A 72089-nucleotide genomic window follows, 5' to 3' on the forward strand; every position below is an offset into this window, starting at 1 on the left:
TAAGCATAATATTTGAATTGTAAGTAGTGAATATAACAAATGTACAAAGCATTGTGCGAAAACTATGTCAACTTTCCATTATAAGCAGAAAATTAAACCAGTTTGCCTTGGAAATACATTTTAAGAATAGCACAAAATAGCATGCATAATAGAAAATTAAGAAAACTTTCTGATGCATAAAAGTACTGACTAGTGCTGAATGAATCAATTACTGTAAAATATTATTCTCTGATTCAAGTAATTTAACTGTAAACATTATCTTTTGTGTGTAAAATATAATTGTTAGTTGCGCTGATAAGTGCAAATATTAACTTTATACGCCTTCATACACTCTAAATAACATAACTTTGATATATAAATTAGTAACAATTTGTTAAAAATTAAGTTAAACTGTAGAATTGTTTTCTTAAATAAATATAAAGTAGTAAAAATACTAAACAAATAATTCCTTATTTTCCTATTTAAAGGATGCCAAACAGTGTAAACCAGTTGTTAGTGGTTAAATAACATAAAATTTGAAGGCAGTAACAATATTTTTTAAAAAATACTGTTTTTACCTAACTTTGTGAATTAAATACTAGTACATTTTGTCAAATTATAAATAAAATATACCTATTTCTTTGGTATTTGTACTAAAGTGAAGAAAATGTTACTAAAACTTGGCTAGTACAGTAAATCTGAGAGTTTTAGCTTTATTTGTCCGTAACTGGATATAATTGTAACTTGTTAATCTCGCCAAACAAAATCTTTACCTCAGTTTTGGAAGCTAGCTGAACTTTAGCGTTTCGAATTACATATAGTGAAGGCCTCTATAGTGGAAAAATACACCCAGTCTGTAAAAATTTGGAAATGTTGTCTCCTTCTCTGTCGAACCAGACCAAGAGTGTTCTCAAATGTTTCAATATATTTCTTAACATAACTAACTTTTCAAGAAAACAATACCTTGTGCCCAGATAGCTTAGTTGATATAGCGTTAGGCTTTTAACCTATCTGTCCAGGGTTCGAGTCCCTGTCTGGGCGATTACAATTTTTAAATTTTGTCATCGGATCTTGTGCAGAATGGATATAAAATATGTTTACAGTCTAACAGATTATTATTTATCTTAAAATTTTGCAAATAAGCTTTTGAGTTTCTCAAATATCAGCATCTTTAGCTAACAGTACAGCATAACCAGTATTATTTTGATAGAAAAATTCTGGTGGTAGAAACTACACCTACTGTAATATCTCTGTGGTATTAACTTACATGCAGCCCATAACTTTTGGGACTGTTTCTCCTCCGTTACATTTCCTCGCCATTTACCCTTAGCGTCGCGATTAGCCTCAGAAGCAAAAAAAAAAAAGCGAAATCTTATATTTGTTTTTTTTTTATATCTCTGAAACCACCTATACTATAGAACTACATTTAATGAATTTTGCAGTCCTCCTGTTTGATCTGTTAAATAATCCAGTCAATAAAAATATACTTACATAGAAAAATCTGTTTTTCAGATACTTTAATCGGGTAATCTGCTTTTGCGTACTTAAGTCGAAGTGTAGTTAGAGTTGGCCTGTAAGTACTTCTGGTACATGTAGTTACTTGAAAAAGCAAATATTGGTCGTGTAAAAAATAGCATTCTTGAGAAACAGTAAAAATCAACCTCATTTCCTCGTAATATTAGCTGTAAATGCTTCTTGAAGATTAACAAAGCTCTGGCGTCTGGTCCTACGTCACCTACAATCCTTTGTAAGGTTCGTGTTGTCCTATAAATTGTCGATATACATACTAAGTCCCTAGTTACAACCTGAGCTTTAAGTTTCAATCTGAGGATTTCAGTGTTCAGATAGTGATTGTAGCCTCGTATAATAAACCAAATGGAAATAACCCAAGTGTTGATGCACCCAAACACCAGTAATACTTCAAAAATACCTTGAAAAAGGCTATAAGGCTAAATTATTCTTCTAGCATAGAAAAAAGTTTAGCAAGTGGACCTATGGTCCATATAGTCAGTCGTCTGTGAACTTCGTCTTGTCCTGTGAATTGAGAATATATTGATAAATGGTTATATTTAAAAAAGAAAATAAACAATGTTGGTAAGCGTCCAGTTGTGGACCCTCGGTAAAAGGATTTCAGTCTTTATAGACACACAATAATTTTCGTTACACTAAAAATTTGGCCTCGTATAAAAGTAAATAGTCGAAATGATAAACATTTCGTGTACTTTATCCAGTAAGGCTTAGCTAGAAATACAATAACAGCGTTACAGACATAAAAATTAAGCAAGCTTTGATATTCTAGTAGCACATAATAAACATAAAATATCCTTTAAAATACTCTGACAAATAGTTGTGGGTTATCTGAAATGAAAATTTTCAAGTCCTCTCTCCTGCATAAATAGGCTCTAGAATTCACTAAGCCTCAAAATAATATTGGGTACATAAAATAAAAAGCAGATGGAGAGTGATGCTGATCGCATCATCTCCAAACAGCAAAAACAAAAGTATATGGATGGAGCCCTTCCTGATATATTTAGAAAACTTTACCTAGTATAAAAGTAACAAAATACTCAGCAAACTCTAAAATAAACAAACTTTCCTACGTAGCAGGCGTAACCTGACCTAAATAAATACATATAGAAATACAGAACCAAAAATAGCATAGTGGAAATCAGTAAACCCTAATAATAATAATAATAATAATAATATATTCTGTGGCTTACATTTTAGCTAAAAGTACTTTTTCTTTAGTGTTTTTGAAAAAAAAATTAAATAAATACTAAACTCTAAATTAAAAATTTGTAAATGTATATATGATACGAAACAAAATAAATACAAATTAATACACACCCTGCAAAAAATCAGTAAAAAAGTTGAAAACATCTCTTTGTGCATCCAAAATATAATAACAAATCCTTCCTGACTGGATTAAATTGTGTTATTTGAGTAATAAAAATCCTAAACTTGTAAAATAAAAGGGTAGAACTTGTCAAAACATACTTTTGCATCCAAAATATAATTCAAAACACATCTAAATTGTGTTATTTGAGTGGAAAGAAACCTAAACTTGGAAAAAATCTCTCTCTCTCTCTCTCTCTCTCTCTCTGTGTGTGTGTGTGTGTGTGTGTGTGTGTGTGTGTGTGTGTCTTTGAGAGTCCAAAATGTAATAAAAAATAGTGCCTGAATAATATAAATAGTGTCATTTGAGTAAATATTAGGCTAAACTTGTAAAATAAACAAATAAAAGTTGAGAACACACATTTTGTGTGTCGAAAATGCGACTAAAAGTCTTTCCTGAACAGATTGAATTGTATTATTTTGGTAATAATAAGCCTAAACTTGTGAAATAAACAGATAGAAGTTGAGATCACACACTCTGTGTGTCGAAAATGCGACTAAAAGTCTTTCCTGAACAGAATGAATTGTATTATTTTGGTAATAATAAGCCTAAACTTGTGAAATAAACTGATAGAAGTTGAGAACACACACTTTGTGTGTCGAAAATGTAACTTAAAAGTCTTTCCTGAACAGATAGAATTGTGTTATTTTGATAAAAATAAGCCTAAACTTGTAAATAATAAATTAAAAGTTGAAAAAATCTCTTTGTAAATACAAAATTTAATAAAAAATGTTGCCTGATTAGTACAAATAGTGTTATTTTGGTAAAAAATTAATATAAAGTTGTAAAATAATAAGTTAAACGTAGAAAAAAATGTCTTTGTGAGTCCAAAATTTAATAAAAAATGTTGCCTGATTAGTACAAATAGTGTTATTTTGGTAAAAAATTAATATAAAGTTGTAAAATAATAAGTTAAACGTATAAAAAATGTCTTTGTGAATCCAAAATTAATGAAAAAATGTTGCCTGAATAGTATAAATAGTGTTATTTTGGTAAAAAAATTAACAAAGTTGTAAAATAATAAGTTAAAAGTTGAAAAAAATGTCTTTGTGAATCCAAAATTTAATGAAAAAATGTTGCCTGAATAGTACAAATAGTGTTATTTTGGTAAAAAATTAACATAAAATTGTAAAATAATAAGTTAAAAGTTGAAAAAAATGTCTTTGTGAATCCAAAATTTAATGAAAAAATGTTGCCTGAATAGTACAAATAGTGTTATTTTTGTAAAAATAAAAATAAGCTGTGAAAATGTTTGACATAAAGTCAAAGTTTGGTAAAAAATAAACTCAAAATTAAGTTAAATAGCACACAGTAACATACATTTACTACCTAAATCAATAATCAAAGGGTCCTAGGTTCGTTACCCCGTGATAAAAGCAAATTGTAAAAACTGTAGGCCCCGTCCCTAATAGCTCTCCCTTCTTCATAGTACAGATAAAAAGACCCTGCGCTAAAGCGTCCTGTGCCTTGAAGGCAAACCTGAGCGGAATATTAATTGGCGGCGGAAACCGGTTCTACAAGCGACGCATAGCTTCAAAGATTTAACCCTTGCTGCGTATTTCCAGACATCCTTTGTTGTCTGGTTGAATCCCTCCCCTGCCCTACAGCATTGCATAGCTTTCCCCTGTTCTTGCGTACTGGTTAACCTTGAAAAAACCGGTTCTGAAAATCTACCGACGCGTTCTCTGATTGGTCAATCAGATTCTTCCTTTGTTCTGACGTTGTGACGTCATTTGACCTTGACCGCACATCTCCCAAATTCCTTTCTCGTCTACCCTCAGCGCGGAGCGCGGAGTTCACCGTCTTCTGTCTGGCGTGTTGCACCATCGTGTTTCATAATATAATGCAATTATTACATAGTACTAATTAATAATATTACATATCGCGGGTTCGAATACCAGGACCGTCCCCAATCGTAATTGGACCTGTACCTACACCCATTACCACCGTTCATAGCTGTTCATAAACCATAGAAAACTTATTTTCAATACTATAAACATTAATTATTATCGATTTATACATTACATACTTTGCAGTAATGAATATAAAACCATATGCATAGCGTTTAGTACCTCTAATTACCTTCTATATACATATTTTTCATAAAATAAATAATTATATATTTATAAAAGTTATAAACATGCAAATACATAAATGTAAAGTATTCTAAATACTTGCAAATGAATTCTAAGTACATACGAATTAATTAAAACCAGTGCAAATTAATTAACACCCGTGCAAATGAATTGCGAATATTAATCGCCCGAGGGCAGGCCTTGGCGCAGTCAGATACTACTCAGGCTCCAGGTCTCCAACTGCAAACTGAGAATGTCGAAGGGAGCGATCGTCCCCCCTCCCCTTTCCCTCGAACCCTTGAAAGGGCGTCGTGGACGACTTCCGCCGAGAGCCTATTCTTCTTCCCTCCTATTTTGATAATTTGAACAACTGAAATGAATTGCAACGAACTTTGCAGTATTAAAGAGCCGATTAGGTGGGCGGAGAAGGCAACCGTACCTTCTCCTGAGGACCCCGAGTGAGCGCTGGTGGTTGACAGGAAGACCTCAGGAGTCTTATTTTCCAGGTACTGATAAATAATTAACACCGACTAAAATAAAACAAACATTGAAGCATTTTACAAGACACATGCAAAACATGACCTGGGGAAACCCTCGGTCAACGAATTTGTCCCCTTTCCACCACTCCATCAAAGAAGAGAAACTGCATACATAAATAAAGCCCAAATACGCATTTTTTGGTATAGTGTTTAGACCTATGATAGATAATATACCAGCCACCTCTGCTTCCTCGCTCATTCTTCTGGCGCCATCATTGTGGAAAGAGCGTAGCTAGAGGAGGAGATCAGGGTGGAGTAAAACTAATTTTTATTTCGGTTGGAGCCCAACTCCCCCCACCCCCCATGGACTAAAACTCTATTAATTCCATATAAGCGTACTATCAGTTGTAATTTTTGGTCATTCGAAATTTTGCTCCTTACAATGGTAAGCATCTTGGCTTCCTCCGATGTAATATGCGAGCAATTGTTAACCTATAAAAAAGGCGCTTTTCGTCTCAGTTCTTATCGGTGAAGGGTGGAGAACAGTCTCACCGGGTGGTGATAGAGAAGTTTGGAAAAATTAATTATTGCACAGAATAAGATTTTGTATAACTTTCCTCGTCTGTTCACTCTTCTCAAGATTCTCAACATTGGTCTTCACGAAATCAGAACAAGTAATATGTGACTCGAGAAATCATATCGTACTGTTTGCGAATATTATTACTATTAACATGTTGCGTGTTTTACACTATGTAAATAGTATAATAGTGGTACGTTCCTATTTTTTATTTTAGTTATTTGGTACTCATATTACTACTTGCCGGAAATGATAATGCAACAATGGTCGTCACCCCACCATTATACCCGTGTCGGCCTCCGTGGCGGAGTGGTTAGCATATCGCGCTACAATGCCAGGGATCCCGGGTTCGAACCCCGGTCTGGGCATGGGTGTTTGTGAATGCATTCATCAATTTCAGTATATAATAACTCATCCTCATATTCGTAATTAGCCAAAAGTGGCAGAAAAGCGAAAACAAATTAACCAAATCAACCATTATACTCGTTTTAGCATGTTTGCGCTCTGTCTGATTCTAGACTATGCCCTGTGGGCTTACGAGCTCGTAACTGTATGTATTTCTTTACCACTGCACAAGTTTTCTTTCTTGATTGATTAATTGGTTTACTTTATTTTACTACGCATTTCTGCCACTTTGACTAATTACGAAGATGATTGAATTGGATTGATTTCTTGTTTTAAGTCCACTTTATGCAGAGTAAGGCTAATCGGGACGGGACCTACAGTTTAAAGTGGGATCCGAACCATGTGCCTTCACCGGGAATCGAACCCGGGACCCCTTCATTACAAGGCGACGACGATACCACTGCGCCATCGGGGAGGCAAATTACAAAGATGAGGATGAGTGATGATATGATGAAAGGACACTAACAAAGAACACCCATGACCAGGACAGGATTCGAACCCAGTACCCCCGGCATCGTATCACGCTGCGTTGACCACTCTGTCACGGAAGTCGGTACAAGATACAAGCTACTTGAGATCGACACATGGTTTGGAAGCAACTGCGACGTCACAGAGACACCCAACACCGGTGTTGAAAACCAGCAAGAGGGTTGGGGGGGGGGGGGGAAGGCCACTCACTTAAAAATGTCCAGAAACTTCGAAGCGGTCAGTTGCAACAGTACAGTGCTACACTTTAGTGCGAATATTCACGAAACGTTTTATCTGCGGAACCTTCCAGAATGTAAAAGAGGATACGCGAATTGAATTTCCCGTTGATCTGTTCAACAGAATCAATTAATGTGACACTTGATAAGTCGATAAGTGATCATCTGAACTGGGCTCATTAAAATGAAGAGAACTATTGACAATTGTATATCTAGTGATTCGAAATTGAAGAGAACTATTGACACATTTTTCCGTAAAGTGCCAAAATCTAGTAACAGTGCCAAAATCTAGTAACAGTTTCAGTTCGGATCCAGGGCTGAAGACAGCAGAGAAACTACCGGAGCCACAGTGCAGTGCTAGTTCGGGTCCAGAGCTGAAGACAGCAGAGAAACTCCCGGAGCCACAGTGCAGTGCTAGTTCGGGTCCAGAGCCAAAGAGATTGAAGATCTGTGAAGTGAATGTTCTAGCAGTACCGGATATAGGAGCGGTTGCACAAGGTTTATTAAAAATAGAAATAAGCTGCACAGATGAACTGAAAACCAAAGTGTTGAGTGATGATTTATTTGTGCCCGGACAAACTTTCGTGTATCCAGTTCGTGTCATTCACGGGATGAAAAGAACTTTTCAAGTTAATTGGTTGAGGAGGTGGAACTGGCTTGCATATTCAAGAGTCGATGATGGAGCTTACTGTAAGTTTTGTGTTGTGTTTGCTGCTGAACTAACCGGCAAGGGCAATCACCAGAAACTGGGACAGTTGGTAACCTTTCCTTTTATTAAATGGAAAGATGCCGTGGAGAAATTCGACACACACTCAAAGACTAACTACCACAAAGAGGCAGCCATTAAGGCCGAAAATTTTATGAATATCGAGAAGAAACGGCAAGAAGATATTGCTGGTTTAATCGACAAGCAGAGAATAAAGGAGAAAGAAGAAAATCGAGCGGCACTCCGACCGGTTGTCGAGACAATCATCTTCTGTGGTCAACACGAGCTGCCGCTTCGAGGTAACAATGACAGTGGTCCATTAAGTCTGGAAGATCCGAATAACAAGGATGGAAAATTTAGGGTCTTGTTAAGGTTTCGTGCGAAGGCAGGGGATAACGTTCTAAAGAATCACATCCGAACTTGCAGGAAGAACGCATCTTACTTCAGTCCACTGATCCAAAACGAAGTGTTAAAAACTTGTGGTGAGCTGATTCAAAGAAAAATGGTGTCCGAGATAAATCAGTCTCAGTATTTTACCATATTGGGGGACGAAACTTTAGATGTATCGGGAACGGAACAGTTTTCGCTGTGCATTAGATTTGTTTCACCATCTAACTGCGTTCGAGAAGACTTCCTTTGTTTCGTGCCAATATATGATATGACTGGTGAAGCCGTGACAGAGACAATTTTGAACACTTGTGAGTGCTTGGGACTTAATATGAACAATTTGGTGGGTCTTGGCTTTGATGGAGCTGCAAATATGGGAGGACACATCAGTGGTGTTCAGGCTAGAATCCGAATCCGAATCCGAGAGCTGTCTACGTCCACTGTGCCTCTCACCGTTTGAATCTTGCGTTATCGAGTGGATTGTCCATTCCGTGCGTGCGTAACAGCTTCGGAGTAATGAGAGACACTTGTTCATTGTTTCAAAATAATTCCCTAGCTGTAAAAATGCTCAGGGACACCATAGATGCTTTGATGCCTGAAGAGAAGAAACGGCGCCTAGTGAGTTTGTGCGATACGAGATTTATCGAGAGACACGACGCAGTCATTGTGTTCCTTCAGCTCCTGGAACCTATTGTAGCCTGTTTGCGTGATCTTTCTCATAGAAACAGGGCTGTGTCTTCAACAGCGGCGCAATTATTGTCTGCAATTGAAAAAAGCCAATTCATCGTGTCCCTGCTAGTGTGCGAAGAGATTTTCAGTCACACGCTGCCTTTGTCAATGTACTTGCAGAACCCATCCCATGACTTTGCAGCAGCAGTAGAATATGCAGAAAATGTGATCCAAGTCCTGAAAGAGCTGAGAGAAAAGTCCGACCGAAAATTCGGAGAATTGTTCACCGCTGCTAAGAACTTCATGAAAAACTTGTTTGGCACTTCGGTCGAAGTGCCTCGGATTTGCAGCAAACAGACCAAAAGGAGTAATTATCCCCACGAGTCGGCCGAGGTATATTTTAGGCGCTCTGTCTGGATCCCCTGTTTGGATGGTGTGATATCAGCTTTGGATGAAAAGTTTTCCAACAACAAGGAATTTCTGTCTAACATTTCTGTCATCCTTCCCAAGAATGCAAGTCTGCAGAAGATGGACCAGTTAAAGAACATAGTACAGTACGTGGGCGAAGGAACGACTTTTTTCTGAACTGAAAGGGGAATATGCTTTGTGGTGTCAGAAGTGGTCTGGAAAGGAGCAGCCATCGGACTTAATAAGCGTACTTGACGCCTGTGATCCCGCTTTCTTCCGAGGTATTCATGCTCTTCTCCGAGTGCTGGCGACAATCCCTATCTCGACAGCTTCTGTGGAGAGATCATTTTCCACAATGAAAAGAATAAAAACATTCTTGAGAAACCGGATGGGAAGTAACAGACTGACAGGTCTGACACTGCTGTCAGTCCATTGGAGGTCAGTTCCTACTCCTGACGAAGTGCTCGACGCTATGGCTAGGCAAGGACCTAGAAAGATGTTACTTTAAGTGAATCTGACAGGTCCAATTGTTTGCGTTTGTTTATAGGAATTGTATGTCCAGATATTTTATGTGTAAGTGAATGTTGCATAGGATGGTGCATAAATTTAATATTCATTGATTTATTCTTTTTATTTATTCCTTGTCAAAAATGATTGTATCCAGAGGTCGGTACTTCAAGAGTAACTACACTTTTCTCTCATCCAACAAACCTAAGGCCACCCTTAGCAGCACAGTGGACAGCCGTTTCTTTCTTTCTTTCTTTTTTTTTTTTCAATTCATGTACCGAACAACTTATTTCTGACTGCAGTGTGAACGTGAAATGTTGATTTTTTGTTTAAGGCTATATCTTTTTCGTTCTCGTGTATATGCATAACACATATATTATTTTCTAAATATTATTTATTGTGCTCCAACTTTTACTCTATGCTGCTGCCTTTGTTGGTGATCAACTGTGACGTTAATTGTTGTCAGCTTGAAAAAAATAAGACTCAATGGTCTGTAAACAATTACCAACACTAACATATTCAACCATCTTGTGTTGGGTATATCGTAGTTTCTATTGTTTCAATCATGTGAGTGATATTTTGCATGTAATCAGATAATAATAACAGTAATAACTTTAGTTTATTTTGGATACAGGAGGCTGAAGCCGATCTCGTTCTTTCTTATCTTTCTGTTTTTGATTTGCATGGCATGTATGTGTGTGTGTAGTGTGTACACACACACACAAATACACACACACACACACACACACACACACATATATATATATATATATATATATATATATGTGTGTGTGTGTGTGTGTATATATATATATATATATGGTATAATCATATACAATAGTGAAGTACTATCTTTACACCTATAAAGATATTCTTTAGCCCCCCCCCCCAAAGAGAATTTCTGGATACGTGCCTGCCTGTAAACTATTCTTTCCTCTGCCATTCACGTCACATGGCCTGCCCATCTAAGTCTTCTTGATTAAATTATTCTAATAATAATTAAAAAGTCGAAATAATGTATTGTGTTGCCGGAGGAAGTAACGCTAAGATGATGTTTTTATTTGAATAATTTGGAGATTATTTTAACCATACCCAGGCAGGGATTTATATACGTATGTGGAGGCCCGGAGCTGCAGTCCTCCAAGTTCAACCTAAATTCTGATCTAATCTTTATCATACCCCCCATAATTTTGAGCCTCCTAAGCCTACTAACTGCTTTTAATCACAGTTTTTGTTTCAATAGCTCTAGTAATTACTTTCACTTTCTAATGACAAAATTGGCTTTTTATGGAATGATAATATGTGAACATTTCATACATGTTATGAACACCAGAATAAATTTATTTATCAAATCATTCATATAGCCAGGTGCGGAGCGTCCATGTAAGCCGTGTAAGCCGGGCTTACACTTCATTAGTTCTAGTAAAATGTATGTAATCATCTGGCAAAAATTCGCAAACAACTTCCAAGTTCAAATCGGGTCGACACCAGTGTTCGAGATCATGTTTGTTAGATTACAACACTTCAGCGCCAGGCGGCACATGGGATCTCCCGCCTTCTGCTTGTGGAAAGCTGTAAGCCTTCTGAATTTTGCCTTACAAATTTCTGACCGCGAACGAGCAGTGCCTACCCTATCTGGGTGCAAGGCCCGTTCTCTGGGTGGAGAAGAACGGGCCAAAACCCACGTGTGTAAACCTTCCGGCCAGAGGCTTACAACAGCGTTGCAAACCTTATGTTTACAAAAAGTGTTGTTCATGGATGTCCGCAGTATTTCTTTCCACCAGGGAGGATTAAGCATAGTAATTTTTTCAGGGGTGGGGGTAAATTAGGTATATTTCCCCCATAATAAAGTTGCTTCCTCAAAAGATACAAATTCAATTTGAAGTTAACATTTTTCTGCAACGCCCTTACAATAATTAACATAATTTGATGTGACTGAAATGAAATGATATGTGTGAAATATATTATTTTATGGTTGACATTCATTTTCCAGGAAGAGCTTCCTCCACTTGCCCCTTCTGGACATCCATGGTCTCGTTTAAACTCCATAATTATGCTACATACTACTAAATTGTTCTGCGATCTACATATTATTAATATTTATTTGTAACAAGAAATAAATATAAATTCGAATGGTTCAACCAACGGGATGAGTTCGACGTCATACGTGAAAAGTTTGAGAAAATTCAACCTCCACGAACAGCGGCCCTCTTGTTTAATTTATATACCCAACTTCCAAACGACTTTTGAAACTTGTGCGAGATTTAGCACCATTATGCTTGGGTTGGCTTCACTGGCTAACCGTGAACACGCGCGAGCGAGACGCAGGTCCTGCAAGAGGAGGGTTCTCCAGCGTTGTCGGATATGAATGAATGGTTGGCTGCAAAGGAAATTTGAGCCAGTGGTGTTTCAAGGAGGTTTTTTCCAGGAACAGGGAATTCTGAAGCAAAAAACTAACAGGAAGGGGAAAAAGGAGAAACATCTAAAAATGAGCGAGAAACGGGAAAATTAGATATACAAACGCTTGTTTCTGTTTTTCGCTTGTAGGAGAGCACAAACATTGGAAATATTAAGATTTCTGTTTTTCGTTTATATTTGAACTCAGCTGGTAGTAATTGAGCTAACAAGTGCAATAACTTTCAAAAATTAAAATGTTTAATTAAAACTGAATATTGAACCAGTTTTACAAATCTCATGTCAAATGTGAACAAAATATTATTAATTACATAGTCCGTGGTTGGTGCAGGATTTTCTTTTACACTACCCTTAGATAGCACTTACATCTCCTTTCACAGAAATTTCTGGATAAATCCTCAGAATTAGCGAGCATTTCTTTCATATTTTATTTTGTCTTCCTTTTTTTTACGAAATATAAGGGAATTTTAAGTCAAGATAGGGCATTTATTTATGTCCGAAAGGGATATTCCCCTCTTGAGTCCGAAACATCAGTGCATTGAGCAGTGACCGCTTTTGGATGTGATTTGTTTTTGTTTCCCCTTTCATGTGTTGTGTGCATGGTTAAAGTCTCGCGGTATTTCTTTGCGACTTCCATCCATTGAAAAGGGGGCTGTCATTCCTCTGCTGTAGTGTTATAGTGAACAACAACAACTGCATTATGAAAGAAAACGAGTATGATTGTGCGGTGGGGTGGAGAACTTGTTGAAGACGCCGTTGTCCAGCAAGGATTTTGCTGCCAAGAAGAAACTTATGGATGTAGGTAGGCCTACCCACCACTTCTCTAGCAGGCACGGTAACAGAAACGAAAAATAAAGTGCCCCGATTTTGTGATTCATGGTACGAGCTGATACTTGGTTATGCAGCGGTTGTAAAAAGTAATCAGCACTTTTCTGTTTCTTTCTGTTTTCGTTTCTTTATTATCATTATTCTTCATTTTATCTAACATTGCATTTTTTTATGGTTACGTTACTCATTGTGATAGGAATAAAACTGACGTAATTACCAGTTGAAATGTAGGAGATATACAGCCTAGCAAAGAAAACACCAGGCTCAGGGATTTATCCAGAATATTTAATCTGATTTAGTGTAACTTCGTTTTTAAAGGGTGTAAGGTTAAATTTAGTGCCAAAATTAGGGTTTTGTGAAAAATTTCAGGGAAGTGTTGTGAAAAAATGGGGGAGGGATTGATGATTGTGGATAAATCACTGACCCAGCCCAAAAATAAACACAAGCCTTCATCATGCTAGGCTTACACTGTTGGAAAGGTCACGCTCCGCCACTGCATATAGCTATCTCCAAGAATATGTACTTATTGAATTTGATTGGGTGGGCACTTGTCCACCCCTGTTGCCGTCCCTGTCCCATACAGCACACAAATATCCAGTGGATATCTAATGGATGTCTTCTGGATATTCGTGCCAAAATTCTGGATATCCATAGGATGTCCCAGAATGTCCAGTAGACATCCATGGATATCCATATGTCCATCCAGGGGTCATCCAGGAAGGATGTGTTTTGGGCATTCTGTGGATCATTTGGACGTGTTTTGGATATGGGTTCATATGATAGCGACATTATCTGGATGTTTTTATTTCATTGTAGATAAGGATACATTCTGGACTAAAATTGTACCCAATCTTTGGATACGAAAAGAACATTCCTGGACTAGATTTACACAAATCGAACACCTCTGGTACATATATGCTTATAACAAGTACTCCACTCTCTCTCTCCCACACACACACACTCATGCACACAAATTCACACACGCACCAATCTACACATTCGAAAATTTCTTTGTCTTCACACACGTATCAATGATAATCAGAGTATACAGAGCGTATTCTTCACTACCATGGCTAATCAAGTTAACGTCCTCAATGGAAACTGGCATCTGGCGTGTGCAAAGAAAGCCTCGTGGCAAAGGAAATTTTGCCTGCTATGGCTTGTATACATGACTCACTGAAAAAATAATGGGCCTACGGATGACAAATTCCTTTCGAGAGAGAATTGTAAGTTACATTTTAGTATTGCATCACAGCATTTGAGTCCTAACATAATTAACTTGAGACTAGATACTATGAATGAATATCACGAATATCGAAACATTTATGTCAAATTTTTATTAACATGTGAACGTAATACCACATATTCCATAAATATCCAGGACAGGAGATCCCCTGGATGTCCAAAATGGGAGATTCTATGGATATCTAGGACAGGATATCCCAAGGACGTCCCATGAATATCCTGGACTGGATGTCCATGTATCTGATCTAGAAATTGTGGATATCCTATGGACGTCCCTTGGAGATTTGTGATGTATAGGTTGAGCAATAAGGTTTAATATTGGATGGGATGGGGGCAATTTTACATAAAAAAAATATCCAATGCGTTTTTTTAATGCACTGAATGCTCGAAAGACACAGGCATGCTGGACACTACAAGACTCAGCTTGGTGATAAGACTCCACATTGTTGATATGCCCATTTCAGAAGAGAATCCTCCGTAATTTACCGCTTGTTTGTGTGCAAAGTTCCTGCATGTAAAAGTTTTATAATCGTAAATGGAAGAAATTATTCAAATTTCAAATGAGGAAATAAGGACCTAAAATGTTCTCACACAGAATCCTCAATTAATTTATGAAATTTTCATTACACAAAAATTATGTTTTTCCAAAACGTTGAAACTTCTACATTGGCCCTTTTGTAATGGAAAACCCAAGTGAAATTTGGGGGGTAGGGCGCCCCAGGCCACCCTCGTTTCGGCGCCCCTGCTCATTGGTAATCGAAAATGCTAGGGGTGTGCGGGATCCCGCCTTCGGGAAATGATGCCGAATGGCCATTAAAAAAAAAAAAAATCGTTAATTTTCGACGTTTTCTGCATTCTAAGTTTCTGGAACTTATCGGAAATTGTTACTTTTTATTCCAGAAATGTAAAAACAATCACTTAAAGTGAAAGTGACGTGTAGAATTCGAGATTTTCAGAGCTTCGGGGAAATTTCGAACAATTCCCGTCCCGAAAATTTCTTGACTTTGTCGGGAAATGGTGAATATTTCCCGTCCCGACCAAAAAAGATTTGTTAGAAAATGCCAAAAGCTTGGCCCGGAATACTGTATGCTAGGGGTGTGCGGGACAGAAATATTTCGCCACTTCCCGATCAAGACGGGAAATCTTCTGGACGGGAGATGCCAACAACCCCACGTTGTTGTGCGATACGAGAAAGGGAGACCCACACGCACGGGTCTTATTTATCGCACAACGCGAGACCAAATCGTGTTCTGACGTCAGATGAAGAAAAACTACGTTGTTAGGTTATGTCGCTGAGTTTGGTTCCCTTAGTACAAATACACTGAAAATGTATTATTTATGCTGAGAGAACTAAACCTAACAACTTACATTTCGCCTAACAATGAAAGCATTATAATAGGGAAAAGGGCAGTGTCTGCTGCCACGTTTTTTTTCTGCTGGGACCTCATAAAAGATGCGCGTGGCAGTAGACTCATGCCCGGCTCGCTCAACCATCTTTAAAACGTTCTTAACGAGTTGATAGTTAACGCATCACTAAAATCTTAGCAGCCTGTTAAACTTTTAATGTTCGCTCAAGCGATTTTATAGGCCCGTTAACTAACGACATGTTAGAGACGTTTTGCTTTGATGCCTTACTATTCTCATACTTTGATACGAGAAATGCAACGTTTTCATTGGCTGCACCGTGGACAGTAGACTGTGCGTAAGCGGATTTGGGCTTTTTGTATGAAATCCCAGGAACAAAAATAAATAAAGTAATGTGTAACACAAATATATGTTTAAGAAATGAATGTTAGTTAGGTATTTACGTCCGCACACCGAAAATATTATGTATTAGGATTAACAGTTACATTGTAACTTCGTAAGTTAGATTTAAATGCCTACCGACTGCCAATACAAGATCATAAATATATAAATAAAAATTACTGTTATAGGTTAGGGTAATCTGTTTGAAGTTTTATAAATTTAATTATATTAAAATGGCATTGCAAAAGAGGCCTAAAGGTGGAAATGAACGTGTGTTTGCTATAATAATTTTCCTCAACAAAAGACAACATTTCACGAAATGTACACCATGCATAACTTAACTTACTATGCCATGGCAATTAAATAATATGTAAATATTGCAAGTCACTTCTATTGGCATTGCAAACAAGAAATCTACTGTTTCCAAATAATCACTGACAAAAAATGAAGGCACGTAAAATGTTTAACCAGTATGATTACCGTTCATGCATATGTACAAGGGAGGTTTCTGAATCGTTGTGTTTTTGTCTCGTACAAATATTTTTCAAAGAAAAAATATATATAATACAATACGATATTTAATATTTGATTTATCATAAATGGTAAAAAGGACAAGTACACTGTTAGACAGTATCCTCACCACTTGTACGAACGTACCGTGCAAAGAATAATTTCCGAATGCGTGGTAGTGTGTTTTACAAATATGCATACTTTTACAATGTCCATGCACGAAACTACATTACCAGAAACAGCTTAGGATTAAGCTTTTTTCTTAATGAAACATACATGTGTACTACGGTATTTTACATTATGTTTGGTTATTCATTATGTGATGAAATTGTAGTCATTCAGAAAATGTACCTTGTACATGGAAAGGTTGATTAATATGATATTTTATTTGACATTTGATTTATCGTAACTGGTAAAAAAAAAAACAAGTGCACTGTTAGACAGTACCATTACCACTTGTATTGTACGTATGTACAAGGAAAAATTTCCGAATGGATGGTAGTGTGTTTTTCAAACAAATATGGATACTCTTACAATTTCCATGCACGAAACGACAACACCTTTGACCAGCTTAGGACCTGAAGCTTTTTTCCTTAATGAAACATATATGTGTAGTACGGTTCTTTACAATATGTTTGGTTATTCATTATGTGATGAAATTGTAGTCATTCAGAAAATGTACCTTGTACATGGAACGGTTGATTAATATGATATTTTACATTTAATTTATCATAACTGGTAAAAAATATAACGAGTGCACTCAGACAATATCATTACCACTCGTACGTATGTACAAGGAATAATTTCCGAATGGATGGTAGTGTGTTTTATGTCAAAATGTCACAATGTCCATGCACGAAACTATATACCTGAAACTGCTTAGGATCTCAAGCTTTTTTTCTTAATGAAACAACATATGTAAGCTATATTACGCGATGAGATGGTAGTCGTTCGTAAATGTACCTTGTACATGTAACGGTTGATTTTTTTCTATTTTTAAGTGCTCTTTCAGTTTGTTATGAATACGATTTAATTTCCATTTGCACCGTTATATGTCAGCCCATTTTCAATATACTGCATAATAATTGTTTTGATTATGTGATTATATTAAGACTCACGTTATATTAAACAACATGTTTTATTATACAGTACTTACGTACAGCTACGAGCTAAATAAATAAATAGGTTAGGCAGGGTTTCTTTATTTCTGTACTTGGTTAGGTTAGGCAGGTCAGGTTTGGTGCTTTTAGCATCTCCAGTTTGCTACAGCTGTCCCTAGCCGCTTGTGATTCAGAATATAGAATGATGAACATTTGTGTCAAGCATTCTCGTCACTGCAAAATCATTTTTTTCCATTATGTTAATTGGAGTAGGTGGATAATAATTTGAAAAGTTCGAAAGAACAATTCCCTACTACTTTGAAAGATTGCAAGTTACGTTGTGTAATGTCACAAATTTATTTTGCACTAAAGGAGAGTACAGGACGTGTATTATCTATTTCTAGGACAGTTGCTTCATTTTAATTTTATCTCTTACGTTTTCTGACATTTTTCAGTTTAAAAAACAACATAAAATTTGAATGGTAGTTATAAGCAGACATAAGCATAAACACAATAAACCACGACTTTCTCCAGTTTCTATGTGATCCACTGGAAAACGGCGTGGACGACGACACCGAATATTTTGGTGAATAACTTCACCTTATACAAATTGAAATATGCAAAAGGAGGTTACATTATTTTAAAAAGTCATGCGATATTTTGTGTTTATGGTTACAGTGCATTAAAGGTGGAAGCCACGTTCGTATAATTAACTATAAGCATATATTTTTGGCTCGACAGGCAAAATTAATAAAATTTGAATAATGTGTGATGATCACGATGCCATTATTGACAAAACTTTAAAAAGTATATTGATACAATATTTCTCATTTAACTTACATGTGATTTCTGATTTGCAGTACGAATTTATAATATGAAATACGAAATGGGAAAATTATTTTTGCTGTAGAAAGACATGGTATGGAAATAATGTGTTCAAATCGGTTTGGGATAACATTTCAACACAACAGCTGGCATACGCAATTTCTCCATCTTATTTCCGACACAACACAACGCGCTGTTAAGCACTTTAATGAAGCAAAAGAGTGCCTTTAGATTTAACGACGACATTAGAGGTCTGTTAGCCTTAACGAAGGTTGGAGAAATGCCTCAATGTGCTAATGTAGCGTTAACTTGATTTAACGCTTCTTTAAAATTTAACGCGCGTTGAGCGAACCGGGCATCGGTCTTTGTTTTATCGTGATTTCATCATGCATGTATGCAATTACGTCTGCAACACATGCTGTGAAGTTGTAGCGATTACTTTCACAAAAATGTTTTAAGATTAGGTCCCTCAGCATTCTTCTAATAAACCTAAATGCTCTCGTAGTTAGGTTAAGTTCTGCTCGCATTAAAATAATATCGCTAAATGCTCTCTAAAGAAAAAGGTTCTAAATTACCTGTACAGTCATTCCCACTAATCATAAACTTGCATTTCTCTCGTCTTAATCTGTTCTTAAGATTTGTAACATCCTGTTAGCAGACGAATTACGTGGCAGCAGCAAATTTGACGCTTATTCTTACTGCTGACACGTGCGTAGCAGCAGACTCGGCCTAGGAAAAGCTAGACTACAACGTTGCTCTCGCGTTGTGCAATAAATAAACACGCACCGCTATACTCACAGGCTATACTCGTTTCATTTTCCAAATTATCATGCTCAGTGATAAAAACTAAAATAATAGAATGGATAAATCTGTTTTGAATGAAAAGGAAAAGTAACCTACATAATTAATTCCATTAGAATTTGCATAACCATATATAAATAATATAACTACCACATTATTTATGTGCATTATTATTTTTGTGTTGGGGTCTATGCAGTGTGGGACAAATTGGATAAACATTTTGCACAATTACCTTGTTTGTTGTCTTTCACCATCAGTGCAAGGAAGAATTTTTTAAATTTTGGAATAGGTATATTCAGAGAGGTCTTCCCGTCCTCCCCCTCCTACAAGAAAAAATCGGAAGGATTTCCAGAGGGACTGCAGGAAATACCTAACACCTGACTGCGATTTTTATATTGTGTGGCTGATTCATCCCGTTTCAAGTTTGGTCTCGTTTCTGCTCTAACAATGATAATACCAGTCCGTTGCTTTACTTGCGGTAAGGTGATCGGAAATAAGTGGGAATCTTATCTAGGATTGTTGCAGGCAGAATACACAGAAGGTGATGCATTGGATGCACTTGGTCTGAAGAGATATTGCTGTAGAAGAATGCTTCTGGGACATGTGGATCTTATTGAAAAATTGCTTAATTACGCTCCTCTGGAGAAGTAAAAGAGTGTACAGTTAAATCCAATTGCATCACACTTTTAGTTTTTCACAAACTTTTATATCTTATCTAAATGTACAAAGTTGAAAAATTATAGCGAATAGTGATTGAATATTATATATAATATGGCTGCAGTTGTGGAGAGATTTATCCTGAACGAGGTAAATAATCAATATTGATAATAATTATGTTCTTGTATATTAGCTTTTAAGAATCATAACTTTGTCCAAAACACTTGCATTCTACGGGTAAATAGCAATTAATTGTAATAAGTATTCAGTACACAGGGTTGTCATTCTAGTTTCCAGACACAGATACATTTGTATCAAGGTCTGCTAATTTTCTACAATTTTTAAAGCAGCACAAATTCTTCTCAAGGGAGAAAAATGATATTTGGGTATCAAATAGAAATGAGCTTGATGTATAATTTTTAGAGAAGTGTAATTTCAGTGCAAAATAATCTTGATTTTATTTTTAAAATTTTTATATTTTCTAGATATGTTGTGTTTTATTTGCGGTAACACTTTACTATACCGGAGACGGATTTCTTCAAATTTACAGGAGAAAGTACTTACGCAAATCATTTTCTGTAGCGTTGTTGATGTTCGGGAATGTAGTTTTGATCCGTTTTAATGCGAATGCATGTGGTTTTCTACGAAAATCTATTTCCGACGCGCTATTGCTGCTGCTACAACATGATGTGTCGAGGGTGCGTCGTGAAGTTGTTGCCGGGTGTGGAAGATGCCATGGAATTTGTAATTCCGATATTGTCCGTATATGCTAAATTGAACGAAAGGAGTGCTATAGTGCAGGAGACCTTAGAAAGAGCGTTTCGCGGGCTAAGAGCAGACGTCGCTCGCACACTATTGCCGATACTCTCGTGTCGTCTGCTCCTCAGCCGAACAAACAGGCCGAGGTAGCAAGAGGCAGAGGTCACTCACCCTTCCAGAAGGGTGCAGCGAGCTAGCTGTGGCAACCGGGCTCGCTCATTCGCGGACCTGATTGGTTCTTGCAGACACCCCCCCCCATATTGTCGTCTGCTGTAAGCCCGCGAAGCGATCTTTCTAAGGCCTCCTGCACTATAATGGAACCTAACCTAACCTAGTAGGCATACCTCGTCCCCGTGATGGTTCATGGGGCTATCGTATGTAAGAAATAGACATTATTTTCATTAGAAATCCATTATTTCACCTAAAGAAATGTTCTGCAATGCAGAATAGTACGTTATCAATGTAAAAAATTGCAAAATAAATCATTGATAGGAGTCTCCGGTATAGTAAAGTAGTACCTTATTTGCTGATTACAGAAATTTTGCTTCTACAATCTGTTTTATAGGGATTATCCTTGAGTAAACTTAAGCATATCGAATGGCAAAATTGATTGTGGAGCTTTAGCACAACTTCCTGTGTGATCTAAATGTTACCGTAGGTAGGCCATTCAAGGGCATACTTGTGGCTTTTCCATCTTTTTGTGTGTGATATGAAATGTGTCACATGAAAGTACTTAATGGCGGCATGAAAATAGACCTGCTGTTCAACACTTGGTATACAGCTCACGCTTTTAGAAGGAACATGAGTTCGGCCAATACCTAGCCAGTGCTACTGCGCTGTTGCCAAACTAACTGCTAGCGCAAGGGAAGGACGGAAAATTTGCGATGTGTCCATTATTTTTGACAATGCATGCACGGTATATATGAGTACAGTGAAATAATATAGTGCATATTTCTACACATGATTATAATATCGTATAACTGTATACGAGAAACCCATACCTGAAAGAAGCTTGAAGGTATTTATTTATTTATTCATCACCGCTCTCGTCGTCTTCCTCGGTCTCCGCATGGACGTCCGCAGGATTTTTTCCAGGGAGGGGCAAGGAAGGTGCTTTTATCCAGGGGGGAAAACAAGGCACATTTTCCTCCATAATAGTGTTGATCCCTCAAAAACAATGCTTAAATTTGAATATCATATTCATGCAATAATTAACACATATTATTGTGGCTGTAATGAATTTATGTGAAAAATATATAATTTTATGTTAACTTTCATTTTCCAGGGGGGCCACGGCCCCCCTTACCCCCCTCCCGGACGCCCATGGGTCTCCGTGTCACTGATTTCACTCATTTCCGAATCACTCTCCTGGATGTTAATGATTAGATTTTGCACCCTTGGTGCCTGTACTACTGGTGCTAAGTTTTGGGAGTGACATTATTTAAAATAAAAATAACACACGGAACACACACTATCGCACGAAAGGGCTGTATTTAATCTTTTCACAAACTGCTCTTTGTGGTGCACGAGTGAACGATAAGCGAATAATTTTACACCGGCCTTGCTACGAAAATGCTGAACTCAAACTGACCCAGGCTTGCAATGTTCGAGAACGCCCAGAACAATGAAGGGTCATTGTTTATATCGAGGCGAATTTAACACCCACAGTTTTCCCTAGACACAACTCAGCTGCGTCAACATGGTGGCAACGAAAAAAACAGGCTGAAGGAAATGAAAGGTGTTTCCCTTGTTTCTTCAAGGAACTATAACTCCGGCTGTAGGCGACGGAAATTCATGGGATTTGGACAGTCAGGTTCAAAATGTCTTTCCCCATCTTATGATGAACCTTAAAGTGGTGAGTTTTATGAAAACTTCTTGCGCGCAAGAAAAATACAGAACACTGCTTTTAACTTCCGCGCTGCAGTCTCCTAACTGTACAACGTTGCACTCCTGCCATTGGTTGATCACCACGCACACCCTCTGCGTGGCCCCACCTGATATCGCTTCTAAAAGCGTGCGTCGTATAGTGTTATTGAAGTGAGGAATTTAAAATGAAGTTTGTTTCCTTTCAGTGAATTAATGCATTTTTATGTGTGTGTTAATTGAGAAAGATCATATCTTTATACAGTTTTGTTGGTGATTAGAATAACATGATTTTCCCAATAGGGGTGGAATATAGCTAATTCAATATAAATTGTATTTGAAAGCAAGTACTGTGTGTATGTCTAGCGTTAGATGAATTTTATGCTACTCTTTATATTCACAAGAAAAGTTGAAGTTTGTTTAGCAATCAGCGAATGCGTTCACACTATGTGTATATTCATGTACAGTTTTCAGTAAATCTTCTATTGCTTATTTCAATACACATGAAAAACTGACAATGATATATTACTGCATTAAATAAAGTACAAACATTTGCACTTTGCAACATCTCTGACTGATCATTTTCATGAGTCCAGGTTTGTTTGCAATTCACTTTATGCTCAGATGGACTGATCGGTACTAGCCCTACAGTTTAAAATGTGCTTACATTGGGAACGGAACTTTGGACTCCTCAATGGACATTTCTACTCAATTTTTTTTACAGCAATTTTATAAACTACTGAAAAAATAACCCATGCAAGTCCTCACGTTTCTCTGTGTTTAGTTTTTGGCTAGCGTTGCACTCGAAACATGCTCCACCATGTTAATACGTCACTACTTAGATCTCGTTTGTCGTCTGCTCTTCGAGCGTTCAGTTTACTGGGGGTAGCCACGGAGAGCCAACTTGTGCTGCAGTTTTACAAATCTGTACAGATTTAAATAATGAAAGGAGCCGTAGTGGAAGGGAAAGCTATGCTTTGTAATGATCATTCTTCTATTAAATATCCTGCTGCTCATGTGCAAGGTAAATGAAAGGGTTCTGCTCTGTGCATGTTCACAGGTCATGCGAAAAATATTGCTTGTAAAGTTGGTTACTGACCAAATTTTCAAAAAAAATAATTTTAAATTTATGTTTATTGAAATTTACCATAACCTATGTAGTGCAAAGTAAGAATGACAAAAGTACGCTATACAATTTTCATATTCTTCAGTTTATTTATAAAGCCTATTATACTATCTATGATATCGGTGCGATCTCGCACAAACGAATTGTAGTGCAAAGTAAGAATGACAAAAGTACGCTATACAATTTACATATTCTTCAGTTTATTTATAAAGCCTATTATACTATCTTTGGTATCGGTGCGATCTCGCACAAACAAATTTCTTCATTTTTACAGGAGAAAGTACTTATGGAATTGAGTTTCTGTAGATTGTTGAAAGGCCGTGGATGTATTTTTTTTCCATCGTGTATATTTCAAGAAAAGTATCTTTCGACGCTCTTAACAAAATTTTAACTATGCTTGCCGAACCTAACCTAACCTTGCCGGAAATGGTTCGTGGGGCTATCTGTCAATGGTTTTTGGGGCTATCCGTCAATGGTTTCTTGGTGTTCGAACCCGGGAAAAATCCGAAATCAGTAACACCAAAGTAGGTTTTTTTTAGATTTATTTTCTTCACAAGAGCAAAACCTCACCTTCAAGAACCTTTTGCAATGCATAATCGGTAAGTACGAATGTTAAAAACGACGAAAGAAACGAGTGAAAAGTGTTTGTGCAAGATCGCACCCATTCTTTTTCACAAAGCAATTTCAGTTTGTGTTTAATTTCTGTTGCGCAAATTATGATCAAATATTTTTGTGCAGGTAAGGGAAAACACACTGCAGAAGATTACATCAGTTACACAGTACATTTCAAAGCTTTATAGTTTATGGATAATTATGGCAGAGAGTTGTAAATGCTGGTCTCGTATTTATTTGTAAATGTCTCGTCTCAGTTAAGTTTATTTGTGTCCGGTGCTTACAAATAACAGTACATGGTAATATAGGACATGTAAATACAATACAATACTACATTAATAGATATTACACATACAAATACAAAATACATAGCCAAAAATTGGGTCTTACTCTGGTATTTTGTCAAAATCACAAAGAAAGCATAACATGAGAAGATATAGAACACTACAGCCTACATCTAGGTGATACTAATTATCGAAGTTCATTTGACATTTAAATTTACAAGAAGAATATGTGATTATACAACATTATATACATTTTGTCTTATGCAAAAGTCACTTCCATATATTCAGCTATAGAATTTGAAGAACATGCTTCAGAAGCATCGATTGTATCTTGTGCTTGAATATGATCAATTTTGGTTCTTTCCTCACATCTTGTGGTAGTTTATTATAGACATCTATGGAAGGGTTTAAGGGACCTTTGTTACATAAGTTAAGGTGGCAGTGCTTCATGTGAAGTTTGTCTTTATTTCTTGTGTTTAGGTCTATTCCTCATTTGTGGCAAGGTTGGAAATATTTTGCTTTACATGAATTAAACATTCATAAATGTATATACAGGTGAGACTTAACACATTAAATTTTCGGAAAAGAGTCCAACATGAATAAGTTGTTTTTTTTACTCCAGCTATGATTTGTATAGCTTTTTTGAAGTATAAAAAAGAACATTGGAGTGGTTTCGGATGGCAAGTCTTGAGAAATATATAATTAACAACATATGCAAAGGTTTATTGTACAAACTTTCACAGTGCATACAGATTATGAAGACAAAAAACATTTCTTAATGATTTTTTTGTTTGTTTGTTTGTTTGTTTGACTTCTCGTTTCAACACTACGAGCCCTCGAAAACTGAATATTATCCCAATTATACAGGGTGTCTCAAAAGTAATAGCGCAAACTGACACAGGTGAAAGTACACGATAAAAGAAGCAAAAAAGTCTCAGTAAACATGGGTCTGCAAACGAGCCGTTTTCGAGATAATTGCAAATGTGTGATTACAAGCCGCCACTGACTTCATTGTTTGTAAATGTCGTCCTAGTTGGTAAAATGCTAATAATGTGTGCAAATATGTGGGTACAAGCCATCATTGATTGTATTTTGTAAGCACCAAGTGCTTTACTTCTTGCACGGTCCGAGGTTTGCTCTTTGTTTACAAAACAATAATTTATTGCCAGTCAAACCTTATATATTGACAATGAATAAGGTTGTTCACACATTCATCCATTGACTGTTACCACCAGTATTGCTTTGTCAGTCTAATGGAAAGACCCTCTACCGAGTGACTGAATTATAGTAAATGCTGCCCTACTGTTAGGACATAATTCATCTCTAAGAAAAGGAGCACATGATTTTGCACTGCAAGTTATAAGATACTTGTTTTACACAGTAACAAATGCCTTTCTGTTGTCGCTTTCATGGCCCATGCTAAGTTTATGGAACGAGCAGAAGCCCTGCCTGCACGCATTTCTAAATGATGACGTCAGGGCAATCGGAGGACGTTTCCAATTCAGTGACATAGGACGTGAATTTCAGCAGTATTTGAAGGCATTTTTCTCGAGAACCAAAACAGATATCGCCGAGATATTTTGCACATTTCATTTTTGTGTCATTATCCATAATATGACTGGATTTAAAACCTTTTCCGTGTCATAGTGGAAATGTTGAAAAGGCAACAGCATTAGCCTCTATGCTATTCCAATGGTGAGGCCCTATTTCTAGGAGAAATAGGCTTGCTTTCCTGCCTTTATACATTGTTGTTTAAGGGCAAATAACATTTTTTTTTTAGATACTCTGGTCATTGTTAAGAGATTAAGCAAAATGCAAGGGACTAGATTTAGAATATAATCACTGCTCCACACATTGTAAATGCTATGCTTATCAACTGTGTTTACAACATACTCTAGAACGCTTGCCAGAATCATGAGAGCTGGTGAGATTATGCACAATGAACTGCAGGGGAAGTTATTAGCTGAATATCATCCATTAAGTTTCAGGTCAGGACGAGCTAGGAAAAGATGGTCATTTCCCGACTACATATGGAAATTTTCAGTAAGGGAAATATAAAAAAATTTCTGACACACTAAGAATCCCAAATTCTACACACTACCCCTCCCCCCAAATGATTGTTTTTTGCAAAATTGGAGTAAAAACTTGTAATTTGGAGAGATTTCAGACACTTATTGCACAGAAAACACTGATAATAACAATTTTGAAACTATAATTTGGAATTTCCTAACTGTTCATGTTCGCAAAATGGGAAATTATTTGCCTGGATTGGGATGACATTTTTTCTCTGCTACCAGTACCAACTTTCCTGTAGTGATTACTGCATAGGCTACTGTTGTTTTTCAGCTTCCAATTTTCATGCCAATAATTTCAGAGCACCCTAGATCTTGAAGAAATTAATGAAGGCATATCTGTGGAAGATTATTTAGCCCTGATCACATTTTACGTCCAACTGCCATGTGCATCCTTTTGCTTTTTTCCTATATGACAATGTTAAAAGGTGGGTCCTGTGCTGAGAGTTAGCTTGGCTCGAATATAGGGCATCGACTTTTAAAGGATGAATGTCATGAAGCTTGAGACCATTCACCCAAAATATATCATGACTGTCCATGACCAGGTTTAGAGGTTATTAAGTCAAATTATACATTTGAAAGCCAGAACACTAATATTTGATACAGGATATTAAATTTTAGTTATAGTTCAAGAAAGAATAGTATCGATTGGAGTACATTTGATAAGTGTGTGAAGAGATAGTATCTTTTTTTTGCTTTATGTGCATGTACGCGTATCAGATTCAACATTGAAAATTAGTGAATGTTTATAACTTATACAATGTAGATAAACCTTATGAAATATGAAAGATAATACACAAAGAAAAGCTGCCTTTTTTAAACTACTGCTTATGTCTAGCTATGAATTCCATTCCATTGTATTTTCTTCAGGTCTATTATGATGTGGAAGTTAAGTTGTTGCTGTTATGAAAAGACTGCTGTTTTGCTTCATTTGAAATAGTTGATACTGGGACTTAGCCGATACCAATACTGATGGTACTAGAAAATAAATAAATATCGGTTGGAATTAATTTAACGATGCTTTTAGTCTTTTGTGGGGTCTGGAAAAATGCTGTGTGGAAATTATGCAAAATTTGAAGTTTTAATTTATTTTGCACCAGCATTATGGAGGAAAGAGTGTATTTTTTGTTTAAGTGCCAGATATTTTAATATTTTGATTGTAATTCTCAAATATTTTAATGCAAGTTGATGCTTGTAATCGGAGTGAATTATTTACACAATAACATTGATAATTTTGTGGAATGATTTAATTGTTACAATTTTCAAGCACTTTTAGTCCTAGTTGATACCTAATATTCTTTATACATTAATTTTTGTGTTGTTTTTTTCTTTTTTATAAGGTTCCCAAGACTGTGTACTACATTCCAGACTGCATAACCCCTGATGAGGAACAGAGAATAATGTCTCAAGTAAACAATGCTCCCAAACCAAAGTGGACTCAGCTCAAGAACCGCCGTCTGCAGAATTGGGGAGGAATTCCACATCCAAAAGGAATGATAGCTGACAAATTGCCTGATGTAAGTGTATTTTTGGATTTTAAAATAATTTGTCTACATACATACATACATACAAGTATGTGTAAAAAAAAAAAATGTGTTTTCAAAAATAGTTAAAGGATAGCAATTGCTTTATTTTTTTTTCATCTTTTTTTTTATTAGTTATTTACCTAAGTATGGACTGTTGTGGTACCCCACAAAATGAAATGATAAAATAAACACAGTCAAAAAAGTTTTGCATCACCCAAGAAGTGATGAAAATAGCATCCGGAACATACCGAAGCGGACAAGAAAAGATGAAGCAGAGCTCATTGTGCGAAGTAACGTGGTCGACATGCAATACCGATCACCACAGATGACTACCAGAGTCGGCAAGCGCATGCGTGTGTTCAAGCGTAGCACCATGGTAGTCGGCAAAGGTTGGTTAGGTGTTCCTTGTGTCCAGGTAGCGAAGGTGAGCGAGTGCATCTGTGTGCAAGGCATGCCTAGGCGTACGATAGTGCAGTTTGATCGGGCTAGGATCATCACGCTACTGCAGACTGACATGTCACAACGGGCTGTAGCTAGGGCTGTTGGAGTGTGCAAACCGATGTCTGTAGGACCTGGAGGTGGTATACAGACACAGGAACAGTAGCAGATCGCCAATGGACAGGTCGTCCACGGGTGACAACACCAGCACAAGACCGCTATGTACGACTCTCAGCTCGGCGACAGAATACCATGACGGCAAGGAACATCACTCACGCCCTCCAGGCAGCCTCTGGTGTGCGTGTGGCAAACCAAACTGTCCGTAACAGACTCCGAGAAAATGGTTTACCTTCCAGAAGACACCTCCGGCGCCAGTACTTATTGCCACGACATCGGCGCGACCGTGTTCATTGGGCCCGTGCACATCGAAATTGGGGACCTGATCATTGGTCTCATGTGCTCTTCACCGATGAATGTAGGCTCTGTCGAAGGACAGATTCATGAAGAGGACGGGTGTGGCGAGGCCCTTTACTGCAGGAGCGGCTTTGTGGTGTCCAGGGGGTCTATCCATACCAAGGAGGAGGAATCATGGTGTGGGATCATGCTCGGACGTCGAACGCCCCTAATTCCAATTAGAGGACACAAAAAGCTGTTCGTTATGTCAAAAACATTCTCCAGACGACTGTGGAACCATTTCATCAGCGAATTGGTGACGAATTTGTCTTGGTGGATGACAATGCCCATCCACGCCGCGCACAGATGGTGCACGATTATCTGCAGGTGGCGAATATCCATCGCATGCTCTGGCCAGCGCAAAGTCCGACATGAATTGCATCGAACATGCATGGGCAATGCTAAAAAAATGCCATTGCAAACGGTCCTGTGGCTCCCACCAATCTTCATGAAGTTGTTCTTGCAGCACAGGACGAATGGGATTGCTTACTGCAAGATCACCTTGATCGTCTCATCCTCGTATGCCACAGCGTGTTCAAGACCTTCTTGCAGCCAGGTGAGGACACACCAGGTGGTAGACAATGTTTCTGGTGGATCTGCTATGACGAACAGTTTTCTTGTGACAGTTCTTTGTTTTTTCGCCTCCATCATGAATTGTGCCATTTTCGTTTTAAACACATTTCTGAGAAAATTGTACTTTTTTGTTCCCTTTTCATTCAACATCTCTTGTTCTTCACCTTTTCTTTTGTACTCCCACTGTCATTGTCAATAAACCTTGTGCTTTATATATCTTTTGTCATTTTCCATCCTGATGCAAAACTTTTTAGACTGTGTTTATATATTCTTGAATGAATAAGTTGTTTACAGTTTGTTTTAAAAAAAAACGTTTGATGTTATTCCATGTTTCAAATATGAGATTCCAGAATTGCAGAAAATAAATTAGATCAGCATTGTTCCCTTTGTTTGTTTGTGTCACCTTCCCTTACAAAAATATTATATATTTTTTAATTTTTCAACTTATGGGTAAAAGTGGAGACCTTAATTGTAAAGACTGTACTAATCATAAGGCAAGTTCATACAGAACAAGATAAATACATGCTAATAAAGATCTTTACGTATTCATAAAAACTTAATTTATGTTTCTTTGTCAGTGGTTATCAACACTTGCTGAGAATGTTGCAAAGTATGGTGTGTTTGGCGACAAGCTCCCTAACCATGTTCTGGTGAATGAATATTTGCCTGGGCAAGGAATAATGGTAATTATATGATGGGTTATTTTTACAATTTAAGTCTTTAAAAGAGACCCTAGATTTCTTTCATAATACAAAACTGAAAATTTGTGCAATTTGGTAAATTTGGAGATGAAGGCTTTTCTTTATGTTCACATGACTCATGGTCTCTTGTATCAATTTAATTCTTAAGAGGTAAAAGCAAGTTTTGTTACTTAACAAAATATATTAAATATAAAAACTTAAAATGTGTTGTTATATGTATTAGGGTGGTCCTTATTGTATGGACAAAAACATGGTAGGAACCCACAAATATTATTCAAAACTAACAAAATGGAACAGTTTAAAAAAGTGCACTGTCTAGTTTCCCAAAAGTTAAATAAGGACCAACCTAATATATTCTTGACTGGATCAAAATTAATATTTCATCATGTGAGAGTGTGTACCTGGTGGAGGCACATAGTGGTTCGGATCCCACTTTAAACTGTAAGTCTAGTCCCGATTAGCCTTACTGTGCATAAAGTGGACTTAAAACACCAAATCAATCAATCAATCAATTATGTGAGTGTGGCTATTTTCTTTTGTTGATCCCCATCGCGTGAACATCTTGATCCACAGGTCGTCGACGTTCCCATCTTCTCTATTTAGCTTATTACTCCTATCTTTGCAGACAGTTGCTGCTTCGTAAACATTCCGATTATTTCTAGTTTCTTAATTTCATGTTCTTCTTCGATTTTATCTTCCGATAACCCAGTTCTTGGTAACCCTTCCTGAATATCTTTATCATGTTCACCCCATCAGGTTTTCATGATTCTTCCAATTTTCCCCTTGTATTCTTTATTACACACACACTTTATACTATAAACCCCTTTTTTATCCTCTTCTTCATTCTCCTTTTTCTTACCATTGTTCTTATATTCCATGAAATACTTCTCTACAGTACGCGGAGCCCTCATTCCACACTTGATACCATAATCTTTGACCACTTTTTCTATCTTTTCGGATACTCTGTTTTTCTTCTCCCCCTTCCAATCCTTATCCTTATTTTCTCCATCTTTTCCACATATTTTGTGGGCTTCACAACGAATCCTATTTAAGTCATTCTCCTTATATCCGTTCTTTTTTTCCCACTTTGTAAATCCATTCCTCTTCCTTTTTCTTTTCATCCTGTAGGTTGCACAATCTTATACCCCTTATAAAAAAGTTGAGGAACACAGTATTTTTGATCCTTCTGGCATGCTCTGATTTATTGTGGATAAACATATCTCCAGCTAAGGTTTTATGAAATAATTTTCGTTCTAGTTTTAATAATCTTCAAATCCAAGAATCCCATTCCATTTCCTACCATTTCTTCTTTGGTGAATTTAATTCGGTCCTCTTGTTCTCCCAGCAACTCAAACATTTTTGTGAGATCTGTATTTTTCCAGATTACCAAGATATCATCAACATATCTTCCGAAGTATTTGATATTTCCTCCACTTGTTCAAAAGCTGCTTTCTCGAGGTAATGCATAAATGATTAGCGTGGGCCAAGAGTTTAAAGAATTCGAACTTGATATGACGTAGCTCACCGAATACAGAAGAGGAAACATAGGGGGCAGTGACACCAACCGAAGAACTTCCGGCATTCTACGAGAGGCCACATCAGTTCGTTGCATCTAAGTGGGACTTTTAACGTGTTTGTGAGTCAAGTCCCCTGTTCACACGGCCTTTTAGATCAGTCTTTTAACATGTTTGTATGTTAAGCCTTGTGCTCAAATGGCTCTTTAGATCAGTGTTTTACAGTTGGGAAGATGTCAGTTTTACGTACGTGGGGTCAGATGACCATATATTCCTTTTTATTCTTTTCTACCCAGCCTCACCATAAAATCCTAAGTCCTTGTCATATCTGACGTGGCTCAGGTGTAGTTACACTGGCCTAGTTTGGTAACTTGATGAAGGGATCAGTGGAATCCTGAAATGTAGTTTTCGTTAAAATCAATACTCACTATTGTAAGTACCATTTAGTGTCTACATTTTATTGTATACTAACTTATTCAACGTGAGTAAGTTGCACAAGCACTAAATATGAAAATTTATAGAAAGTATTCATTGTGGATTGCAACTCAGGGCTCATGAAGTGAACTAAAACTAGTACAAATATGAAAATATCTCAGTATTTAGATATTGATGTTTGAAACAGTCCAGTTATAAAGGCATATTTTTCAAATTATAGTGCATATTTTGTACAATTTTAGGTCATAAGAGCATATTTTATTTTGCATATTTTGGTGATTTTTAGTCATAAAAATCCTAGCCCTAGTAATAATCCTATTTTCCCACCGTTACCAACCCACTTATTTTAGTTCAGTTGCCAATCTCGCACAGAAAATTATCATACCTAAACGTGTGATAAGAGAGAAATCTTCTTTGACCTTATAGGCCCATGTTAACAAAGAAAGAAAAACATTGTTTGATTGACTTGCTTTATTTTACTTCTCTTTTTGTGCCACTTTTGTCTAATTTCAAAGATGGGGATGAGTGATGATATGATGGAATTGATGAATGGACACTCACAAATATCCATGCCCAGGCCAGGATTCGAACCTGGGACCCCTGATGTCGTAGTGCGATGTGCTAACTACTCGGGCACGGGGCCGGCCAAATAACATTGGGTCAAACGAACATGTGCATAAACAAATAAATAATAAATCTTTTGCTACGACATAATTTGGTGTCTTTGCAACAGTTAATGTTGATTAGTTAGAACATTGGACACGACAGTAAGATGTTAACTTTGTAACGTGCCTGCAGTTACAAGGTATTTTTCATTGAACGCACCGATTTGGTTTTGTCAGCTGAGAATTGATAACTCCGATTTCTAATTGTTGAAATTCTGCGTTCCTCCAATGCTCATTGTTGTTTAAAAAGATTGGTAAATGCTTTATATCAGCTGTGTTTCACTGGCATGTATATTTTCTGGCATTTTTCTAGTTTAGGGTTTTTAACAGTACGGAAATGGGTAATCTAAATACTCGCAGTTAGCAATATGTAATTATATGGGGTTTCCTACGTGTAAATCTGTGACGTAGCAAGTTACAGCAGCGCCACCTGCATTACCTATATAAGAAGCTCACATGGGCCGAGAGCTCAGTCTCTTTATGGCTCCCTGATGTCAACTGGCAGACATTCAGGAAAAGGCCTAATTGCCAGAGAAGCCCAGCAGCAGCAGTGGAGGACTTGGTTCCCAGGTTCAAACCCCTGGCCCCTCCTTAAAAGATGAAGACCTTAACCACCCAGTTCCCAGGAGCAATCTTCGGGAAGCCCCTGGCTGGGTCTCCCAAGGTCTCAGGTTCAAACCCGTAATAGATGCGGCCCAGTTAAGTTTCGGTCCCCAGGTTCAAAACCAGGGAAGCCCCTGGCCGGTTCTTTCTTCCTCCCTTTAGTTTCATTTAGTTTCTTTTATGGAACAGACTCCCAGGTTCAAACCCCGGGAAATCTCCGGTCAGTTTCTTTCTTCCCCTCCTATTTCCTTTTCTAAGCATATGCACATAGAGGTGGCAATGAGGGGGGGAAAGGTTTATTTTTCATTTAACGTAGTTTTATTTAGTTTCTTTTAGTTCAGGAACTGACTCCCAGGTTCAAATCCCGGGAAGTCCCCGGTCGGTTCTTTCCTTTCCCTTTTTTGTTTTTCTCTAATAAGTATATGCATATAAAGAGGGCAAAGAGGGAGAAAGGTTTGTCTTTCAATTAACAAGTAAATGTCTGAAGTGGGTCAGAAACCTAACTGAAATAAATGTGTTTAATATAAGATTGGCACATCTGTGTAGAATAGATCCCACATGTTTAACTGAGTTAAGGTTGTTAATTTGGTGATAAATATGTTTGTTGTAGGTAAAGTGGTTTGTTTAGCATATACTGAGATAAAGTTGATTATTTAGCATCTAACCCAAGTAAAGTTGATGTAGAAAGATGTATATTTTTGTCACCGGGTTAGAGCCTGGATACCACCATAAGAAAGAAAAGCCTTTTGTATATAATTTGTTAAATTACGAGAAACTGTTTAAATAAGTAATAAACTTTTCTTATCTTTTGTAATTTTCTTAACTAACTGTGTAGCTGGTCACCTGCATCCTGGTCGCCTTGTTGGTGAAATACACACCCAGCAAGTTCTGAGGTATTTTAGAATCTTGTGTTTTCCGACTGTTGTTTATGCTAGCAATCATGGGTAAACTTAGCAATGCTGTCCACCTTGTGAAAGTGTTTAGAGTGTTATGTAAACGGCTCTGCCCAGCTGGTGCATTAATAATTGTGTATGTAGAAACCAAGTTAAGGGAACGTCCTGTTGCAACTTTTTTATAGTAAACTTACTGATGAATGTGGTAACATGGGCAGTTATGAAGAATTTAGCGACAGTTGAACATTGTTATTTTTTTTTCTATCTTCCAGCCACATTTGGATGGTCCGCTCTTCTACCCAACCATTACAACCATAAGTTGTGGATCACATACAGTGTTGAACTTCTATCATCCATTAGACTCGGACACCGATTGTGAGAAGGCTGAAGTAAGAAAAAGTAAAATATATGTGCAGTGGAACCCCCAATTTTACGCTCCCAGATTTTACATTCTGCTGCATTATACATTCAATCTTCATGGTCCCAACATAGCAAAATATTATAAAATTTTCCCCAATTTTTCGTTTTCCTGCACTTAAGTTTTTTTCCTCCTTGGTACACTGTAAAACTTAACAATCAAGGTTCCACTGCATATGTAAAAATTGAAATGTGAAATCCTCTAGTAATAATAAAAATATTAGCAGGTGGTAATAATTTCCTTTCTCCTTGCATTTTATTGGACTGAGCCGATACTGATACTAATGCCGATACTGTCGCAGATTCCAACCGATACCGATGCTTGAAAATTGTAATATTAAAAGTTTTTTTTTTCCAAAATATTGATTAATATTAGTCTGCAAGTATTCCACTCTAATTATATGCATCAGTTTACCAATTTTTGCTTTGAAATATTAAAGAATTACATCATAGTATTAAATTAGATGTTATGTTATCACAATATTCAGTTTTCTGCACAAAACTGGTTCAAAATGAAAAGAAACTTCGAATTTTGCATAATTTTAAGGATAATTAGACTCCTTGAAAGTGTCACTGCATTTTTGCACAGTCCATGAAAGACCAAAATACCGGAAAAGTATCGGTAGATGAATTCCAAAGGATACTTTCTGATACCGATACATTAGTATCAGCTCACCCCTATATTTTATATTTTTCTTTGTTCTCTACTTTGGTCAGTGGTAAAGAGATAATACAATTGTACTATTGAAATTCATTCCGTAATATAATGAACTGTTTTGGTAATTATATATTTTCCGTCAGTTGATTTTCTAAAAATCCACACCCATAATAGTGAAACTGGATGTGAAAACTGAATGCTAACTCGGTAGCCAAGTACAGTTGATGGTTGTCTTTCGATCTCGCCACCCAGGTTCAAAAGTTTGAATCTTGGGTCTGGGTATGGCTGTTCTTTGTGAGTATGTTTTCAAGAGCTTTGTCTGATCATCACTCATCCTCATTGTGATTAGCTGAAAGTGGCAGACGAGTGGCCTAATATTACAAAAATACAAATACTTGAATATTTCACAGTGAAATTTGGAATATCTTCGGAAATTCAGTTTTGCACTTTCAGCCTTTTGAGTACCTGAAAGCTGGAAGCAAAATATACATGAACAGAATTGTGAAAATATCTTATTGATCACATTTTTATTGAAAAATATATTGCAATTGTTCTCAAGTCCATAAAAATAAGCTTTCAAACATCCATAGCAGCCCTCTGATAGAAATGTCATTGTAAAGCTCACTTGATTAATGTTGCAGCCTTGGGTCATTTTTAAGTTTTTGTCTTAAGTCCACATTATGCACAGGTAGGCTAATCAGGACTGGATATACAGTTTAGTGGGATCAAAACCACTGTGTGCCTCCATAGGTATCAAACATAGGACCCATTGAGAGGCCATTTTGTAAATAAATGTTGAATGCTTTGGTTATTTTAATTTCTCAGACTTTTATAAAGGTTTTAGTTTGATTTGCCCTTGTATGGTTGAAGGGATTCCCTCGGAATGTCAGTTCCGGATACATTTCCTAACTTTCAAGAGCTAACACCACTCACATTTCCAGGCAATGAAGTGGAAACCTACACAATTGGAAGATTTATTGTTCCAATTAATGAACTACTTAATTTGAAAACCCATTCATAGGACTGAACGCTTGTTATTTCTCAGTGATAAAATTTACCTCTTGTGCAACCTCTAATTATTAATTTCCCTTACGTTAGTGAGCTGAGGTGTAAGTATGGTTGCATCTTGTTTTTAGATGTGTTTATTGTGCATTTTTTAGACTTTTTCTTGTCATTCTTGATGCATGTCCAGTGGTTCTTTTATTCTTTTATGATGATTTTAAGCAGTGAATCTTTTATTACATGTTAGTGACAGTGATTCTGCTTTTTGGTTTGTTTGGATTTCCTCCATGAAGTGAGATAAAATAAACTTGGCAAAGAAAATGTGGGATCTTCATTTTTTTTCCTTCATCTCAGATTACTAAAGTGAAACTTTACTATTACTGATACTTCTAATTAGAAACACCACACTTCTGGTTTTTACAATTTTGGATTGTAGTTTCTTCACGTGCTTACCCAGAATCACATATCTTATAAAGTAGCCATATCTTGAATTTATTTACTTCCAAATTATATAGATCCATTGCATATTCCAAATAGGTTACAGGTTCAAATTTTGTACACAACCTACTTGACAGCTCTTCTATGATTTTCCTTGTTCACTGTAGCCACATCCCTATTACTTTTACCTAGTTTATTCGAATATATTTTCATTGACATGTGGTAAGTACCAACATTACTGCTATGTGACATTCTTAACCATAACCTGCTGTTGCTTCTTAATTAGCTCTCCAATTATCCTCATGATGATAGATAAATACCATAGTATATAGACTGTGTCAGAAAGCCACATTTGTTTTTGGCATCATCTGTGAATCAACTCTTGCCTGTGTCGTCATTCTCCTCTCCCGACTTTTCCCTGGTCTTCAATGTTCTGTGGGCACCTGAGACCAGTAGCACCAGTGTGTTAACCATTTGGTTAAATGGGAGCACCAATGATACAAATATGCGGCAAGATTTAATTAGCCAACCAAACCAAATACATAACAAGTTAATGAAAAATAAAATGAATATCAGATAATTTCTAGAGTGCCTAGAGCAAGCAAACCACGTTGAACTAAAGTTTTCAAAAATGAAGTTCCTTTTGTAGAACTGAATGATTTTCACTTTCAAAAGGGTAAATGTGACCTCAAACAGATCCATGTTTTTAGACAAACTTTTCATATCTATCTAATTTTGCTTCTGTATTTTATACTATTCTACTGTTTATTACCTTTCATAGGATGCTGAATTGGGAGGAAGAGGAGAGGGCCGTAAACAGCTGCTTTCCCTTCTAGTTGAACGTCGGAGCTTACTGATCATAAAGGATGAGATGTACCACCATTACCTGCATGGAATTTCAGAGTGCAAGGAAGATGTGATTACTAATGAAATAGTAAACCTCAATAAATGCAAGACAGAGTTTAAAGTTGGCCAAACACTGACTCGTGGAACACGCATTTCCCTTACCATTAGGCATGTGCCAAAAACTACAAAATTAAAATTACAATTAAGTCGATAATTCTGGACTGATATATTTGTAAGAATTGTGATCCTACTCAAGAATATATTTTAGCATACCATACTGGATTTTAGCGAATGCTAAAATGAAGAGATAGTGTTATTTGGTTAATGTTTATGTAATTCAGTTTTTTCATGATTACACATACAGCGGAAATTTGGGTTGTAATGTGTATTTTTCTACTTGCCTACTTTATGTACTAAATAAATATTCTGTCAGCAATGTGAAAATATCTGGTTGCCCTTTTCTTTACTCTGTTTATCTTTGAAATGTTGTATTTTATGCAAGTTTTAGTGATTTCTTTATGTGCTACTGTCTGTTTTATAGGTTGGGATAGCTTGTGTCTATAGTTGACATACGACTGCTTGCATATTAAATTTTTCTGTAGGTGTGTTTCACCTATGTCACAAACTGTTGTATTGTGGCTTCGAGCAGCCATGATTGAGGCCAGTTCTTGTAAGCATGCGGGTGGATTTCCTTGCAAACGACAAATAAAATTGTACACAAAAATGGCAGCTGTGCAAATCCGTCTCATGAAACCCACATACAGGTATTGGACAAAATAATGGAAACACCTGTGGAAGTCGGAACATCATGTATTAATACGGTGTTGGGCCACCTTTAGCATGCAATACAGCTTGAATTCGGGACGTAATAGACCGATACAAGTCCTGAATGGTGGTGAGTGGAATTTGAAGCCATTCTTCATGCAGCAAAGCCTCCAGCTCAGGTAGAGACGAAGTAGGTGGAAATCGACGCCGAACCCTGGTTTCCAAAACAGACCCCAGAGGCTCGATGATATTAAGGTCTAGGGACTGGGTGGGCCAGGCAAGATGTTGAACCTCATCAGCATGCTCTGGAAACCACTCTTGAACACTGCCAGCGGCATTGTCATCCTGGAAGATGGCAAACCGGTCTGGAAATAAGGTTTCCACCATTGGGTGGACTTTGTTACCCAAGAGTTCTCTATATACTGCTGCTGTGACCCGACCATGTAATGTGACAAGGGAGGCTGCCGGATACCATGATATAACACCCCAGACCATAATAGAGCCGCCACCATGTTTGACAGTTGGGCGAAGACAGTCCACATCGTATGATGCTGAGGGTGTTCTCCATACAAACACACGTCCAGTGGTGGGGAAGAGGGTAAAGGTAGACTTGTCTGACCAAATGACACGTTTCCAGATCTCCAACATCCAAGTTTTGTGGTCATTGCACCATGCACGTCTCCGTTATTAGGGGCTTGGCAATAGCAACACCTCCATGGATACCCATTTGATGCAGTTCCCGCCTCACTGTTTTGCATGACACTGGGGTGTTTAGGTGATTAAGTTCTGTAGTCACTTTGGCGGCCGTTGTTTTCTTCTGTGACGTCACAATACGCTTCAAGGCCCGGCGGTCCCTCTCCTGCAGTTTCGGCTTTCGACCACTATTGTGCTTAGCAGACCCTGTTTTACCGTGCGCTGGGTATGCGGTCATGACTTTCGAGACCGTGCCTCGTGTTACACCGCATAACATTGCTGTTTTGCTCACATGCTGGTCACTCACCATATCTGCACAACGTCCACTACCACACTGCCTCACTCTACTGTCAGTGCACAGTCCATACTACCTGCAATAAACAAGGGAAGGTTGATTTCCACCGTGCTCAGTGTTACCAGGCACATTGAAAATATGTCCCCCTTCTGACTGGTATACCCATTATTTTGTCCAATACCTGTATATGTATGTGGCAGGGGTGTCCACAGGGGGGGATTATGGTGCAGACTGCGCCATCGAAATTTTGGGGGGATTTTTTTTCTTAAAATAATATAAAATTCAATATTTATATATTTTTCTGAAATAAATGTAAAAATGTTTACACCTTAGGTGCACCATATTTAATCCATTAAAAGAGGAAAATGAAGTGTTAGAGGCAGAGGTGCCCACAGGCAGGTTGGTGGATGGTCCACCCAACTTTTTTCTTTTGGGGAGGGAGATTTTTTGTGATAAAAATTTGACATGAACAGTACAGCATTGGATACAAGTTGAAGTACGTTACCACTGTATTATCAGGGGGGGGGTGAATAATATCCAACTCTTACGTATTAGGCCTCAAATTGACATGGATTCTGGTGGGGTTGAGGATTAAACATGGGGGGGGGGGATATCCAACCATTTTTGTGTGTTACAACGGGAAGCTACCGCATATATCTTTTCCCTAGAAAAACTGCAATCATGATAAGTCGTTCCAAGGCAAAATATTCTGGACGTAAACTAGACCCCCATTCGGATGTCTGGGAAGGACACATTATGACAAAGGACACTGATGGGGAAAAGAGAAGCAAACCGAAGGTAAGATTAAGGATTGGAACGTAGAATGTCAGAACCCTGTTACAATCTGGAAAACTTAAAAGCAGAAATGAGAAGAAACAAAGTAGATGTTATGGGAATATCAGAAGTGAGGTGGAACAAAATGGTGAAGTAGTGAGTGATGAGTTCCAGATGTTTCATTCTGGAGGTGATCAACAAGGAAACCGTGGTGTGGGAATAGTGCTAGGACCTCGTGTGAGACATAAAGTTATAGCAGTGTGTTATTTGGATGACAGAATTATAATGGTGAAACTTCAAGGAAAGAGGAAAGACTTAGTGTTAATTCAAGTGTATATGCCACATAGTGGGTTGTCAGAATAAGAAGTGGAGGAAAACTATGAGAAGATAGAAGACTTGATGGAAAAAGAGAGAAAGGGATCATGCATTATCGTAATGGGTGATTGGAATGCTGTAGTAGGAGAAAGGCAGGATGGAAGTACAGTAGGAAGATATGGATTAGGTGAGAGAAATGAGAGAGGGGAAAGCCTGGTAAATTTCTGTAAAAGAAACTCCGTAATTGTTGGAAACGCACTGTTCCAACAACATAAGAGAAGGAGATACACCTGGATATGTCCAAGAGATAGCAAAATATACCAGATAGATTACATACTGGTACAAGAAAGATTTTGAAATTGTTTTAAAAATGGGAAGACATTGCCAGGAGCTGAGATTAATTCAGACCACATCTTGCTGATAGCAGAAATCAATCTTAGATTGAAGAAGATAACACAAAATCAGGTGAGCAAGAAACCCTACTAAGAGAAGCTAAGGGAAGAAGAAGAAAGACAAAAATTTGCAGAAAATTTCCAAGAAAACTATACTAAGTTTAAAGCTAGTTGTAACAATAAGAATGAGATGTGGGATGGAATAAAAAGTTGCTTAGAGAAGGCAGTGGATGAAACAATAGGCTACAGGGAAAGGAAAAGTGCAAAGAAACCATGGATTACTGAAAGTATGCTGGAAAAAATGGAGGAACGAAGAAAATGGAAGAATGTAAATACAGAAGAGGGAAGAAAAAAAATACAGGATACTGAATAACTAGCTAAGAAGAGAAACTGACAGGGCAAAAGAACAATGGATGAAACAAAAATGTGAAGAAATTGAAGAACTGGAAAAAAGGGGAAGGTATGACTTGATGTATTGTGTAGTAAACTGCTTGAGCTTCCAAAAGAAGAAACTGAAAACAATGTGGAAGATAGAAGACGAGGGAGGATGTGAAATCACAGACAAAAAAGGAATATCGAATGTGTGGGGAAAGTACATTGAAGAGCTCTACCAGAGAGAGAATCGCCCATACAGTCTGAATGTAGAAAATGAAGAAGACCTGCCTGATGATTAGAAAGGGTACTACAGGGTGGCTCAAAAAGTCACTGAACACCCTCTGTGCAAGGCCACTGCAGCGTGCAACATGGAAACGGTGATGACCAATCGTTGCTAAGCCAAGGGGAACCACATTGACGCCACCCGTATGGTCGGCGGCCATCTTGAATTCAACTTTCGAATTTTAAATGGGAAGTGGGGGATATGATATATCAAATCAGGCTAGAATTTTATGAGAAGTGCAATAGTGAAGGTTTTTTTTTTATGTATCTTTAACCAGTAAAAAGTTATGACTGAATTCTTGTACCAAGTTGCTCCTTTTCGAGGTGTTACAAAAATGCCTTAAAATTTGTTTAGCGCATCGGTAATGCATCAAGATCAAAGTGATATCTAGGGAGAGAAGTTTTCATGCCATTGCACAAGATTTTAATCTGATACATCCATGAAGAGCTGTTCATTATGAATGATTGTCGCGAACAATTTACAGTGTGACACTTCCATTAAATGAAAAATCCTTCACAGTGACAAGCTTAATGTTTATGTTCATAAGGAAGTTCATAAACAGAATATTCGATGCTTTTTATGTGATAACTCATTTTTGACAGATAAAAGCTGAATGGTTAGTGCTGGTTAGTTAATGGTGTGGCGTGCTGTGTGGAACACGATTGGATAGTGAATTTTCCATCAACGGACCCTTAAATACTTACGGCTACTTGGATTTGTTAAATAAACAGTTTTTTTCATCCTTGCTTATGGAAGAAGGTACTTTTTACAGAGTTTTTTTTCAATAGGGAGGAACACCAGAACACTATGGGAATGTTGTGAAGCAGTTTCTGTCCAAAGTTAGTTATCAGATGACAAGGATTGCATATTCTGTTTATGAACATCCTTATGAACATAAACATTAGCCTTGTCACTGTGAAGGACTTCTAATTCAATGGAAGCATCACACTGTAAATTGTTCGCGACAACCATTCATAATGCCCAGCTCTTCGTGGATGTATCGAATTAAAATCGTATGTAATGGCTTGTGAACTTCTCTCCCTAGATATCACTTCAATCTCGATGCATTACCGATGTAAACAAATTTTAAGGCATTTTTCTAACACCTCGAAAAAGAGCCAATTGGTATAAGAATTCAGTCATAACATTTTACTGGTTAAAGATACGCCAAAAAAACCTTCACCATTGCATTTCTCGTGAAATTCTAGCCTGATTTCATATATCACCCCTTTTCCATTTAAAATTCTGAAGTTGAATTCAAGATGGCTGCCGACCGTGCGGGTGGCGTCAATGTGGTTCCCCCTTGGCCTGATAACGATTGGTCATCACCATTTCCATGTTGCGTGCTGCAGTGGCCTTGTACCGAGGGTGTTAAGTGAGCTACCCTGTATATCCTGAATAAAAAATTGGAACAAGCACTTAAAGAAATGAGGAATGGGAAAGCAATGGGCGGTGATGAAATTCCTGTTGAACTTATCAAATGCCTGGGAGATGGAAAAAGAGAAATACTGCACTTATGCAATGAAATCTGTGAGAAAGGGGATTGGCCACAAGATTTCACGGAGACTGTTTTGGTACCTCTGCAGAAGAAAAGCAATGCCAGAAAATGTTCTGAGTACAGGACAATCAGCTTGATATCTCACTCGGCAAGAATTCTGAACAGACGCTATACTCAAAGGTCAGTTTCGTTTCAGGAAAGGAAGAGGTACAAGGGATGCAATTGGTTTACTGAGGACCATTTGGGAAAGATATTTAGAGAAAGGAAAGGAGGTGTTTGTAGTATTTGTAGACCTGGAGAAAGCCTTGTGGAGTGTAGCACTACATGGTGCAGAAACCTGGACGTTGAGAAGAAATGAAGAAACGACTCGAAGCTTTTGAAATGTGGACATGGCGAAAAATGGAGCATGTAAAATGGACGGACAAGGTAAGAAACGAAGCCATACTGAAAAGAGTTGGTGAAAAAAATCTATAATAGAGACCATCAAGAAGAGGAAAAGAAACTGGTTAGGACACTGTCTAAGAAGGAACTGCCTCCTAAGGGATGCCTTGGAGGGATTGGTTGAAGGAGGAAAAGTCCGTGGAAGAAAGAGATATCAGCTTATGGATGATATTAAATTAACTGGGTCATATTCTATTACAAAGCGTAAGGCAGAGAATAGGGAAGGCTGAAGATTGCAGTGGAAAAACCTGCCAATTAGGCAGAAAACAATGAATGAATGGAACTATTAATCTGAGATACTATTACTATTAATCTGGTGTGGAGACGGAGATTTTTTTTTTCGAGGAGGTAATATCAACAGGAAGTCTAAAATTTTTATGGGATGATTGAATATTAAATTTGAAGCAGGGGGAGAGGAGGCTGTGAAGCTTGATACAGTGTTAAATCTTAGATGGTCGTCAGACATTATATTTTGTGGACTATATTTAGCCATATGGTATGCCCACCTTTCCGGTGCCGAATGTGCAAAAAGAGAAGCTGGAACAGAGTAAATATCGTGTGATCCTATGAAAGTATTGACACCCCATTAAGTTAATATTCTTGCAAGCCTGCAAAGAAATGGATGTAAATTTTTTCTGGCTTGCTTTGCTCGCAGTAGTGCATTAAAAAAAATGCATGTTTGGCATTTTGATAAGGTGACTGTGAAGAATTATACTACAACTACATTACAAGATGTAAACAATATTTTCTATTGATCAATAATATATATTTTTTTAAAATATAATGCTTTATGTTGGTATAGTGCTTAGTTTAAAGAATGTGCATCCTTGTGATGATGTAGTTCTGTTAGCAATATTATTGTATAATTGATTCCCTATATGCTGTAATACACACATCAAAAAAAGTTTGGAAACACCCACAGACATTTACAACTCTCAACGAGAATGAGACCAAGGCTGCCATGTCTCGTCTCGATAGGATCCTTAGTGGTGAAGTTGTGAACCAACCAATTAATGCGTTCGGGGTAACGAGATAAGGCGGCTTTCTTCGCAGTACAAAATTCAAAATATATCGTACCATTTCAGTATGGGATATTGTTATACACATGGGCGTATATATATATCACATGGGGGGGGGGGGACAACTTTTGGTATGATTAGGGTTGCTTTATTTCGTAAGTGAAAATCCAGGACACTGCTGGCCGGAAGCTTGTTGAGGAGGAGGGGGTGCTGAACCCCACAAAGTTGTGTGTATGTAGTCACGAAGTCACGCTAGTATTGATACTTTTCTGTTCATCTTGTGTCGCTGCATTTTTAAAAACCAAATATCTTTAAGATGACTCCGGGGTGGGGGGGGGGAAATAACTGATTTGACAGTCTCAATGCAGTTTCATATCGCAGAAATTCCGAAACTACCAGGAAATTGGAGACATTTGATCTGCAGTCCCATCTGGTGTGTGGAATTATGTAATTTTCCTCCCATCCGTATCCCGTCCTACGTCTCTAAGAGAATAAAATAAGTCCGAAGAAATTTTTATAAACAAGCGGATGAACAGGTAACTCGGTAATTTTACTGAACCAAAGGGGGATGGACTCGTTGACCCCCCTCCCTTAAATACTCCCTTGGTTATACACATTATTTCCTCGTATTAATTATACATAAACTAAGTATTAATATGTACTGTGCAACTGATATAATCTTCTCAGTGTATTTTCTCTTAATTGCCCATTTATCATAACTTGCACAACAGAAATGAAACACAAACTGAAATTGCTTTATGGAAAATAGAATAAAATAGGCTATTAATAAAGTGAAGAATGTGAAAATTCTTATTTTGCACTACATAGGATACGGTAAATTTCGATAAATATAAGTTTAAAATATATATATTTTTGAAAGTTTGGTCAGCAACCAATTTTACAAGCAATATTGTTTGCATGACCTGAGAACACGCACGCAGCAGAACCCTTTCATTTATCTTGCACGTGAGCAGCAGGGATATTTCATGGAAGAATGATTATTACAAAGCATAGCTTTCATTTCCACTATCGCTCCTTCTTCCATTATTTAAATCTGTACAGATTTGTAAAACTACTGCACATGTTCGCTCACCGCAAAGAGAATGGCTCACCGCACGCTGCGACACCAGGAGTTCCGGGTTCGAACCCCAACCTGGGCATGGGTGTTCTTTGTGTTTGTCCCTTCATTAATTTTATCGCATCATCTTCGCAATTAACCACATGTGACAAAAAGGCGTCGTTAAGTAACAAAAATAAAATCAAATCATTGATTGATTGCTCGGTTTGGTTTATTTTACTTCATTTTTCCGCCACTTTGGGTTCGATAAAAAGTGATGAAGGGACACACACAAAGAATACTCAACCCGAGTGGCCAACCCGAGATTCGAACCCAGGATCTCTGACTTAGAGTCAAATCAAATCGTTTTTTTTTATTTTCGAATATGGGTACTTCTTTTGGTACTCATTCATGATTTTGCAATCTTTTCCTGTTGGCATGCTTTTTCCTGTTGGCATATTTTTTTTTAGGAATACTGGGCCCTAAAGGGGGGAGGGGTGCAGTGGCGTACGGGGTTTAACCCCCCCCCCTTGAGCTTGTGAAATATTATGAAAAATGCTGTGGAAAAAGAATTAAATTGCCAATTTTTCACAGTCAAAGATCTGGGACAATAATATTACTATTACTTCTTCTACTACTACTACTACAGATAATAATAATAATAATTTGAATTATTATTTCCATGTAGCATGGAGAAAAGCACAGCATTCCAAACACAGGCGTCTTTCAGAGTGATGCCTTGAAAATAAACACGAGTTTCTGAGGTTAGGTTAGGGTAACTAAGAGAAAAAAGTTGTTTTGTATCTCAGTTGCAACAATGTTCAATACACTGGCGTACACAGGATTTTTTTTTTTCGGGAGGGGCTGGAATAGTAAATGTGGATAGCACATGGCTTCGTTTTGGAGGGCAGGATGCATAATAAAATATTTCGTATTTTTGGAGCTTTTTAGTCTATTAAAATTGTATTCCAAGACAAAAATAGTCATCGCGATTCACTTTAAAAGAGGTTTCGCATTTACATATTTTGATTTTTTAAAGTTCTTAACAGATTTTTATTTGAAAATTCTGATTTTCTCAAAATTTCGGTAGGGTCTGGAGCACCATCGGCCACCCCTCTACGTACGCCAGTGTTCAACGAACATGTATTTTTTTGTGTGTGAACAATGAGAATTAACTAAATAAAGTTATTGGTACGTTGTAAGAGGCTAATGTATAAACAGGCTAGGCGGACAAGAATACAGTCACGAATTCGCCTTCCCAACGCAGCACGTTTGAATGTATCTCTTTAAAATGTCTCACCTTGTTGACTAGACAATTATTCATTCAAACGACAATAAGATTAACTATTGTAAAATATTTTGTTGGTAAGAACAGCGAGTTAATCCAGATGTGAATTATCGGGGACATTTATGCGGGGAAAAAGTCGGAAAAATTCCAACCAATTTCGGGAATCGAATCCGGATCTCCCGCGTGATATCACTTGTCAGACGCTCTACCGACCAGATCACCGCAGCTCCTTGGATGAGTTCCATACTTTGATTATTTCAATTTATTGTAATATATTTTCTTGTATTTATGGATCTTCTTCACCCTTGAAATGTCTCACCTCGTTGACCAGACAATTATTTCATAACAAAGAAACAAAAAAATGCTCCCTGGATTTGCTAAAAATCGAATGACTAGAAAGTAATTTCGTTCTATTGTTTTCATAAATACTATATTTATATAATTTAGAATTTAGAATTTCTTTATTCATGGGCGAAGTTCAGCCTGTGGCTACTACTTAATAGTGGTATTAGTAGTATTATTAGTATTACTTCAGTTAATTAATTAATTATAAGTATTATTAATTAATTGTGATTATTATTATTTAATTAAAGTATAATAAAACAATGGCAATGTGAATTTGGAAAAAAAGTTTTATAATGCAGAAGGCCTTAGAAAGTTCGCTTCGCGGGCTTACAGCAGACAACTATATGGGGGTGTGTCTGCGAGAACCAATCAGGTCCGCGAATGAGCGAGCCCGGTTGCCACAGCTAACTCGCTGCACGTCACTGCCTATAATTCACACAATATTTTGCAAAATGGTTAACATAACCACAACCAGTAGGCAAATATTGTGTGTAGTGATTCAAGAGTCTCCCCTTTGAAGGAAATAGAGTCCGTGGTAGACTAAGGCCCGTATTCATAGTCGTTTCTCAAGAAAGGAAAGCGTCTTGAGACCTCTCTTAAGACGCCATGCTGTTTCATAAACGTATCTCAAGATACTAGCCAAGAGACGGTTTACTTCACCATCTTGGATAAGAACAGTCTGTGCCAAGAGACACTTTTGGCGTTTCTTAGGGCCGTATTCATAGTTAAATCTCAAGACACTGTGTAAGAGATTCTTAGCCAAGACGATCTTGGGAAGGTAATCTCGTCTTGAGACAGTGTCGTTTCATAGTCGTATCTTGAGAAACTCTTGGCTAAGAGCCGCTCTTCCCAAGGAAAGAAACTTTCTCTTCGCCAAGACGACGATCCTGAGATACGATTGCCTGAAGTGATACCAACTTAAAAGAACTGCAAGAGAAATTGTCAAAAGAAACAACAAAACACATTTTGAAATACATTAATAAATGACGTGAAGTTATGAACAGAGTCGTAAAAGTACATTTATTTCGATAAGTGATGATTTTGTTACAGAAGATGAATTACTTTCCTGGCTTTGTATGTTTTTCTTGGGTTAGCGATAGGGTTGTATGTTGGTAGTAAAACAAAAGAAAATCACGCAGCGGTGTGCAGTCAAGACGTAAATTCACTACAGGCGCGGTGCTGTAGCTTCATGTTTTGTTGTTCATATACGTTGATGAAAGAGAAACAAGAACAACAAAATAATTATCTACTCACGGATTAAAACTTATAGATACTAGAGTTTGGATTCAAATTAAAAATTAACCAGTAATTAGTCTACATAGAAACGAGTTACATCAAAACTCAGCGTACTCAATTCTGCGTTAATCTATGCTACGCAATTTTTTTTGTCTTGAGAAAAAAGTGCCCCCCCTTTTTTTTTTTGCATACGATCGCTCTCTTTGAAATTCTATAAAAAAGAAATGGGTGGTCCGATTCTAATGAAATTTTATTACGGTGCAACCAGGAAGGTTTTAAACAATTCTTAATTTTCAGATTTTTAAAATTTGTCAAAAAACTATTGTTATCAATTTTTGCGAAACTACTTCTCTTATAGTATTGTAGTCCTACAAATACAATTTTGGTCTTGCTTTGAAGGTCTTTGCATCTGTTTTTCAAATCCATTATTATTGTCAATTCACGTTGCAAAACAGATTTTTAATCAACGGAGTACAGGGTGTCTACCAAAATAACAAATCCAAAATTCTTGATCTTTCTTCCCTTTTTCTTAACCTTATTTAATCGTTCACTACTTAGGCATAGTTGCAAATTTAGATATTTTTATTCAATGAAAAACCCTTACCAGAAGGCCAGTGAAGATGAAAACTGAAGCTGTGCTTGACTTGCTTTAATTATTAATGCATGTAAAAATTAATGCTCCAGATATCATCTTAGATGGGGAATGGCCACATTACGTTATGTAATATTTTTACAAAACTTTATGCATACAAAAATGTAATTCTTAAGAACCAAAGTAAACAAATTTTAAACAAAACTCAATATAATTTAAATTTTCAAATATTCAATATTATTAAATCCCAGGACAGGTATATAACAATTTAACTCGCTACACTGCAAAAAAAAAAAATAGCAAACATTCTTGACCACAAGCATGATTTCTTGACTATCTTGACTGGTAGACAGCCTGGAGTAAATATGTACATGGAATGTGTCCAACACTGTTAGCACTAAGAGCCTGCAGTTTCTATGGTTCAACGGACATCGCTGCATTGATATGTGCGAGAACCATTTCAATTCAAGTTTTTTGGGACACAAATTTGATACATTATATATTAGAAAAATCAATTCATTTGTGAATATATATCCATAAGCATAAGATAAAAAAAAAAGTTTTAGTTGAGCAAAATGGACATTTACAGCTGCAGGCATGCATTTGAGGAATCTTATGAACTTGAAGGTTACCAACCTTACCACTCTTTCACTGTAGCATCAATCTGTTTGAACATAATTTCCTTACATCAGTCTAATACTGGGATGCTTCTCCATTTTCTACCCAAGTATCAATTTGCAACAAATGAGAAAGGGCTATCTAGTCCAAACTTACCTGCACATTGTCATGTTCTTTTCAGAAAACCATAGAACAGATGTTGTTCACTTTCGGAACATTCTTTAATTCATTCACGTTTTTTTTATCAAAGTAATTGTAATTTTTTTTAATAAAAGTGTTTTTGTAACTGAAGAACGTACGTTTCCGCAAATGGTTTGTGGGGCTATGTGTCGATGGTTCGTGGGGCTATGCGAGAATGGTGTGTGGGGCTACGCATATTTCTTTCGAAACCAATTTTTAACTATTTTAACCTAAACGTGACCCTACCTAACCTAACCTTACCAGGAATCGTTCATGGGGCTATGTGTCAATGGTTGAATTTCCGCTATGAAACATTCCCACATCACACAAAACACCTTCCAGATGTTAAACAATGCTACAGAAACTTATTACCGTTAAGTAGTTTCTTCTGTAAAAATGAAAAAATCTGTCCGGGGAATATCAGATTAGTACCAAAACTACTTCTATGGATTCGAAATCCCAAGCGGAATACTCATAATGAATTTCCACAATGTGCATATAAATTGTTCACTCCTCTCAAGAGTATAAGCGAAATGCAATGACATAATTCGACACAAGTACAAGTAAAATTCATCAACGAAGAAAGCGTAACATTGAGAAGTTGGAATTTCAAATGGGTGGTTACAATACACGTGAACAAGATATGCGGAGCGATTATAGCCTGGCATTTATGCACAAAATGAGTGTATAGCAAAGGACATCAAATATTCAGAATATGTTAAGAGCTAAACTTTTGACAGAAGACAAAATAAATCTACTGTCATTTAATGAATATCTGAGATGTATCAAAGTTTAATGCAAAAGTGTATAACAATACACTGGGTGTGTTTTTTATTCCATCATAAAACAGAAGGTACAAGATTATGGGATTCTCACATATGAGGAGATGCACAAACATTACCAAACTAATTTATCCCACTCCCTAATCACAGCCTCTCTGCCTTTGCTCATTTACGCTGTACCATAGGCTATAGAAACAAAGTGAGAGTCCATGGTCACAATAAAATGTTCCAGCGAGCTATGATCAATTGAAGGGCTTGGGTGAAAAACATGGTAAGTGACATTTTGGTATTTTTGAGTTACAAAGTAAAATGTGCCATCCTTCAATTTTAGAGTGAAATTGCCATGTCATACAATTTGCATTGGACTCGGTGAAGCCTTCTGAAATTGGTAAACACAACACAAAAACAATTTATCTACAGTATAGCTTCTAATAATATTTTTTCATAATGAACTCGGAAATGACCAAGGTGTCACTTAGCATGTTTTACACACAGAGACCTTCAATTGCTTCCTATGAACATTTCTCTTGCATAAGTTACTCATTATTTTTCAAATCGTATAAGGAGTATATATTTTTTTACCCAGTCAATTAGAGTAACATTAGCTTGATGGTACACTATCATCAGGCCTTTTCCCATTAATGAATGATATCAAGATAATTTGATGCACTTACTTACCTCAGTAACTCTCAACTGTACCAGGCTATACTGAATAGTTGAAAGCATATAATTCCTGTTGTAAATAATTTTTGGTGTGATACCACAGATTTTTATGTTACTTTTTTATCGAGTGTCTGTGCATGTGTGCACATGGTGCATAAATACTCCCTCCCATGGCTTCCAAGAATATCCACATGTTACAAATTCATAAAATTGATTGATTGATTTAGTTTACTTTACTTCGAGTTTTGTGCCTCTTGGCTAATTTGCGAAGATGGGGATGAGTGATGAAATTGATGAATGGACATTCACAAACAACCGAGCCCGAGCGGGATTCGAACCCGGGACCCTTGGCGTCGCAGTGCAATGTGCTAACCACTCAGCCACAGGGTCCGGCACAAATTCATAAAAGAACCAAAGGAATTAAGATAGTTAATTTTCCTAGACACATGGACATCACTGAGAAGTTAATTTTACTAGACACATGGACATCACTGAGAAACTTTAAACTGTGTAATAAATAAAAATCAAAACTAATTTACAGGTAAAGCACTAATTTATTTTGAGAATAATCTTGTTCACTGGTCATACATAAAGGAAGGTCACATTTCATTATTTTCTTTGACTCTAAAAAAAAGGGGAAAGAACATAAGTTAAATGAAATTATGTTGTCCACATATACAAAATACACATGTTTTTGGTGACATTAAAACCATGTAGTAAAATGCATGGTTTTAAGGAAAATACAGTTTTGCAGCATAACTTTTTGATATTCTTAGTATCAATCAATAGTATCAATGCACACAGCACTTGGATGAATACGAATTTAACGTCATGGAAAATGCTAAAACAGCGTTCACAATAAAAATCAAACTAATCTCATAAAACTAGGATTCCTACCACTATAATTCACAGTCACACACACATGCTGATGCAGAAAATTGTGTGCGAGAGAAAAAGAGAACCATTGAAAACTGAGTGAATAGTCTTTGACAAATTATAAGCTGACCACATTGTTATATTCATATGAACAGTCTATTCACAAGAAGCTCCTTTGCAGCTCACCATTGTTACGATGCACACGTGTAGGCTCTATTTCTACAGACATGATATCTGAGGTTCCTTGAAAATTTCAACATCGCCACTGTATATGATACCCATATTGTGGAAAACTGCACACGCGATAACAATGTCTCGAACTGTTTCGAAGTCTTCTGGACAAACGTGGAAAACGTCGCTTCCATATCCCAAAGGTACTCTCCACAACATTCCTCTGCTGAGCATGGGCATAGTTGTACCTCTTTCAGGATCAGTTGGTGGGTCTTGGAATGGACTGTAGAGGTATGGTCGAGCTGAGCTGAATATCCCTTGCCATGAAGAATTGCATCTTGTCCTTTGGAATATCGAATTATCATAAATACTTCCTGCCCATCTAGCCACGAAGTCAAGAACTCACTTTTTGGACCTGCACTACCTGAAAAAATAACAACAAAATATCCTTAAGACTGATCTCACAATTTAAAATAAGAACATGGAAAGTTGTAACGAAAATTCATTCCACATAAATTAATGCCTCACCACAAATTAACCCAATACACATACCTGATTATTAAAATGTCCATATCTTGTGCATTTTGAAATGCAGAAAATACTCATTTCTGAAGTTAATAACATGAAAATAACTGTGTTTGTAAAAGTTTTTCAGTATTATTCAAATCTAAACAATTTCTACATACCTGCCTAAACTACTTGCATAAGTGCACACGAGCAGGATGGTAAAATTATTCTCATCAGAAAACCTGTTCAGTATTTGCTTATAGGCACATGTAGAATATGATTTATGTAAATGCATGTGTGTACTATGAGAATATCGAAATTACAAAAGCAGAGTTTGGACCTATATTAATTTATGTCAAATAAAAATTATCTGAAGGGATACAGCCTCTTCTGTGTACACCTTTGGAATGAAAAATAGAAGAGAAATATTCATGATTTCACAACTATGCTTGTTCAAATATGTTCATGTTAAATCATATATTTTTGTGTAATCATATATACTGTAGTAATAAAATAAAATCAGCGACTACCTTCATTCACCAGGTGATGAACCAAGCTTTGGGGCTATTTTCACCAGGTCTCGTGATTTGTCACTGTGGAAATTTATTTTTAAGACACAAATATTTTCTTGTATTCTATCTTTTGCACTGCATGTTAGGGAGGGCAGTTAGGTATTCCATTTGTGTGTCTAAAAATAATCAGAAACTTCTATAGTGCACAGGTTAGGTAGTTTGATTAACTGTTATTGTCTTGTTTATTTTCCCAAGTTAGTGTGAGTAATTTGACATACATACATTGAAAATGTGTGTGGTCTCACCACATTGTGCCAGTAGTTGCCCAAAATAGAAATACTTAGGTACCCTTAACAATCTGTACTCCCTCAAGAAAGTAAATGCCTTGCATGGTTTATGTTAAATGTTGAGGTTTTTCACTATTCTTAGCTCGCACAGATGTGTCATTGTGAAATAAAGTACGTCTGTTACCTTACTGTGAAACAGCCTGAGGGCTTCTTGCAAGTGAATATAGCACCCAGCACGACATTCCACAACAGGAGCTAAAAATTTTCGTCGTTAAGTTAGGAGTGTTAGGTTTGGAGTTGACGTGTTCTTTCGCTCTTTTTGTGTGCACATAAACGGGTTTTTTACTAATAAAAGGCGGCGAAAGTAACCGTAGATGGAAGGTTTTAACTTACGCCGGTCATACTTTGGAATCAAATACATCCGTTATTTGTGTTTTCCGCGAGTTGGAACCAATTTAATATTACGTAAAACATCGAAATCTGTCCATTAAAAAGAAAACAAAACAATTCTCGAGGGAGTACATTAGTACCGTACATTGGATTAACGGCACCGAAATCCTATTGTATTCCATTATTTTGCTACACAACTGAGTAACAAATCGATGCACTACTTCAGAATCAAATAATGTTCATGCAGAAGCAATATTATTATAATACAGGATTACACTTTTCTTTATGAATCAATAAACCGAAGAAAGAGAGGCAGTACAACCAATTAACAAGGTTTATGTTTCCTCAAACTAAGATAATTACGTAGAGAGTAGTTCAATTTACATACCTGATGCAAAACTGAGGCATAAAAACTGGACAAAACAGCTGTTGCAATGAGAAAATCTTCAAAATATGCATCCTCTTTATCATAGTTTCTAACTGCAACGTCCATTTTTATTTTCTCAAGAGAACATTCGTTATCTCAAGAGACCTGTTTCGTTCTCTTGGCGAATACAGGATCTTAAGAGACCGAATATCGCTCTTACGCTGCCAAGAAGTGTCTATGAAACAGCGAATCTTAAGATGGATCTTGAGAGAGAACTATGAAACGCCAAAAGTGTCTCTTGGCACAGACTGTTCTTATCCAAGATGGTGAAGCAAACCGTCTCTTGGCTAGTATCTTGAGATACGTTTATGAAACAGCATGGCGTCTTAAGAGAGGTCTCAAGACGCTTTCCTTTCTTGAGAAACGACTATGAATACGGGCCATAGTTCTCTCTCAAGATCCATCTTAAGATTCGCTGTTTCATAGACACTTCTTGGCAGCGTAAGAGCGATATTCGGTCTCTTAAGATCCTGTATTCACCAAGAGAACGAAACAGGTCTCTTGAGATACAGAATGTTCTCTTGAGAAAATAAAAATGGACGTTGCAGTTAGAAACTATGATGAAGAGGATGGATATTTTGAAGATTTTCTCATTGCAACAGCTGTTTTGTCCAGTTTTTATGCCTCAGTTTTGCATCAGGTATGTAAATTGAACTACTCTCTACGTAATTATCTTAGTTTGAGGAAACATAAACCTTGTTAATTGGTTGTACTGCCTCTCTTTCTTCGGTTTATTGATTCATAAAGAAAAGTGTAATCCTGTATTATAATAATATTGCTTCTGCATGAACATTATTTGATTCTGAAGTAGTGCATCGATTTGTTACTCAGTTGTGTAGCAAAATAATGGAATACAATAGGATTTCGGTGCCGTTAACCCAATGTACTCCCTCGAGAATTGTTTTGTTTTCTTTTTAATGGACAGATTTCGATGTTTTACGTAATATTAAATTGGTTCCAACTCGCGGAAAACACAAATAACGGATGTATTTGATTCCAAAGTATGACCGGCGTAAGTTAAAACCTTCCATCTACGGTTACTTTCGCCGCCTTTTATTAGTAAAAAACCGGGTCTCACTGCAGAACATGGGCTGCCTTTTCCCTCTAAATAGACGAACGAAATTTATATCAACTGAAAGTACGTACCTTCTACTTCCATTTTCTGGTGTTCCTTTTACGATTACTATTATATTATTGCCCGTAAAAAATGTTTTTCCTGCTACTAAAAGCAATGCATTTCCCCATTTGTTCGCATCCATATTGTTTCCGCACTCAAGTGTTGTGCGATAAGTGAGACCTTTCGTTTTGCGGAATTCGAGTTGATTTGTCGCTCCGGATTCCACCCACAGACGCTTAGTTTCTTTCATTATTTCAGACGAGGAATGCTTACAAGGTTAGGTTAGGCCTGTTAGGTTGGGTTCCAATAGCATAAATACAATTAAAAATGTTTTTCCTGCTACTAAAAGCAATGCATGTCTCCATTCGTTCGTGTCCATATTGTTTACACACACTTTCTTTCATTATTTCTTCGAGGAATGCCTAGAAGGTTAGGTTAGGCCTGTTAGGTTAGGTTTCATTAGCATAAATACAATGACTAATTATTATTTAGGCTAAGTAAAGTAAACCTAGCTACCTAACAACACAGGCATTTTTTGCTTTCACTAGATTTGTGCAGGAATATGCCTTTTCCTTCGTTGCTACGATTTCAATACCGCCCAACCTGGACACGTTTTTCTGGTTTTTGTAAAGAAAAAAAATTTTCCGCACTTTAAAACTTACTTTTCCCGATTACTAACTACAAAACGTTACCAAAAAATTATGAACCGCGTTCCTCCTAAGCAGCCCATATTCTGCAGTCTTACCAAAAACCGTTTATGTGCACACAAAAAGAGCGAAAGAACACGTCAACTCCAAACCTAACACTCCTAACGTAACGACGAAAAATTTTAGCTCCTGTTGTGGAATGTCGTGCTGGGTGCTATATTCACTTGCACGAAGCCCTCAAGCTGTTTCACAGTAAGGTAACAGACGTACTTTATTTCACAATGACACATCTGTGCGAGCTAAAAATAGTGAAAAACCTCAACATTTAACATAAACCATGCAAGGCATTTACTTTCTTGAGGGAGTACAGATTGTTAAGGGTACCTAGTATTTCTATTTTGGGCAACTACTGGCACAATGTGGTGAGACCACATACACATACATTTTCAATGTATGTATATCAAATTACTCACACTACATTGGGATAATAAACAAGACAATAACAGTTAATCAAACTACCTAACCTGTGCACTATAGAAGTTTCTGATTATTTTTAGACACACAAATGGAATACCTAACTGCCCTCCCTAACATGCAGTGCAAAAGATAGAATACAAGAAAATATTTGTGTCTTAAAAATAAATTTCCACAGTGACAAATGACGAGACCTGGTGAAAATAGCCCAAAAGCTTGGTTCATCACCTGGTGAATGAAGGTAGTCGCTGATTTTATTTTATTACTACAGTATATATGATTACACAAAAATATATGATTTAACATGAACATATTTGAACAAGCATAATTGTGAAATCATGAATATTTCTCTTCTATTTTCCATTCCAAAGGTGTACACAGAAGAGGCTGTATCCCTTCAGATAATTTTTATTTGACATAAATTAATATAGGTCCAAACTCTGCTTTTGTAATTTCGATATTCTCATAGTACACACATGCATTTACATAAATCATATTCTACATGTGCTTATAAGCAAATACTGAACAGGTTTTCTGATGAGAATAATTTTACCATCCTGCTCGTGTGCACTTATGCAAGTAGTTTAGGCAGGTATGTAGCAATTGTTTAGATTTGAATAATACTGGAAAACTTTTACAAACACAGTTATTTTCATGTTATTAACTTCAGAAATGAGTATTTTCTGCATTTCAAAATGCACAAGATATGGACATTTTAATAATCGGGTATGTGTATTGGGTTAATTTGTGGTTAGGCATTAATTTATGTGGAATGAATTTTCTTTACAACTTTCCATGTTCTTATTTTAAATTGTGAGATCAGTCTTAAGGATATTTTATTGTTATTTTTTCAGGTAGTGCAGGTCCCAAAAGTGAGTTCTTGACTTCGTGGCTAGATGGGCAGGAAGTATTTATGATAATTCGATATTCCAAAGGACAAGATGCAATTCTTCATGGCAAGGGATATTCAGCTCAGCTCGACCATACCTCTACAGTCCATTCCAAGACCCACCAACTGATCCTGAAAGAGGTACAACTATGCCCATGCTCAGCAGATGAATGTTGTGGAGAGTACCTTTGGGATATGGAAGCGACATTTTCCACGTTTGTCCAGAAGACTTGGAAACAGTTCGAGACATTGTTATCGCGTGTGCAGTTTTCCACAATATGGGTATCATATACAGTGGCGATGTTGAAATTTTCAAGGAACATCAGATATTATGTATGTAGAAATAGAGCCTACACGTGTGCATCGTAACAATGGTGAACTGCAAAGGAGCTTCTTGTGAATAGACTGTTCATATAAATATAACAATGTGGTCAGCTTATACTTTGTCAAAGACTATTCACTCAGTTTTCAATGTTTCTCTTTTTCTTTCGCACACAATTTTCTGCATCAGCATGTGTGTGTGTGACAGTGAATTATAGTGGTACGAATCCTAGTTTTATGAGATGCCACCTGGGTATCTCTCCGTTTGATTTTTATTGTGAACGCTGTTTTAGCATTTTCCATGATGTTAAATTCGTATTCATCCAAGTGCTGTGTGCATTGATACTAAGAATATCAAATAGTTATCCTGCAAAACTGTATTTTCCTTAAAACCATGCATTTTACTACATGGTTTTAATGTCACCAAAAACATGTGTATTTTGTATACGTGGACAACATAATTTCATTTAACTTATGTTCTTTCCCATTTTTTTTAGTCAAAGAAAATAATGAAATGTGACCTTCCTTTATGTATGACCAGTGAACAAGATTATTCTCAAAATAAATTAGTGCTTTACCTGTAAATTAGTTTTGATTTTTATTTATTACACAGTTTAATGTTTCTCAGTGATGTCCATGTGTCTAGTAAAATTAACTTCTCAGTGATGTCCATGTGTCTAGGAAAATTAACTATCTTAATTCCTTTGGTTCTTTTATGAATTTGTGCCGGACCCTGTGGCTGAGTGGTTAGCACATTGCGCTGCGACGCCCAGGGTCCCGGCTTCGAATCCCGCTCGGGCTCGGTTGTTTGTGAATGTCCATTCATCAATTTCATCACTCATCCCCATCTTCGCAAATTAGCCAAGAGGCACAAAACGCGAAGTAAAGTAAACTAAATCAATCAATCAATTTTATGAATTTGTAACATGTGGATATTCTTGGAAGCCATGGGAGGGAGTATGTATGCACCATGTGCACACATGCACAGACAATCGATAAAAAAGTAACATAAAAATCTGTGGTATCACACCAAAAATTATTTACAACAGGAATTATATGCTTTCAACTATTCAGTATAGCCTGGTACAGTTGAGAGTTACTCAGGTAAGTAAGTGCATCAAATTCTCTTGATATCATTCATTAATGGGAAAAGGCCTGATGATAGTGTACCATCAAGCTAATGTTACTCTAATTGACTGGGTAAAAAAATATATACTCCTTATACGATTTGAAAAATAATGAGTAACTTATGCAAGAGAAATGTTCATAGGAAGCAATTGAAGGTCTCTGTGTGTAAAACATGCTAAGTGACACCTTGGTCATTTCAGAGTTCATTATGAAAAAATATTATTAGAAGCTATACTGTAGATAAATTGTTTTTGTGTTGTGTTTACCAATTTCAGAAGGCTTCACCGAGTCCAATGCAAATTGTATGACATGGCAATTTCACTCTAAAATTGAAGGATGGCACATTTTACTTTGTAACTCAAAAATACCAAAATGTCGCTTACCATGTTTTCCACCCAAGCCCTTCAATTGATCATAGCTCGCTGGAACATTTTATTGTGACCATGGACTCTCACTTTGTTTCCATAGCCTATGGTACAGCGTAAATGAGCAAAGGCAGAGAGGCTGTGATTAGGGAGTGGGATAAATTAGTTTGGTAATGTTTGTGCATCTCCTCATATGTGAGAATCCCATAATCTTGTACCTTCTGTTTTATGATGGAATAAAAAACACACCCAGTGTATTGTTATACACTTTTGCATTAAACTTTGATACATCTCAGATATTCATTAAATGACAGTAGATTTATTTTTTTTTCTGTCAAAAGTTTAGCTCTTAACATATTCTGAATATTTGATGTCCTTTGCTATACACTCATTTTGTGCATAAATGCCAGGCTATAATCGCTCCGCATATCTTGTTCACGTGTAGTAACCACCCATTTGAAATTCCAACTTCTAGATGTTACGCTTTCTTCGTTGATGAATTTTACTTGTACTTGTGTCGAATTATGTCATTGCATTTCGCTTATACTCTCGAGAATAGGAGTGAACAATTTATATGCACATTGTGGAAATTCATTATGAGTATTCCGCTTGGGATTTCGAATCCATAGAAGTAGTTTTGGTACTAATCTGATATTCCCCGGACAGATTTTTTCATTTTTACAGAAGAAACTACTTAACGGTAATAAGTTCCTGTAGCATTGTTTAACATCTGGAAGGTGTTTTGTGTGATGTGGGAATGTTTCATAACGGAAATTCAATCATTGACACATAGCCCCATGAACGATTCCCGGTAAGGTTAGGTTAGGTAGGGTCTCGTTTAGGTTACAATAGTTAAAAATTGGTTTCGAAAGAAATATGCGTAACCCCACACACCGTTCTCGCATAGCCCCACGAACCATTGACACATAGCCCCACAAACCATTTGCGGAAACGTACGTTCTTCAGTTACAAAAACACTTTTATTAAAAAAAATTACAATTACTTTGATCAAAAAAACGTGAATGAATTAAAGAATGTTCCGCGAAGCAGATGGGTAAATACAAATGTCAAAAATTGACAAAACGAAGAAGTTATAGGTGTCCGGGGAATATCAGATATTTACTGAAGTTTTTAGTTTCTTTCATGCTTTCTTCTATTTTATGTATGTGGAAAGAGGACATCAAGTAGATTTCAGGAAAAAAATTGTAAATATTAACAAAGTGAACAACATCTGTTCTATGGTTTTCTGAAAAGAACATGACAAATGTGCAGGTAAGTTTGGACTAGATAGCCCTTTTCTCATTTGTTGCAAATTGATACTTGGGTAGAAAATGAAGAAGCATCCCAGTATTAGACTGATGTAAGGAAATTATGTTCAAACAGATTGATGCTACAGTGAAAGAGTGGTAAGGTTGGTAACCTTCAAGTTCATAAGATTCCTCAAATGCATGCCTGCAGCTGTAAATGCCCATTTTGCTCAACTAAAACTTTTTTTTTTATCTTATGCTTATGGATATATATTCACAAATGAATTGATTTTTCTAATATATAATGTATCAAATTTGTGTCCCAAAAAAGTTGAATTGAAATGGTTCTCGCACATATCAATGCAGCGATGTCCGTTGAACCATAGAAACTGCAGGCTCTTAGTGCTAACAGTGTTGGGCACGTTCCATGTACATATTTACTCCAGGCTGTCTACCAGTCAAGATAGTCAAGAAATCATGCTTGTGGTCAAGAATGTTTGCTATTTTTTTTTTTTTTTTACAGTGTAGCGAGTTAAATTGTTATATACCTGTCCTGGGATTTAATAATATTGAATATTTGAAAATTTAAATTATATTGAGTTGTGTTTAAAATTTGTTTACTTTGGTTCTTAAGAATTACATTTTTGTATGCATAAAGTTTTGTAAAAAATATTACAACGTAATGTGGCCATTCCCCATCTAAGATGATATCTGGAGCATTAATTTTTACATGCATTAATAATTAAAGCAAGACAAGCACAGCTGCAGTTTTCATCTTCACCGGCCTTCTGGTAAGGGTTTTTCACTGAATAAAAATATCTAAATTTGCAACTATGCCTAAGTAGTGAGCAATTAAATAAGGTTAAGAAAAAGGGAAGAAAGATCAAGAATTTTGGATTTGTTATTTTGGTAGACACCCTGTACTCCGTTGATTAAAAATCTGTTTTGCAATGTGAATTGACAATGATAATGGATTTGAAAAACAGATGCAAAGACCTTCAAAGCAAGACCAAAATTGTATTTGTAGGACTACAATACTATAAGAGAAGTAGTTTCGCAAAAATTGATAAGAATAGTTTTTTGACAAATTTTAAAAATCTGAAAATTAAGAATTGTTTAAAACCTTCCTGGTTGCACCGTAATAAAATTTCATTAGAATCGGACCACCCATTTCTTTTTTATAGAATTTCAAAGAGAGCGATCGTATGCAAAAAAAAAAAGGGGGGGACACTTTTTTCTCAAGACAAAAAAATTGCGTAGCATAGATTAACGCAGAATTGAGTACGCTGAGTTTTGATGTAACTCGTTTCTATGTAGACTAATTACTGGTTAATTTTTAATTTGAATCCAAACTCGAGTATCTATAAGTTTTAATCCGTGAGTAGATAATTATTTTGTTGTTCTTGTTTCTCTTTCATCAACATATATGAACAACAAAACATGAAGCTACAGCACAGCGCCTGCTGCGAATGTATGACACACCGCTGCCTTTTTTTTTCTTTTGTTTTACTACCAACATACAACCCCATCGCTAACCCAAGAAAAACATACAAAGCAAGAAAAACATACATCTTCTGTAACAAAATCATCACTTATCGAAATAAATGTACTTTTACGACTCTGATCATAACTTCACGTAATTTATTAATGTATTTCAAAATGTGTTTTGTTGTTTTTTTTGACAATTTCTCTTGCAGTTCTTTTAAGTTGGTATCACTTCAGGCAATCGTATCTCAGGATCGTCGTCTTGGCGAAGAGAAAGTTTCTTTCCTTGCGAAGAGAGGCTCTTAGCCAAGAGTTTCTCAAGATACGACTATGAAACGACACTGTCTCAAGACGAGATTACCTTCCCAAGATCGTCTTGGCTAAGAATCTCTTACACAGTGTCTTGAGATTTAACTATGAATACGGCCCCTCGGGACCCATGTTTTAATGTTTTAGCAAGTAAATGTATTACAATTTTTTACACAATTCATCAAAGTGTAGATAATATGTAACCATTATTATTTAATTAATTCGATTTTTCTTGCATAACACAACACAATGGTGTTGTTGGATTCTCGTTAGATTCCTTTGTGCCAGTGGCGTACATTCAAGGTAAGCTACCGAAGCAGGGTTGGCATGTTTAAAACAAAAGTGTTTAAAACACTTTGTTTTAAACGTATAAAACACACGGCTTTGTTTTTTTTTACAAATGTTTTAAACGTTTAAAACAATGTGTTTTAAACATGTTTTTTTTACAAGTGTTTAAAACACATTTTGGTGGTAGATATTTTATAGTCTGTGCTAATTTTTTGTTTGGCAAACCCTGTTTTTCATTGAATGTGTGTCAATTAATCCGTGCTTTACAGGTCTCACTTATCGCACAACACTTGAGCAACCTTATGTTCTGACGTCACGGGAGAAAGCGTTTTAATTTTAGGCTAAATGCCTATGTTGTTAGGTTAGGCAGGCTACTATGTATGCACAAGGTAGCAAAATTGTTGTGCGACAAGAAAGACCCATGCTTTACTGTAGAAATCGAAACCTCTCAGTTCTTTGTTTTGTATCGTCCTGTAAGTTTGAGACTGGTGGAAGCTTGAAATGGAAACTAATATCTAAATACACAATGCGTGATTTTGATCATGACGTGATTTTTTTTCTTTTGCGATACGATTCATTGGTCTGTATAACTGAATGAAGCGCAGATTCATTTTGTACTTTGAAAGATAAATTCATCTGGAGAATCTATTATGACACTGCAGGTTGTTTTCTGCTATATAAACTGTTCAGGCAGAAGGAAATATTTCACCGTGATTTTTTCAGGACGAGGATAGTAATTCTATAATATTTAGTTTCTTGAATTTTAGATGAATATAAATCCTAACCTACTTCAGTAGTGGCGGATAAAGGGGGCCTATTACCCACAACTTTTGTCTCAGAAGTCACGGGCGCCGACTTGTCAAAATTCTTGGGGGAGCTCTGATCACTGAAATAAATTAATGAATGACTCACTCTCTCCCTTTTTAAGTTTGGCCTCAGTGTTCGGAATCTCATAAAAGCTAGGGGTGTGCAGGATCCCGAAAAGTCAGGGCCGGGATCGGGAAAAAATTTCCCGTTCCGATCCGGACTTCGGGAAATGATTTCCCAAATTTTCAGAATCCCGTGCAGTCGGGAAATACATGCTCATTTGAAAATGTCGTTATTTCTCGACGTTTTCTGCATTGTCAATTTCTGGAACTTACCGTAAATTGTTAGTTTTTAATCCAGACATCACTTAAAGTAAAAATGACATGTATAATTCGAGATTTTCAGAGCTTCTGGAAATGTTGAACATTTCCCGACTCAGTAGGGAAATTGAAAATTTTCCCCGTCCCGATCCCGTCCCGCACACCCCTAATAGAAGCCCATGAATTCCTCAAAAATATCTTTTTTATATTCACAGTTCGAATGCAGAATATTAATTGTCCACGGATGGATATGTCACAAGTTTCGTCAACCATAATAGCAAAATATTCCCGACTTTTATTATCTGCTACCACGGAGCGCAAAACAGATCTCCCTAATATATCAATGATCTCGTTCTGAATGTCATGCGAGAGACATTTGTAGCCCGAACGTCCCATCCACTACCCTAGTTCATGCACATCGTGTTTTGAAACTCTTTTTTAGTAAAAATTTTAACAATACTCATAATTACATACTTAGTATATACTAGTAATAAATCATGCGTTTTGCTGTCTCTGGTTATAGCCTCCCCAAAGTTGATGGTTTAGCGGTTTCAGTCCCCCAAAGTTGATGGTCTAGAAAATTTTAAATGTGTATTAAAGTTAAGTTCATGTGGCACAATTCAGAGTAAACTTTACAAGAGAAGCAAAATAATACATTAGATCCTCTTAAGCAAAATTATTTGGGGGGCTCTGCCCCCACATTTTTAATATTGAAGGTTCGAGCCCCCAAGCCCCATGGAGTCGGCGCCTATGAATGCAGTAGAGGTGTGCGAGATCCCGAAAAGTCGGGACCGGGATCGGGAAAGAAATTTTCCGTCCCGATCCCGACTTCCGGAAATGACTTCCCTACTTTTTGGGATCCCAAGCAGTCTGGAAATTCCGAATGGTCATTTTAAATCGTCGTCAATTCTAGACGTTCTCTGCATTGTGGTTTTGTACCAGAAGTGCAAAAACAAGCACTTAAGATGGAAATTACGGGTAGAATTCGAGATTTCAAGAGCTTTGGGAAATTTCGAACACATCCCGTCCCGAATGTCGGGATTTAAAGAATTTCCCGTCCCGACCCGCACACCCCTTCCCTGCAGTATGGTAAACCTTATCTCCGAAGGTAAATAAACTGTCCTTGTCGCCATTGTACTCATAAAAATGAGTATTTTTTCTCTTTAACGACTTTAACTATAATTTACTGGGAAAAGGTTGAATTTGTTTTGTTTTAAACATGTTTTTTAACTCATGTTTAAAACTATGTTTAAAACAAAAAAACATGTTTTAAACAAAAAAAAACAGTTTGTTTTGTTCTTTTTTAAAAAAACACAAATTTTGCCAACCCTGTACCGAAGCACTGCTTCGGCAAAGATTCGAATTTTGCATAACTCCCAGGATAATCAGACTTCCGAAAGTGCCGAGAGGCATTTTTGCGGAGCCCGTGAAAAACTAAAATGCCGCAAGGCGGTGGCGTGTTGTGTTTTTATCAAGGCAAGCCTGCCGCTTGATGGACTATTGTTTATTTAAACATTATATATTCAGTGCTTCGGTTATCTAAATGGTCACCGCACGCTACTGCTTTGTGCGTAAAAATTTTGCATACTGGAAACTAGAGGGAATCATTATGAAACATAACTTAAGCCCCTATCACACGGAACTGGATTTCTATTTGGAATGCTCTAGTTGACGCTGGACTGGCTACCAGCGGCGTAGTGCCCACGTAAGGCTTGTAAGTCCACCTTACAAGTTGAAATTATTGAAGAAAAAGTATTTCATTCCCATATTTATCGCTTGAACACACATCAGACTTCAAGTAGAACTTTTAACGAAACAATTGAGGACTTGTTTTGATTCGAGTTGTTTCTCTGTAAGGCTTCATGAGAAGACTTACGTGCGGGTGAATGGAAGAAATGATTTAGACTCGCCCATGGTGGGTGTGTTTGCTTATGTAGTATCTACTCAACCAATGACAGGGCGCCCCGATTCTGACGCACTGTAATGCGCATTACTAACTGGCGAGATTTCTGTCCCCGCTGCGTCTGTTTGCCACGGTCGGAAGAGAACCAAAAAAATCGACTCCCTTGTTGTTTCAACAATGCTTGACGGTAGGTGTAGCTAACAAAACGGGCGTCATTTTAAATGTGTAAACTAAGTTCACAAAGAGATGGTTTAATATTGGATATTACCTTCATTAGAAGCAGCGAGGAGGAATGCCTGACAATCCTAGATCCGGTAGCGTCCGCAAAGTTAGGCGCCTGCATCCCACTTGCCCGTAATATTAAAAGCATACGCGTAAATACTTAGTGTTATGATTTACAGATTTGTTTTACCTTTTCCTTTGACTAAGTTGCTTGATATGCTTTTCAAAATGTGCGCAAATATCGTAACCATGTTAATGAATAATATTCTCGAATTGATTGATTTAGTTTATTTTACTTCGCGTTTTGTGCCTCTTGGCTAATTTGCGAAGATGGGGATGAGTGATGAAATGATGAAATTGATGAATGGACATTCACAAACAACCAAGCCCGACCGGGATTCGAACCCGGGACCCTTGGCTTCGCAGCGCGATGTGCTAACCACTCGGCCACAGGGTCGGGCGTAATATTCTCGAATGCATTTGCATTTGCAAATTGTATCCTAAGCATTTCCCTCAAATGGCTTTTTAGTGAAAGAAAAAGAATAATAAGAATAAAAATATGACATGTGTCCTTAACTAAGCTGTATGCGAAATTTGTCAATTGCTACTAGTTGAAAGTTGAGCTACAGGTAATTTATTCTGAAGCCGAATATCGAGTAAAGAGTGTGTTTGAACTTCATGAGTACTTGCGTACTACCCATTTGAATGAAGCTGTTGTACAAGTGTACAAACTAACAGAATTCTTCCCCACTGTTCCTGCCTCAAGCTCGTCGGTGGAAAAGTAGTTTTCTGCACTGAAGAAGATTCATACATTTCAACGCAGCACACAGACTCAGGCAAGGAAATCTGACTTGGGACTGATATCCATTGAAAAGGAGCTGCTCAAGACATTGACCAGAAACTCCTGATTCTACGACGACGTGTTGGAGGTGTTCAGACTAAAGGATCGTCGGATCGAGTTACAGTATAAATGAGAATTTTCATTAAGTAATACACGCATATGCTATTATTGTTAACATAGAGTGTGTGCATTCTGTGTTTGAAATTGAGTATGCCCATGCATGACTTACATTCAAATAGATTCTATTTACTTAAAATATCTTTGGGTTTTCTTTGTCCAATATTCAGATCAGGTTTATCTAAGGAAGCCTTACACCTTTCATAGAATCACGCTACGCCACTGCTGGCTACCCACTTGCTAGTTTTCGCCTCACACGGTACTTGTTTTATACCGTACTTGTCGATAGTCTTTCGTTCCCATAATGGCGGCCGCGCGAGATGTAAACAACGTATCACTTCACACTTTTAAAATACGATAACTATCCAACCGAGAGGAATATCACATCGCATTAAATGGTTTTAGGTAGAGAAGAACGGCACTGATAAAATACGTAATTTACACCATTTACTATACACGTATGGAAGAATATTTTAGCTTTTTCAATTGTAAACATGCCTTTCGTGTTGTATGCACTCGGAAGCCACAGACAAAAAAAAGGCTACTTTACAAACTCACAGAATATCTTCACATGGCCAAATTTTGCTCTGATTGGCTGTTCCACAGAATCTAGTCGAAGAAGTTAGTAGCAATTAGAACATGTCCTATTCCTCAAAACCAGTCAAGCAGTCAGCCAGGCGGCCATGATTGCTACCTAAAAAGTTAGTTCAGCGCCAACCTACTAGATATCCAGTTCCGTGTGATAGGGGCTTACTACCCAGAAAGTCAGTTCATCGCCAACTAGGACATTCCAACTAGAAATCCAGCTCCCTTAATCAGTTCTGCACAGAGGCACAAAGCTGTTGGTACATATTAACATGGGCGTCCGGAAGGGGGGGCCGTGGTCCCCCCCAGGAAAATGAAAGTCAACCAAAAATTACATATTTCACACATTTATTTTAATTTCAGCCACAATAATGTGTGTTAATTATTGCATGAACATGATAAATTCACATTTAACCAATGTTTTTTTGAGGTATGAACACTATTATTGGAGAAAATATGCCATGTTGCCCCCCCTTGGAAAAAAAATACCTTCCTTGCCCCTCCCTGGAAAAAATCCTGCGGACGTCCATGCATATTAATCGTCTATTAACATTATCGACCTGTAAATATCAAATAGGTACAGTCCCTATTAGCCTATTTCTGTTAAACCTTATATTCTTTGGCAATCTGAAAAGGTAATTATAGAAATATTGCTATTTGATGTTTTTTTCTTGTTCGTTAGTTTCAAGATATCATCCCTTTACCGTTACTTATTTCTTTTGGGGGAGGGGGCAAGTACCACTGTGTACCCTGCTATATCTGCCAATGCGACACCGTATATATTAAAAATGTGCCCCCTATAGGATTGACTTCGCCCCCCGCCTACAAAGAATTCCTGGCTACGGGCATGACTAATTAATTAAAGTTAATTAATTAAAGTTGATCCAAGACAGAAATGGTATAGTGGGTCATTTTAGGTAGCCTTGTATTTAACACTCATTTTCACCAAATTCCTTGCTGCTTTCATTTGAAAATTTAATTTCCTCAGAATTTCTAAGATTTCCCCTTCAGCTCTCCCCTGCGTACGCCAATGCCTGCTGCAGCAAATAAAACATACCACCGGGATGATTTTCTTAACGTTCATATTTGCGAAGATATAGGCAAGACAGTGGCGGTGATTAGGAGGCGTGGCCCTTGTGCGTAAACTTTCCTTGCATCTCCAGTTTGGGCACCCAATCGCCGCTACTGGATAATAATAATTTATATATGAGAGTAAAAGTGCAGGTGGCAAGGAACATAAGGCACTAAGACCATTGCTAAGACAATAAGAAAAGTTATCGAGATACTGAAAACAAATCGATCACAAATTACAAAGGAATCATTCTTTCCTGTTAGAAGTTACTTCAAAGATATCGAAATAATTCGTTGGGTTAATCTTCCAAATGATCGGGGAATCCCCTTTATTGTACATACTATGCAAGCAAAGCTATAGAAGGATCGATAGTGTAAATTTTTAGGAACGTGCAATTTCATGTGTTGATGCAATATGCAACAGTGAATGGATTCCTTATTGATAAGCCGGTAGTATTATGCCTATGAAAAGACTTGTACTTCTAATTTAACAAAAATAAAAGTTTGAATTTTAAAGCAGGGTGTCTTGTTCTTTTGGAATAATGTTTTAAATGATGAAATGTTACGCGCACGCGCTAACTGACGTGGATAATTCGCGTGATGCGTGTATCCGAAATTTCCGTGAAATAGTTCGCCGTGTTCTTATGGTCGATGCAAACCTACGTCTTGGGGTTCCTCCGTTACAGCCGGAAACTCCCGTGTTGGATGGGTTACGTCAAGAGAACACGGTAATTGTGAATTTCCTTTATCGAATATGCAATTCTTGTTCCAAAAAGTGTTTTGTGTGGTTGAGGCATTAAGCATTTATTTCCCTCTTTCGCTGTCATAAAAAGTGGCATTTTTCTGTTTTTGGACGAATGTATAATTGCAAATAAAAATAATTATTGGCTACTATTAAATTAATACGATAATCACGAGGAGTCAAACAAGTCTCTTGACAAGTAAAAGAGTAAACCGACAGTTGTATTCATAATGGCAGGATGAAAATGATGCTTTACGTCAATAGGTATTAAAACCATACCGGTATTTCAGTATTTTTACTGTATACTTTTTCCTTGGTTTTAAATTTTTTTTTACATGGCATGAGTTGGATTTCATAGAGACTATTCTCAATTCATTTTTGCTGAGCTTTCCTCTTCTGTTCCCATTGTCCTTGCACTAAAATAATGACTGTTACAGTAGCTTCAAATTACTTAACGTCATTCCAATTAATTTAATTATATATATATATATATATATATATATATATACATACACATACAATCATACGGCTATAAATAAGATCCACAATATTGTTACTCATTTTGTTGAACATGAAACAAAAGTAATTTTACAAATTTGTTTTGTCACACAATTAAAAGAAAAATAAATATTGCCATTTTTTCTTTTAAGAACATATACTACTTAAAAAAAAACAACTGAAAATAGTATTAATCAAATTATTGATTATACACAAGAAGTTGTACCAAAATAATATGTGATTGGACAAATGAACAAGTGTATGGTTGAAAGTGAAATGCCTTCCATACCACTTCCCTCATCTTGAGCACAGTTAATTCAGAATCACGCATATCTGCCACTGACGTGCATTGCATGACTCTTTGTTGCTGTCTATTTTACGAAATTAATAAATTACAGTCATACTCCACAAATAAGAGAGATACACAAAGAAAGATTTGTTTTTCGCTATACAAAACCATTCTCAATCCAGCCACAAATGATAACACTAGCATTTTTTCCTGATGGGTCATTATAAGGTAACTCTATACCTTTCTTTCTTACATGAAGTGAATCAGGATGGTGTTAGGGTAGTAGAGTCTAAATTGGTGACCGCAGGAAAAAAAATCCTGAAATACATTTCTAAAATGAGAGTATAGAATATATCTTATGATTATTAAATTAAAGTTTAGAAACATACACATTAAAGGGTGGTGGTTTCGAAAGTTTTATGATTTTTTTTGCAAGTTTTATACATGTATTAGGAAGTGCTTTAAAAGGCTGGAAATGTATGGAGTAAGTCCAAAGCTTGGAGAAGGTAAAAGCTTCACTAAGCATTAGTTATCGGGGAAATTATAATTTGAAATGTAGCTTGTGTGAGCCGGCATTCTTGTTTTACAAGACACAAGTGTTTACAGATTTTCATGAGAGGCTCAAAGGGGGTTTTTGTGCTAGAGACCAGATGTTACGTGATCAGGGGTTTAAGGCATTTTGGACAGTGGCGTTGCATGGAGTAAATCCTTAGGGGTTCATAGCCAGGCTAAAATCAGAGATAATTTACAACCTCCTCCCTCAGACCAAGGGGGTTACGAACATACAGAGAAATTAATTATTGATCACCATCGCAGAGAATAGAACAGTAAACCGAAGTGATATTGGTTAATCAAGATGCAAAAGGTGAAAATTTAGCCAAGAATCGAAACTAAGATTCATTTTATTCCTTCTAGTGCCTTTGCCAAATGTGGAAGAAAAACAACATAAAAGTTTGAATATATAACAACGCATGTATTATCGAGGATACGAACCTGGGACCTTGTATTTGTAGCACATTGTGCTAGACACTGCCAGATTGCTTAGCAAAAATACTAGGTTTTACAAAATACAGGCCAATTTTAATTTATTGCGAATTATCGTGCCCGCTTAACACTCCCGTCCTGTCGCCCATGAGGACTCCCTAATAAAAAACAAGGAAAAATTACAAAGTTAAACAATGCAAAAATTCTTTTGCAATTTTTTATTATTGAAATTCCTTACTTTTCTCCTCGCCGAACTCCGTGGCAGAGTGGTTATCACAGTGTCCTACAATGCTTGGGGTCCAGGGTTCGAATCGTGACCAGGGCATGTTTTTTGTCAATGTCCCTTCATCAGTTTCCTCATGTCATCACTCATCCTTATCTTGGAGATTAGCCAAAAGTGGCAGAAAAGCGAAGTACAATAAACCAAACCAATAAACAATTACTTTCCTCTTTATTTTAGTTTTGGAAATTCCATATCTTGCTCCTAAGAATTAACACCCACTTTCATTTGAGCTAATCATGATAGTACCGTCGAATATGTGATTTTTTTAAAACGCCTATTTGAAATTTCACTCGTAAGTCTCTGGCAATGCTGAAATTTCATGATGAGAATTGCAACTCGCTTAAAAGTTATTGTTTTAAAGCTTATCTGTAGGAGTTTATAATAATTATAATTTATTTTCCAAAATATGTAACTGCTAATTACATGTGTACCAAGATAAATTTTATTTTCTGCTAACATAGTCTTGGTTAGTCTTGTTTCGCTTTGACTCATCTACATTATCTAAATGTTTAAGCAACACATTTGAACTATCGGTGTAAGTGTATATCTGCTCATTTTGGTGATATAGTGTTTTAGAAC

General features: G+C 36.9%; 3 protein-coding genes across 3 annotated transcripts; all 3 read left to right on the forward strand.

Annotated features, from left to right (window-relative positions):
• The first annotated feature begins 7726 nt into the window (after positions 1-7726).
• On the forward strand, positions 7727-8668 carry LOC145988031 (zinc finger MYM-type protein 1-like). Its single transcript, XM_083122869.1, has one exon. It carries the CDS (start codon positions 7727-7729, stop codon positions 8666-8668), a length of 942 nt encoding a protein of 313 aa, XP_082978995.1.
• Positions 8669-19493: 10825 nt separating this feature from the next.
• On the forward strand, positions 19494-19913 carry LOC145988370 (DNA-directed RNA polymerases I, II, and III subunit RPABC5). Its single transcript, XM_083123251.1, has one exon. It carries the CDS (start codon positions 19710-19712, stop codon positions 19911-19913), a length of 204 nt encoding a protein of 67 aa, XP_082979377.1. The 5' UTR covers positions 19494-19709.
• A 17-nt stretch (positions 19914-19930) lies between these two features.
• LOC145988369 (putative RNA/DNA demethylase ALKBH6) lies at positions 19931-38283 on the forward strand. The gene is made up of 5 exons (XM_083123250.1): positions 19931-20069; positions 27976-28152; positions 30204-30308; positions 34709-34825; positions 37733-38283. The coding sequence occupies exons 1-5, from the start codon at positions 20034-20036 to the stop codon at positions 38009-38011; spliced, it is 714 nt and encodes a 237-aa protein (XP_082979376.1). The 5' UTR covers positions 19931-20033; the 3' UTR covers positions 38012-38283.
• The last annotated feature ends 33806 nt before the right edge of the window (positions 38284-72089 follow it).

Source organism: Lepisma saccharinum, chromosome 5, assembly GCF_977018435.1.
Source record: "Lepisma saccharinum chromosome 5, izLepSacc3.1, whole genome shotgun sequence".
NCBI lineage: Eukaryota > Metazoa > Arthropoda > Insecta > Zygentoma > Lepismatidae > Lepisma > Lepisma saccharinum.

What these genes read in the sequence shown, in the direction of transcription:
- LOC145988031 (XM_083122869.1), top strand. Translation starts at nt 7,727, where the DNA reads ATGAAAAGAACTTTTCAAGTTAATTGGTTGAGGAGGTGGAACTGGCTT.
- LOC145988370 (XM_083123251.1), top strand. Translation starts at nt 19,710, where the DNA reads ATGATAATACCAGTCCGTTGCTTTACTTGCGGTAAGGTGATCGGAAAT.
- LOC145988369 (XM_083123250.1), top strand. Translation starts at nt 20,034, where the DNA reads ATGGCTGCAGTTGTGGAGAGATTTATCCTGAACGAG. An exon ending in TAGCTGACAAATTGCCTGAT is followed by an intron (nt 28,153 to 30,203) that starts GTAAGTGTATTT and finishes TTTCTTTGTCAG; the next exon opens with TGGTTATCAACACTTGCTGA. An exon ending in CCGATTGTGAGAAGGCTGAA is followed by an intron (nt 34,826 to 37,732) that starts GTAAGAAAAAGT and finishes TACCTTTCATAG; the next exon opens with GATGCTGAATTGGGAGGAAG.